A 72,089-nucleotide genomic window follows, 5' to 3' on the forward strand; every position below is an offset into this window, starting at 1 on the left:
TGTTTATCCCTGTAAAGCGCTCTGATACCCTAACGGGTTATGTTCGCGCTATATAAAACCTCAAATAAATAAATAAATAAAAATCACTAATAATCAATAACGACACTGATCCCTTCAGAGATTGTCAACAGATGCTACTGTACAAAACTGCTTCAAGACGTGTTATAAAAGAGAAAAAAAAAGAAAAAGATTAAACATAATACCACCTAAGTAGTGTGCATGTCCTATGTTCAACATAAAGATATGTCCGCGGTGAGTGCCTCTTGTACGGAGTACGTGCAACCAGGATCCTGCGGTGATGGGTATTGCAATGTGAGTAGAATGGGGGAGGAATTCGAAAGTTCAGATGTCGTATTGTATATGAGCGCAATCAGGCCAGGCTGGAAGTGTGAAATAGCTATGGCTGTCTAGTATGGCTCTACTTGTGTGCATGCCTACGTGTGGGTGCTAGGGGTGCCCCAGTTATGACATCCAGTTATGACTACAGTACTGATACCCTGTCCCCCCGTGGTCATTGGATACATGAAGGCTCCCTTCTATAGTAGTTACATAGTGTTGCCAGCCTACAGGTTGCACCAGAGCCGTTGGACGCGGGGGCTGAGATGTCAGTGTCTCGTGTTCGGCCACCAGGACACATCGAAGGACAGTTAGCCAGTGTCTAATGGATGGGCCTGTTGGGGACTTCCTGGCCATGGCCACAGGGCGTTTGGCCAGAACCAGTGCTAGGGCGATAAATTTGTTGATGCTCGTACGACATGCATTCTGTTTTGTAATGCCTAGCAAGTAGTGTGTGCCCTGAGCTGGGATTGTGGCTCCCATTAATTAATTAATTAATTGTGGGTTTCTAAAGCGCTAGAATCGACTCCCGAAGGAGTATCTCTGCGCTGTAGACCGCTGGGGAACCCGTCCTGGCTTTCCCTGTGAGATGGTCCCTACTGGGTATCTCCAAGGTGAAACCAGGCATCCTTGCGTATGTGGGGGGCCGTTGTGGAGATGAGGCAAGCTAATGCCCAGAGTTGCCGAGTGTGATCCCTGGTTAGAGTAGGCACCGAGGCGAGAATTATCAAGTCCGCTGACCCTGATCCTCGACCCTGCCGCATCGGGAATAGAACCCTGGTCCCGAGCCATCCTCTGCTTCCGGGTCTGCCGCCTCTAACTAGTGAGCCACTCCACTCCATTGCCACGGCTAATATATCAGATACTTTCTCCCAGTATGTAATGATGTGAGAACACGTCCAGACCATGTGTATAAAGTAAGCTCCCGGTTCGGGGCACCTGGGGCAAACATCGGTGGAGGTCGGGTACATTCGGGCTAATTTGTGCGGGGTTAAGTATGTGAGGTGCAAATAGTTGAATTGCGTGAATTTCAGTCTGGCATTCAATGAGATGATCTTGGGATTTCCCACGCATTGCTTCCATTGCTTGTCAGTGATTTCAGTAGAGAGTGCCGCTGTCCAATATTCGCTTAATGGGTACAATGAGAGGGCTGTGTCCGCTCTTAGTGAATTGTAAATGGCCGTGATGGTTTTTCTACCTGACCCATGTGTCAGTAGTGTTTACAGGGCTTCGAAAGTTTGTGGTACCACGCTTATGTCCCCCCAGATTTGTGTTGCCTGATGTGAAAGTGCCACGTAGAGATAATCGTCTAACAGAGTGTCAAAGTTGCAGAGGGCGGAGTCAATAAATAAGTCACCCCATGTTGTCAAGCCAGCTGCCTGCCATTCGGACAACTCTGGGCGTTTTAGGCAGGTATAGGACCCCGCTCACGTCTCGATGGGAAGGTCTGGGGCATTCGGTGGGGAGCTATGTTTGGCTATTATGTAATGCGACCAGGCATTGCGGGCTGCCCTTAGTAAAGTGCAGCCCTTAGTCTTCTGAAGCTGAGTTTTGGTGCCTGATAGCCACTCAAGGAGGTCTGGTTGTGATAACGCCATTGCCCAGATGTCCAGTTTGGCTAGGTTCTTCTTTGCAAACCAGCACATGGGCCACTGGAGCTGAGCGGCTGCGTAGTAGAGCTCGTAATCGGGTGCTCCTAGACACCCCTCTGATATTGTATTGCATTGTATTGTAATTGCATTTATATAGTGCTTACTACCCCTGACGAGGCGTCAAAGCGCTTTTTCGGCGAGTAGCATGCTACTCCAGGACCCAAAGAGCATTAGTGTTGAATTTGTATAGTGAAACATGTAAGTAAATTTTAAGTGGTGGATAGGTTAGTCAGTTATTTGGATACGGCAGGATAGCAGAAGGATAGAAGAGGAAAAAAGGTTTGTATTTATATAGCGCTTGTTACTCCTGATCGGGTGTTGAAGCACGCTACTCCAGATACCCATAGAGAATTAGTGCCGAATTAGTATGGTAAAATATGAAAGTAATTTGAGTGGTGGCTATTTGTCAGTTATTTGGAGTGAGAAGGGTAGCGGAGGTATAAAAGGTAAGAAAGGTTTGCATACACGTAGCACCTGTTACCCCTGATGAGTGTTGAAGTACTTTTCTGGCGAGTAGGACTCTACTCAGGAACCCATAAAGGATTAGTGTTGAAAATTAGTATAGTGAAGTATGAAGTTTTTTGAGTGGTGGATATGTTATTCAGTTATTTGGATAGAGAAGGGTAGGATGCAGGATAGAAGAGGGAAAGAGGTTTGTATTTATATAGTGCTTGCTACCCCTTGATGGGGTTTTGAAGCACTTTATTGGCGAGTAGCACGCTACTCTGGAACCCATAAGGATTACTGTTGAATTAGTATGGCGAAACATGAAAGTAATTTGAGTGGTGGATTATCACGTCAGTTATTTTGATTGAGAAGGGTTGGGGAGGGGTAGAAAATGGAAAAGGTTTGCCTTTATATAGTGCTGGTAACCCTGATGGGGCGAGTAGCAAGCTACTCTGGAACCCATAAAGGATTAGTGGTGAATTAGTATAGTGGAATATGGAAATTGAGAAGTGAACATGTTAGTCTGTAATTTTGATTGAAAAGGATAGTGGAGGGACAGAAGAGTGAGGTTTTTATTTAGGACATAGCAGTACGAGGAGGTTTTTGGATGAGTAGAAATTGTTTTTTGAGGGGAAGAGTCATAGAGGAGAGTTTATAAAGGTTTGTTTTGGGGGATCGGTATAGTAAAAAGAGGTGTCAGATGATGCAAGGAGGGGTAGAGTAGGAGAGAGTCTAGAAAGAGTTATTTTGGGGATCATATTAGTGGTATGGGGTCTGGGATAAATGAGAGAGTGGATGTAGAGGATATATTGATAGATGCATAGGGTGAGAGATAGGGTAGTGCATTGGAAAGTGTAGTAGAAAGAAGTCTGAGATGAGTCAGAAAGGTTGGTCCAGAGAATACATTGAGAGAAGTATAGGCGGAGAAACAGGGTAGTGCATTTGAAATGCTAAATTATAAGAAAGTGATAAATATTTAGATCCATAAGTACATTGAAAGAATATAGATGCATAAAGGAGGTAAGTATATATAGATTAAAGATATTGATAGAGGTACAGGATGATAAATAGGGTAGTGCATTGGATATGCTTTTCAGGAGAAAGGTAACAGACACACAGATCCAAGTACATGGAAGGTACATAGATGCACAATGGAAATAAGTACATGTAGACCAAAGATGATTTTTATTTATTTATTTATTTACAACAACATAATTACTCTACATGTTTATACAAAGCAATACACAAAAATAGGTACATATCTATAGTGAAAATAAATGCTTATATACAGAGGAATATGCTGTAAATTTCTGTTTGCGTATGGTGCTTATGTGGGGAAGAGCCAATTCTTGAGTAGTTTTCTGAAGATAAGGTGGTTGTCGTTGGATCTTATGTTGGGGGGTAACGAGTTCATAGTTTGGCTGCTTGAACAGAGAAGGATGTGCCACCCATGTTGGTTTTTTTGCATCTTGGGATTTTGAGGCAAGATGCCCCTTTAGAGCGTAGGTTCCTTTGTTGAATGTGTTTCGTGATTTTATTCCTGATGAAGAACGGTCCCATTCCATGTATTGCTTTGTAGGTGATACAAAGTAGCTTGAACGTGGATCTTCTGGCAACCTGTAACCACTGCAGGGCTTTCAAGGCAGGTGAGATGTGGTCTCGCAGTTTGATATGCAAAAGTAGTCTGGAAGCCAAGTTCTGAATCCGTTGTAGTCTTTCATGGTCGTTAAAGGTGATCCACGGTAGAGGCTATTGGCGTAATCGAGTTTGGACAGAACAAGGGAGATGGTAGCTTGGACCTTGTGTGGAAATCCCAAATGAGGGAAAATGTGTTGCAGCGTTTTTATACTGACAAAGCTTGATCTTGCTAGTTTGTCCACTTGGGCATTCATCGACAGCTGGGAGTCCATGGTCATTCCGAGGTTTATTACTTCGTTCGATACCCTAGGTGGTGATCCCAGTTCGGATCACTGACTAAATATCGAGGGACAAAATATAGACTACCCAAAATATCGATGCCAAAATATCGACAGAGAAAATATCGAATTCTTATCTACAAACAGGTAAGTACCAAAATATCGAATCCAAAATATCGTTTAAAAATATATACTTTGTAAAAATATCAAATTTCTTAAAAATAATGTAAAATTAAAAAAATATAAAAAATAAATAGCTAAAATATAGTTAAAATACTTAAATTACCTTTAAATTATTAAATAATTAATTTAACTTATTAAAAAAAACATACAATCATATATGTTAAAATATATATATATATATATTAACATAATATTAATAAAAAATACACAATATTATTACCGTAGGATAGCGGGAGTGTAAAAACTTACTATTCTCACTCCTGGAAGTGCAACAGTAGGGAAAGTGTTGGATAGCGTAGGGGTAAAAATTACTATTCCCACTCCAAAGAGTGCAACAGTAGGGAAAGCGTTGGATAGCGTAGGGGTAAAAATTACTATTCCCACTCCAGAGAGTGCTAGAGCAGGGAAAGCGTTGGATAGCGTAGGGGTAAAAATTACTATTCCCACTCCAGAGAGTGTAACAGTAGGGAAAGCGTTGGATAGCGTAGGGGTAAAAATTACTATTCCCACTCCAGAGAGTGCAACAGTAGGGAAAGCGTTGGATAGCGTAGTGGTGAAAATGACTATTCCCACTCCATGAGAGTGCAACAGTAGGGAAAGCGTTGGATAGCGTAGGGGTAAAAATTACTATTCCCATTCCAGAGAGTGCAACAGTAGGGAAAGCGTTGGATAGCGTAGGGGTAAAAATTACTATTCCCAGTCCAGTGAGTGCAACAGTAGGGAAATCGTTGGATAGCGTAGGGGTAAAAATTACTATTCCCACTCCAGAGAGTGCAACAGTAGGGAAAGCGTTGGATAGCGTACGGGTAAAAATTACTATTCCCACTCCAGAGTGCAACAGTAGGGAAAACGTTGGATAGCGTAGGGGTAAAAATTACTATTCCCACTTCAGAGAGTGCAACAGTAGGGAAAGTGTTGGATAGCGTAGTAGATTTTGAACCAAAGTTATTGTTTCCAGATTTATACTTGATATTAGTTGTGTTTCTATGTGTTCCAATTTAAGTTTGTTCCACTGCCGATAGGTGGATGGATGTAAGGTAGCTTTAGGTGAGTCAGTTTGTGTTGTTTCATATTGGAAAGCAAGCAAGTGGTGGTTTGACCAAGTTACTGGAGTTATAGTTTGAAAGGTCTCTAGTTCAGTATTAGCAAAAATTACTTCTAGGATATGTCCAGCGATGTGTGTGGGTTTGTGGACAATCTGATGCAGGTACAGTGCCTCTAGGCCAGTGAATATTGTTTTTGGATGGGTCAAATTGGGTTTGTCAAACCAAATGTTGAGGTCACCCAGAATGCATAAGTTGGAGTGTATTCTTATCAGGTTTGAAACTGTGTCTAGAAGTGCGTCTGGGAATGTCGCCTTGCTAGGTGGAGGTCTGTAAAGGAGCCGGAAGTTACAGGATGAAGACGGTGTAGTATTGCATCTTGTTAGAAGAGCCTCACAATTCTTTATGGAGATGTCATCAACTTTAGTGATATGTAGTGTTTGCCTGAACACAACAGCTAGACCACCTCCTTTTTTGCCTATACGATTTTGGGTGATCGTTTGATAGCCTAGAGGAATGGCTTCATGCAGGACTGGAGCCATATCATCCCCCAACCATGATTCAGTTATGAATAGTGTGGCTGGTTTTGCATCTGTGAGAAGGTCGTAGATGTGATGTTTGTTTTTAGAGAGGGATTAAGCATTTATTAGTAGACAGTTTAGAGAATGACCTTTGGTGATAGTGAGACTTTGTTTTGTAGTATAGAGAACAGTATTGTGTCTGTTTGTAGCAGGTGTGTTTTTAGTGCTGCATTAGCCGTATTAGGATAGCATTGTGTAGCTGTTCTGTATCGTGTTCCTCATCCAGCACGCTAAGAATGCATTTTGATGGTTCTGCGTGTGTATGTGGTGGAGATGGTGTTTGAGAGTGAGTTGGTGTGCTTTGTTGTTTTCGTGGTGTAACATTGTTGTGCAGTGTAGGAGAGTGGGGTCTGCAATCCTATGGTCACCCCAGATTTTTGCTTTTTGCTTCACTGGTTTACGACTTTCCCTGGCTGTGGGCCTGCTAATCAGACCCACAGCCTAGCTGTTCTATCTCTAAATTGACAACAATGTACTTTACGTGCATTTACCAATTGGTACTGGGCCACCTTATCAGTCCCTGTACTCAGGGCATAGGTGTACCCAGGGCCTACCAGGGGCTGAAGCATGTATTATGCCACCCCTGGCTGGCCATCTAAATCTGACACAACTGGCTGCATGACAGATGGGGCAAGGTGGTGTAAACACCCTTTGCTGTAGATATAGTATACCTTTATCTAACCCTAAAATGGACACATATATTCCTATCAGTCACTCCTATGGAAGGCCTTATCAATCCTGAAGGCAGAGTGCTTGGAATTATGTGAGATGGTGCTCTGGCATGAGCTGAGCCCGTTTGCAGCTTGCAGAACCAAGTCCTAATAGCTGTTCCATGATAACGCTATACCATATACTCTTAAGTGCATTATCAACCTCGCGGTTAAATGCTAACTCTGGTATAACATTATCAAAACATGTCGAGTAAGGTGTCATACGATTTGGAATACTACCCCCTCGCCGATTCTGGCGACGGGGGTAGCATTCCACCCTTCTAGAGGGACACGACATGTATGTAACTGTGAACCCCGGTTAAAGTTAACTCGAGCCTCAGAATCACAAAATGGATGCTGCCACCACAGACACAAGTCTGGGAGGTCATCCTGCTGCTGGGAGTCCTTCCAGCGAGGATGGCTTGGACAAAGGGTTTCCTGCCTTGGGAGGTGCTAGCACCACCCCAGATAGGATTTTGTGTATTGAGGTAGGGAGGCCTGAAAGGAATGAGACATGCCTGGGGCACACAAGGTGCCCTGTGCATACACCGGTTCAAACCAGTTGCTGGGGAATCCCTGCCCCAGCTCTGGCGGGAAACCGGACAAAGGATAGGGGGTGTAGCCACCCCCCTTCCTGGTCCCACCCAGGGGAGGGACCTAGTCAGTAGTGCAGCCCCCTTTAGGAGAATAAAGGTAGGAGCTGGTCCCATTCCAAATTAGATTATCCTGAACTATTCAACAAGAAGAAACTCTGGCCTTCGACGTTCTGCTCCAGAGAAGACTGAAGAATCTCCCTTGTGGACAAGGAGTGTCCACCCTGCAACTGCAGGCACCATCAAGCGTCCAGCGGCTTCACTTTGTCATCTTCCCTCGAGGATCCAGACTTCAGAGCCCGACGAGACCTGGATTCGCAGACCTCTCCGACCTCAACTCACATCTGCAGCAAAGCTGAGACCCGTGGGTGCGACGAGAGACGTGGGACCGGCCATCTTGAACGAACCTGTACTTCGCTCCCAGCACGACTCCCGAGGTAAACTCGACAAAGTGCTTTGGGGACTGAAAAGCCCCAGCCCCGAGCAGCCCCTGCACCGAAGATCAGCCCTCCAGCATCCACGAGATCTGCGTGTGGCCCTTCTGCTTGTTTGCTGCTCGACGCGTTGTCTGGTCACTTGCCGGCTGGCTAGTGGCCTCCTAGACGACGAACCTTTGATTCTTCACTGCTGGTCTGGTTGCTCCAGATTGGCCCTTGCTCCCTTCCAAAAGAGGGGCACCCCGGACTCTCCTAGTCCGCACCAGACGTCTTTTCCCTTCACCCCGTGGGTTGCCTTTGCCAAGGCCTGTTGACTCCAATCCCGGATCCGACACCGCCGACAGCGAGAGCCTGCATGGGACAGCTCGTGCCTCCATCCTGGTTGTCGAAGACACCTCCTGGTCCACGTGGCTGCAGAGTCAAGCGTCCACTCTTCACCTGATCGCGACGACAGCACCTGGTTCCTTCCTGGTTCCACACCGGTCACTGGCTAGTGACTTTGAACACTGTCCCCTCTGCTTTCAGGTCCTCTTCTTCACCGATCCACCCTTGGATCGCACCGGACATCTTCCTCCTGGTCGCCTGCAGCATCTTTTCTTTCAGGCTCCATTGACTTCAACGCGAGAACCCGACACACTTTGGCACCAATGCACCCGCAGCCCGTGGGTGAGGTAATGAGAGCATTTTGGTGCTCAAGGGTAGTCTAACTGTCCTAGTGTCCAATTCCATAGTCGTTGTTGTCCTACCTAGTCAGGATTGTCCGTACTTACCTTTTACTTGAACTGTACTGTCCATAGACGTTGTTACGCATCTCGCGTGTGAGTTCACACTCTGCACACGCGTTCCGTGGGCCTCCTATTACTTACCTGAAGTTAGTGTAGCGTGGTCCCATTGATCCTACAGCCTCTGGACAGCTCCATTTCTTTTATCGACTCTCACATTCCACTTACTTAGTATATGGTTTGTCGTGCCCCTAGGGCACCATTGTAATTTTGTGCAACTTGTAGTATTTTTCGTAAGAGATTGTCATGTGCTTAGCCCTCTGACCTCATAAAGAGTTCAGAGGTGTTGTTATTAATAAATATACTGTTTATTTTCATAACAACCTGTGTGGTGTCCTTTCATCTGGTATTCAAGGGGTTATATTGTGGTAAAACAGCTGGCTTCACATGCCAAAAGAGTTTATCCTAAGACTGCTTTGTCCATGCTACCATTAGGATAGCTGGTCTATAAGGTTGACTTACAACCAATCACCATAAGGGTTGTTTGGACTGATACAAGGTGATCACTAGAACTAGTGAGCATCATATATCAGGCCAACTTCTCACATTGGTGTGCAGCGGTTGGAATTTGAGCTTGCTGTTGTTTTTACCACATATAATCTTGAAATATCATTTGAAAGATCACATAAGGTACCTAGGTACATATAACAAGCTTAGAAATACTCTGAGTTCTACTGAACCAGCTGTTGTAGTAGAAAGGGCCTTGCACACCCTGACTACAACTCTTAGCAAGGGATCAGTAGGAAAACCCATAGTGTAGGTAAGTGCACCACTTATACCTCACTAGAAAGCATGTCTACCACAGGAGAGACCTCTGTGACTCCCCTTGTGGTTAGTGACCCTCCACAGGTCCTTTCCAGATATGCAGCTCTCAGTTTCCAGGAGACGAGACAATTGTGTACCTCCAGGAAATTGAAACAGGGGTCTAACCCTACCACTCCTTTTCTGTTAGGTCTCTTAGAGACATATGATGCCAGAAGGGCTGCCAACACAGACCCCTCTAATCCAGATAGGAGCATGCCCCCCTTAGAAGGTACTCTTGGAGATCCAGACCTCCCTGAAACAGAGAATATAGAAGAGGAGGAGGAAGAAGAAGAACAGTCTGGGGATGAGGCAGCCAATGGCTCTGTGATAGTCAGCACTCACAAGGGCCAACTTAGACCTACATAGGGAAGGATCTGGGGGACCCCCAGTGCTGACCCTGAGCAGGCCTAACCATGGAGTTAGAAGAGATAGGTCTCATTCTAGGGACTCCATTAGATCTGTGCACTCTCGTGCCTCTCATGCATCTGCTCAGAGGAGGATGACTTCCCCTCAGAGGAGAGAGCATGAGGCCAAGATGAAAGAAGCTAATCTGAGGATCCAGAGGGAAGAACTTGCCCTGGCCAAAGAGAAGCTTGCCTTTGCTAGGGAGCAACAGTTGAGTGGGTTAGTCCCCACTGGTGGCAGCACTATCCCTAGGGATAGAGACAGGAGTTTTGATAATAGACACCTGAGTACAATAGTGCCCTCCTATATGACAGGAGATGATATCCACAAGTGGATAACTGCTTTGGAGAGAGCCTTCAAAGTACAGCAGGTACCCCAGAGTCAGTGGGCAGCTATATTGTGGCTCTCCTTTGAAGGTAAAGGTAGAGACAAGCTCCTCACTGTTAGAGATGAGGATGCTAATGATTACCAAGTCTTGAAAACTGCTCTGATTGATGGGTTTGGCTTAACCACTGAACAGTACAGGTTGATGTTCAGGGATACCCAGAAAACTCAGGCTCAAGATTGGACTGACTTTGTTGATTGTGCCACTAAGGCTCTGGAGGGCTGGTTACTGGGAAGTAAAGTTACTGATTACACAGGATTGTATAATCTAATTATGAGAGAGCAAATCTTAAATAATTGTCAGAACCAGTTGTTGCATCAGCACTTGATTGACTTAGATCTGACCTCTCCCCAAGAATTGGGAAAGAAGGCAGACAGATGGGTCAGGACAAGGGTCAAGCAGCAGAACCAGAACCAGGGTGGTGGCCAGAAGAAAGCAGACCAGAAGGGTAATGAGAATAAGCAAAATGACCAGAAGTCTTCAACAGGGCCCCAACAACCTAAGGAGGGTGGGTCCCAAACTTCCCAAAAGAAGAAGAATGATGGTCCTAAGAAACCATGGTGCCAATACTGTAAAAGTAAGACTCACTGGTTTAGTGAGTGCACCAAGAAAGGCCAAACTCCTACCACTACTGTCCCTAAGACACCTGCACCCCCTAGTACAGTTAGTAGTGGTAGTGTACCTCCCAAGGTTATAGTTGGGTTAACCCTGGGAACTGAGGTGGGTTCTGACTTAGTTAGAATTCCTACTCAGGCAGTTCTTGTTTGTACTTGGGACATGGATATGACCCCTACTGTAAGTCCTAGTACTCTGGGCAAATACAGACAAACGCCTTTAAGTAATGGAAAGATGGCTCAGGCCTACAGGGACACATGTGCCAGTGTCACCATGGTGACACCATTATTTGTGGACCCTGACCAGATCATGCTAGGTTCAGACTACCTAGTGACCAATGCTAGCAATGTCACTACCAATCACAGTATGGCAGTTGTTAATTTCTCCTGGGGAGGGGTAACTGGCCTCAAAAGGGTTGTAGCTAGTTCAGACCTCCCAGTAGATTGTCTTTTGGGCAATGATTTGGAATCCTCACTGTGGTCAGATGTGGAGTACAGGACTCATGTAGAAATGCTAGGTCTCTCCTCACATGTCCTTGCTGTGACTAGGTCACAGGCCAAGAAATGCCCAGCTGAACAAGTGCTGGATCCTGGAAGAATGGACCAGACACTACCCAAGAGAAGGAATGGTAGGGTTAAGGCAGAGCCTTCCCCCCTGCCTCAGGTTGAGGATCAGCCCTCTCAGGAGGCTGACCCAGAGATCCCAGAAAGAACTGTCCTAGAAGAGCTTGAACCTGATCAGGTTGAGTTTCTTGGGACAGGGGGACCTTCCAGGGCAGACTTGAGGCAGGCCCAATTAGATTGTTCCTCTCTTGAACCCCTCAGACAGCAGGCTGCTGCTGAGGCTGCAGGGAATGCTACAGGTGCCCATAAGATATATTGGGAAGATGGACTCCTATACTCTGAGGCAAGAGACCCCAAGCCTGGTGCTACCAGGAGGCTGGTCATCCCCTTGTCTCTTAGAGGTTTCCTTCTCACCTTAGCCCACGAGATTCCCCTTGCAGGTCACTTAGGCCAGAACAAGACTTGGGACAGGCTTGCCCCACACTTTCACTGGCCCCATATGTCTGAAGACTCCAAAGAGTTTTGTCGCTCATGTATCACCTGCCAAGCCAGTGGCAAATCAGGTGGCACAACAAAGGCCCCCCTTATACCACTACCTGTGGTGGGGGTACCCTTTGAAAGAGTGGGGATAGACATTGTGGGACCAATGGACCCCCCAACAGTATCTGGGCACAGATTTATACTGGTGGTAGTGGATCATGCCACCAGGTATCCAGAAGCTATTCCCCTTAGGACCACTACAGCTCCTGTTGTGGCCAGGGCCCTACTTGGAGTTTTCTCCAGAGTGGGGTTTCCTAAGGAGGTTGTCTCTGACAGAGGTGCAAACTTCATGTCAGGATACTTGACTGCTATGTGGAAGGAGTGTGGTGTAAATTATAAATTTACCACACCCTATCACCCACAGTGCAATGGGCTTGTTGAGAGATTCAACAAGAACCTCAAAGGGATGATAAAAGGGTTACCTGAAAAGCTCAGGCGAAGATGGGACATCCTTTAACCCTGCCTCCTGTTTGCTTACAGAGAGGTCCCACAGAAGGGGGTTGGTTACAGCCCTTTTGAGCTTCTGTTTGGGCATCCTGTAAGAGGACCCCTATGTCTGGTGAAGGAAGGATGGGAGTTACCTCTCAAAAAGCCTAAACTTGACATAGTGGACTACGTACTTGGTCTCCGCTCCAGGATGGCAGAGTACATGGAGAAGGCATCTAAAAACCTTGAGGCCAGCCAAGAACTTCAAAAAGCTTGGCATGACCAAAAGGCTGTCCTAACTGTGTATCATGCAGGACAGAAGGTGTGGGTGTTGGAGCCAGTGGCCCCAGCAGCTCTCTAAGACAAATGGTCTGGACCCCATACCATCATTGAGCAAAAGGGAGAAGTCACCTATTTGGTGGACATGGGAACTCCCAGGAGCCCCCACAGGGTGCTTCATGTAAACAGGCTCAAAGCATTTGTCAACAGGGAGGACATGGGCTTGCTCATGGCCACAGATGAGGGGCAGGACCCTCTCCCAGACCTGCTCACTCAGAACCCTGATGATGGGTCAGTAGATGGTGTAGTCTTTTCTGACAGCCTCTCTGAACATCAACAGGAGGATTGTAAACAGGTTCTTCAATCCTTCAGGCAAATGTTTTCACTGACCCCCAGTCAGACAAACTGGTGCACCCATGAGGTGGACACTGGTGATAGTCTGCCTGTCAAGAGTAAAATCTACAGGCAACCTGACCACGTCAGGGACTGCATAAAGAAAGAAGTCCAAAAGATGTTGCAATTGGGAGTCATTGAACCCTCAGAGAGCCCTTGGGCTAGTCCTGTAGTTCTAGTGCCTAAACCTCACACCCAGGATGGTAAGAGAGAGATGAGGTTTTGTGTAGACTACAGGGGTCTCAATGCTGTCACTAAGACAGATGCCCATCCAATACCTAGGGCAGATGAACTGATAGACAAGTTGGCTTCTGCAACTTTCTAAAGTACATTTGACCTAACAGCTGGTTATTGGCATATCAGGTTAGCTGAGGATGCCAAAGCCAAAACAGCATTTTCTACCCCAGGAGGTCATTACCAGTTTGTGGTGATGCCCTTTGGTTTGAAAAATGCACCTGCCACTTTTCAAAGGTTGGTGAACCAAGTTCTCACTGGGTTGGATGACTTCTGTGCAGCATATCTAGATGATATTGCTGTCTTTAGCTCCACCTGGGAGGATCACCTGATCCACCTGAGGAAAGTTTTGGAGGCCCTGCAAAAGGCAGGCCTCACTATCAAGGCCACTAAGTGCCAGATAGGGCAGAGTCAGGTTGTATACCTGGGCCACCTTGTGGGTGGAGGCCAGGTTCAACCATTGGAGAGCAAGATACAGGCCATAAAGGACTGGGCTCCTCCAACCACCCAGACACAGGTCAGAGCTTTCTTGGGCCTGTCTGGTTACTATAGGAAGTTTGTCAAAAACTATGGGTCCATTGTGACACCACTTAATGACTTGACAAGCAAGAAAATGCCAAAGAAAGTTCAGTGGACAGTTAGCTGTCAGAAGGCATTTGATGACCTAAAGCTGGCCATGTGTGCTGCACCTATTCTCAAGAGTCCTGACTACTCCAAAACCTTCATTGTCCAAACAGATGCATCTGAGTTGGGTGTGGGAGCTGTTCTTTCTCAACTGAATATTGATGGTCATGACCAGCCCATTGCTTTTATAAGCAGAAGGCTGACCCCTAGAGAGAAACGTTGGTCAGCTATTGAGAGGGAGACCTTTGCTGTGGTTTGGGCCCTGAAGAACTTGAGGCCATACTTGTTTGGAACTCACTTCAAAATTCAGACCGACCACAAGCCCCTCTTATGGCTAAATCAGATGAAGGGTGAAAACCCCAAACTTCTTAGGTGGTCCATTTCCCTACAGGGGTGGACTTTACAGTGTAGCACAGACCAGGGACTGACCATGGCAATGCAGATGGTCTCTCCAGGTATTTCCACTTGGAACAGGAAGACTCACCTGGTCAAGGTTAATTTAATGTCCCTAAGTTGGGGGGGGGGTTATGTAGGAGAGTGGGGTCTGCAATCCTATGGTCACCCCAGATTTTTGCTTTTTGCTTCACTGGTTTACGACTTTCCCTGGCTGTGGGCCTGCTAATCAGACCCACAGCCTAGCTGTTCTCTCTCTAAATTGACAACAATGTACTTTAGGTGCATTTACCAATTGGTACTGGGCCACCTTATCAGTCCCTGTACTCAGGGCATAGGTGTACCCAGGGCCTACCAGGGGCTGAAGCATGTATTATGCCACCCCTGGCTGGCCATCTAAATCTGACACAACTGGCTGCATGACAGCTGGGGCAAGGTGGTGTAAACACCCTTTGCTGTAGATATAGTATACCTATATCTAACCCTAAAATGGACACATATATTCCTATCAGTCACTCCTATGGAAGGCCTTATCAATCCTGAAGGCAGAGTGCTTGGAATTATGTGAGATGGTGCTCTGGCATGAGCTGAGCCCGTTTGCAGCTTGCAGAACCAAGTCCTAATAGCTGTTCCATGATAACGCTATACCATACACTTTTAAGTGCATTATCAACCTCGCGGTTAAATGCTAACTCTGGTATAACATTATCAAAACATGTCGAGTAAGGTGTCATACGATTTGGAATACTAACCCTCGCCAATTCTGGCGACGGGGGTAGCATTCCACCCTTCTAGAGGGACACGACATGTATGTAACTGTGAACCCCGGTTAAAGTTAACTCGAGCCTCAGCATCACAAAATGGATGCTGCCACCACAGACACAAGTCTGATCTCCTGCTGCTGGGAGTCCTTCCAGCGAGGATGGCTTGGACAAAGGGTTTCCTGCCTTGGGAGGTGCTAGCACCACCCCAGACAGGATTTTGTGTATTGAGGTAGGGAGGCCTGAAAGGAATGAGACATGCCTGGGGCACACAAGGTGCCCTGTGCATACACCGGTTCAAACCAGTTGCTGGGGCATCCCTGCCCCAGCTTTGGCGGGAAACTGGACAAAGGATAGGGGGTGTAGCCACCCCCCTTCCTGGTCCCACCCAGGGGAGGGACCTAGTCAGTAGTGCAGCCCCCTTTAGGAGAATAAAGGTAGGAGCTGGTCCCATTCCAAATTAGATTATCCTGAACTATTCAACAAGAAGAAACTCTGGCCTTCGAAGTTCTGCTCCACAGAAGACTGAAGAATCTCCCTTGTGGACAAGGAGTGTGCACCCTGCAACTGCAGGCACCATCAAGCGTCCAGCGGCTTCACTTTGTCGTCTTCCCTCGAGGATCCAGACTTCAGAGCCCAACAAGACCCGGATTCCCAGACCTCTCCGACCTCAACTCACATCTGCAGCAAAGCTGAGACCCGTGGGTGCGACGAGACACGTGGGACCGGCCATCTTGAACGAACCTGCACTTTGCTTCCAGCATGACTCCCGAGGTAAACTCGACCAAGTGCTTTGGGGACTGAGAAGCCCCAGCCCCGAGCAGCCCCTGCACCAAAGATCAGCCCTCCAGCATACACGAGATCTGTGTGGGGCCCTTCTGCTTGTTTGCTGCTTGACGCGTTGTCTGGTCACTTGTCGGCTGGCTAGTGGCCTCCTAGACGATGAATCTTTGAATCTTCACTGCTGGTCTGGTTGCTCCAGACTGGCCCTTGCTCCCTTCCAAAAGAGGGGCACCCCGGACTCTCCTAGTCCGCACCAGACGTCTTTTCCCTTCACCGAGTGGGTTGCCTTTGCCAAGGTCTGTTGACTCCAATCCTGGATCCGACACCGCCGACAGCGAGAGCCTGCGTGGGACAGCTCATGCCCCCATCCTGGTTGTCAAAGACACCTCCTGGTCTACGTGGCTGCAGAGTCAAGCGTCCCCTCTTCACCTGATCGCGACAACAGCACCTGGTTCCTTCCTGGTTCCACACCGGTCACTGGCTAGTGACTTTGAACACTGTCCCCTCTGCTTTCAGGTCCTCTTCTTCACAGATCCACCCTTGGATCGCACCGGACATCTTCCTCCTGGTCGCCTGCAGCATCTTTTCTTTCAGGCTCCATTGACTTCAACGCGAGAACCCGTCACACTTTGGCACGTATGCACCCGCAGCCCGTGGGTGAGGTAACAAGAGCATTTCGGTGCTCAAGGGTAGTCTAACTGTCCTAGTGTCCAATTCCACAGTCGTTGTTGTCCTACCTAGTCAGGATTGTCCGTACTTACCTTTTACTTGAACTGTACTGTCCATAGACGTTGTTACGCATCTCGCGTGTGAGTTCACACTCTGCACACGCGTTCCGTGGGCCTCCTATTACTTACCTGAAGTAAGTGTAGCGTGATCCCATCGATCCTACAGCCTCTGGACAGCTCCATTTCTTTTATCGACTCTCACATTCCACTTACTTAGTATATGGTTTGTCGTGCCCATAGGGCACCATTGTAATTTTGTGCAACTTGTAGTATTTTTCGTAAGAGATTGTCATGTGCTTAGCCCTCTGACCTCATAAAGAGTTCAGAGGTGTTGTTATTAATAAATATACTGTTTATTTTCATAACAACCTGTGTGGTGTCCTTTCATCTGGTATTCAAGGGGTTATATTGTGGTAAAACAGCTGGCTTCACATGCCAAAAGAGTTTAGCCTAAGACTGCTTTGTCCATGCTACCATTAGGATAGCTGGTCTATAAGGTTGACTTACAACCAATCACCATAAGGGTTGTTTGGACTGATACAAGGTGATCACTAGAACTAGTGAGCATCATATATCAGGCCAACTTCTCACATGCAGTAGACATGGGGAAGCAAAGTTGTGAGGTGTGGTACGTCGCTTATTTTGTTTGCGTGTGTTTATGGCGGAAAGTGTATGAGTCAGGGGTGGTGGTGCTCCATGTGGGTCATGTAGTAAGGTTCTAAATTGTCCAATGGATGAGAGGCGCTTAGAAGAGAGTTGCTGTGTTGCTGTATCTGTGTTAGGTGTGGTGGAAGCGAGCAAGCTTGGCATTGGAGTTTGTTCCTTTTTGTGGTTTGAATGGTGGGTGTATGTTTGTATTCTATGATGGTAAGTATTTGGACGTGTTGCTCTTTGAAGATCTTGTGCTGGCGTGTGTGATATGTTTTGTTTTTGAGGAGTAGTGAAAGGGGGGCTGGTGTATTTGTTTCATGCAATGGATTTGGTTGTATCATATTGTTTGTGAGAGGAGGTTGTAAGGTAGAGGGGGTGGTGATGTGTTTATGAGTAGATGCCGTTTCGAGAGAGCCACCCTTTCCCTGGAGTTACCCCATATCAGAGAAACTATCAATGACCAACCATAGATAGTGAAATAGTTTCTGAGGCGATCTATAGGGAAGGACTGTAAAAAAGTATAGGAGTCTAGGGAGGAGGAGCATCTTGGATATAGCTATCCGACCCATTGGGGACAGCGGGAGGGAGGTCCAGAACGGGAGAGACGCCCTGGCACTGGCGATCGCCTTCCCCAGGTTGCCTAAAAGTTCTTTAAAGTTCTTTAAAGAAGGGACGCCCCTTCGCTGGGGCAGCTGTTGCGCTTTACAAGTAATGTTTACATAACATAACACAACATAAAAATTTCAAATTATACAACTTGCCTACTTAATACATTAATAAATGAATATCAATTTTAATACAAATACATTTTCAAAAAGTACAATGCTTTCTCCAATAAAATCCACAACCCAAAATTAAAAACAAAGTAAAAATTTAAAAGAATAATAAATACTTAAAGCAACTTACATATTAATCAATTTTATCATGCACTGGGTTGTCATCAATGAGGTCATTTCAGATGTTGCAGTCATGTTAAGAATGTTGTCATAGAATATTATCATGAGCAATGTAATATGGGGAGTAATTAGCAGTAAATGGCTATAACTGGTAAATTCCAGTTGGTTCATCAGTTTAAAACGTTATGTTAAAACTGTCATTGTCACCTAACTATAATGTCACTTCAACCTTTGTTTTTTTCAGTGAATTTCTAAGTTTACATTTTTTTCTAAGTAAGATATAATTACAATTCCTCACTATAACATCACTTTAACCTTTATTTTTTCAGTGGATTTCTATAGTTTATTAAACGTGAAGTAAGCTGTTCATCACCATGTGGGGCATGGAGTTGGATGCAGAGTATGGCCAATGCGCAATTTAGGTTTGTGTGCAAGGCCTAGTTGCAGGGCTGGATGCAGGGTCAGGCCCAGCTGCAGCATGGGGTTGGTGCGCAAAGCCCACGGATATATATGGCTGACTGTGTGATGTAACAATACAAAGGGTGTGATTTTAAGTAAGGCAGGCCTATTGTCTTTGTTAAAAGGTTACTGAGCCTATTGGCTTTACCATGGGGTCAGCATATCAACATATGTAAAGCTATAAAGTAAATCTATTATTTTTGTCAAAAAGTCACCAAGAACTATAATCAATTGTATAGTTTATAAATTGACACATTGCAAAGTTTAAAAATGTGATTGTCTTAAATTAATTTTAATAAAACTGTATTAGAAAAAAACATCAATGAGTCTTTGAGTCATTCTCATAACATTTTATAGGCCACAAAATGCAGCCATAGAACCTACCACAAGAAGGTTCTACAATCCACTTGAACAGAATAAACCTCCAGCTAGGAGTGTTCTAAACATTATGGTAAGCTCTCATGGGGTCATGGATTTAATGGCCCAGAAGACTTAATTTGTCTTTTATTAATGTTGCTGGGGTGCTGCTGCACTCCCTGCCTCTGTCCCTTCTAGTGGCACCACCAGCACGAAAATATACAATTTATAAAGGCTCTAGGGTATTATGGGAGTTCGGAGACCCCTAAAGCCTGCGCGGTCTTTGCCGGCCCCACAGCCAGCAACCATCATGAGTGCTGTCAGAAGCTCGTGTTAAAAAAAAAAAACATTTTTTATTAGCGATTTGCATTAATTGGTACAGATTACATAGATTTAAAAGTGTAGGTACGTACATGGTACATTGATTAATCATTTAGTGATTGTTTACATTGTTATGCTTTTCGTCACATTCTCTCCCCATATATATTGCCAACATGACTATATAGAGTAATAAAATCATCACTGTGCCCCGACCAATAACCATTATTCACTGATGTCTGACCCTGACTCAACCAGAGGCGGTTCACAAATGTTACCCCTGAAAGACATTTTCCCAACACCAGTGTCCATTTCTTGGGGCACCCTCTGTGTACATAGACCACTTTCTCTGCTATCATTGCGCCTTCCATATCGCAACACTACTGACGATGGGTGGGAATTATTTTCGCTCCCCATTGCTGAGCAATGTTTCATTTAGCTATCATCATAATGTCACCCAGTCTTTTTTTTTTTTTTCTTTTTTTTTTTAAACCTTTATTGTACAGAAGGCGCTCACAGATACGGGCCTACAACCCACCGGGCCGGCCACCACAATAAAATGTCATACGAGGCAATACAGGAGTGACAACAGGATTTCCAAATAGCTCATATGAAGGCAAAGGTAACAAGTCTTCGAGTCGCCATCACGGACAGGATAAGAGTAGGTTAATTTTATAATAGAAAAAGGGGGTTTCGCAGGATAATGACAATCTGTAGAGTCCAGAGGGCCGCGGTGGGCCGTGAGCAAGCCGAAGTTTCGAATACAGGAAAAGACCAAAAGAACAGTCACATTTTGGCAAAGGCAGAACGTGAGTCCCACATCAATAACAATCACAATCGTTGCTCAACGCCCTCCCACCACTACCATGGCACATAATAGTAAAACAGCGAAAAATACGCTTACGAAACTAAAAGCCCTCCGTTACAGCAACCCTGGAGAAGAAAAGAAAAATAAGGGGGGGGAAAGGGAAAATAAGGGAGGAAAAGGACATCGGAAAAAAGGAGGGGGAAAGTGAGGGCGCAGCGTCAGTGCACGCCCCCCACGGCTAACAAAGCACCCAATACTAATTCGGCACAAGGAACTAATGGCCACAGGAGAAACGAATGCATAGTAAACCGTAACAGCAGACATACCAAAAGGGCCATGCCAGCACAAAGACCCCGGGGGGCGACGTGCCGACACCGCGCCACGAAATTAGGGGATACATAAGAGCCATAGAACCAAAAAAGGAACAAAGGAAGATACAATAAAACAAACCCCCCCACCACCCCGCACAGCCCACCCTGCACCCCTGCAGAAGGCTATGGCCTACCCCCCAGCAGCGTGCCTGTCGCCCTAATTAGAACCCGAAATATAGAAGAAATATAGAAAGAAAGAATCACGTAGATAAAAAAGGGGGGGGGGAGGGAAAACAGGGAAAAACTGCGGGAGAGGAGCCACAGAATCAAAACCCCTTCGGCTCCCGCCCCCCGGCCCGAAAATACTCAGAGCCCACGGGAAGATAATAAATACACGGATAAGCTCCAGGAACGTTAAGAAATATCAAACAGAATCATACAATTATAAACGGATCACCCAACCATACCACAAAATAGCAGTCCACAGAGGCAAGATCAGCTCAACCCTGTCCTCGTTTTTCGCAAACTGTAGTCGGCCAGCAAAGCAGGAACCAGAGCACATGGAAACGGAGGTGAATAACAGGGAGTCGAATCACAAATACACTCAAGTCATAGCGATCGCGACACGGATGATCCAGAAAGCACAGTGACCACCTCAGGCAAAGCAGGCACAGTTCCGAAGAGAACACGGAGAAAGCCGGTCCAGCGGCACAGTCACAGGATCTTCGTTCGGCCATGTGAGGCAAAAGAGGAAAAGGAGACCCAGCAAGGTCGGTCCAGACGGGATCCGGCTGGCGAACCTCCGGAGCAGAAGGAGGCACAGGATGAAGAAGGGCAGCGGACTTCCGTATGTCCACACCAACAGCAGCATCCAGGTCCACGACCCCAAGGAAAGGTCCAGCAGCACACAACAGAGATGAAGCCGCACAAACCGGAGGGGGCCCGGCAGGCTCAGCCAAGGGACCTCTCTCCAGAATAGCGATAGGTGCGGTCATGGGCGCCCCCCAGGAGCGCAGGGCGGCGAGGATGTCGCCAAGTGTAGGCTCACCTTTGCATTATTCAGAAAACGTGCCGTGCGGCGGATCCGCATCGCCGGTCCCAGCAAGGCCGAGAGTCATGGGGCCGGCCGCCATCTTAGAAGCCCGGCGGGGCCGCTGCAACACCAACCCCCGCCCGGGTACCAACGGGGCCAAATAGGATACCGGCAGCCACCGGCGGAGGTGCCACCAGGGCAGGAAGGGGGGCCACCAGAAGAAGGCGATGCGCCGGCACCCCACACGCCGCCGGCACCGTTCTCCGAGCCCGGGCGGAGGAACTCAAAATGGCCGGGTCGGAGAACAAAGGGGAGACTAGCCAGATGTACGGTTAACCCCGTCCATGGAAGGCAGCGCCCCAACACCAGGCCGCAGGATCGCCGGACCAGGCCCGGGGGGCCGCAATCGGTCTATCAGCACATCGGCCTCTCCGACCGACTCCACACCACCACCAAGGGCCGGCCACCTCACCCCGTCCAGCCCGGGCGCCGCCAAGGAGTGCCAGGCCCGGCCGCTCCGGAGGTCCCGAAGCAGACAGGGGCGTAACTCAGGATCCGCGACACCCAGGAACCACCGGAGCAAACGGTAAGCGCCTGTGAGGTATCGCCGTTCCACTGCACATCGTAGAATACTTCCCGGGGCAGGATAAAGTACAGGATAGTTGTTGCAGACAGGAGAGTGAACGGAGCCGAGCTAAAACGCGGCCATCTCGGACGCGAGCCTGGCTCCTCCCCCCATGTCACCCAGTCTTGTGCTGTACGGCTAAGATCCGTAGGTTCCCAGATATTGAGAAGACATCTCTTGGGTTTCGGCATAATGCTAGCTGCACTAACCTGTGAGATTGTACACATGACAGCTTCCCAGTATGGTTTGATCTCTGGGCAGTCCCACAATGTGTGGTAAAAGGTACCTGGTACCCCACATTGCCGCAAACAGAGTGGTGTGTCAGTTCAACCCATTCAGTGCATAGTTATTCTTGTGTAGTAGATTCGGTGGAGGATTTTTAGTTGCACTAATTTTGATTTGGAGGGTATTGCAACTTCTCGCGGGGATGCGAGTGCTTCCTGCCAGTCTGTCTCATCCAGTTCCCCAATTTCGGTCTGCCACCTTTCCCTGAGAATTTTTGTGAGGTCCGGTTGGTTATTTAAAATTTTGTGATAGGTTTGAGAAATGGCTTTTTTAGTCATGTGGTCCGTCAAACCTCTAACGGTGAGTCCTCTGGGAGCTCAGTGCCAGGTGGGATAGTCCCCATGTGTGCATGCCTGATCTGCATGTATCAAAAAGTTTCTGTTGATGCCATCCCATACGTTTCTTGGAGCTGAGAGAATGCAATGACCTTGCCCTTACTCCACAGATCTCCTACCTTTGAGAGACCTATTAGGTCCCATTGCTTAAAGCCTTTGCTATAGCGTAATCTGCCTAATCGTCGGGTTTCCCAGAGTGGTGCAGCTTGTGTTAAAACTACCTCCCAGCTAAGTGCGCGGAGTGCAGTGAACCATGCTCGTACAGTGTTTGCTGTTGGTACCATGAGGGCATTCCCCCGAGATTTATTTTTGAGTGCTCCCATAAAGCCTTTTGCACCAAGGACATACCTATCCATAAGGAGCACCGGTTCCTCTGGTGGGGCGTGGAGCCATTGGTTTATCACGGTGAGCTGTGAAGCCCGATAGTATGCTTTTATATTTGGTAGGGCCATTCCGCCATCATACCAGCCCTTCACCAATTTTTGCATAGCTATGCGGGCGGGTTTTCCATCCCAGAGGAGATTACTAACTTCAGCTTCAATCGCTTTGAAATGGATGTATGACGTTACAACGCATACTTTTACAACACCTACCATTACAACGCAGTTTTTACAACGCAGGATCCATTACAACGAAGTACCATTACAACGCATGTATTTACAACGAAAATACCTTTACAACGCATACCTTTACAACGTAAATATCGGTAATTTTATAATATTTTTTTTAATGTAAATTAATTAAAATTAATATAATTTAATTTAATTTAATTTAATTTAATTAATTTTATTTAATTTAATAAATTTTATTTAATTTAAACAATTTAATTTAATGTAATTTAAATGTAATTGTATTTAATTTTTACCCTGTATATAAATAATATATTATATTTAATAAATAATAATAATAATAATAATAATAATAATAATAAATAAATAATATAATAATTTTAAAAAATACCCCTTTACCCAAAAACCCAAAACTGACCCTGAACCCTAAAAATACCCCTTTACCCAAAAACCCAAAACTGACCCTGAACCCTAAAAATACCCCTTTACCCAAAAACCCCAAACTGACCCTGAACCCTAAAAATACCCCTTTACCCAAAAACCCAAAACTGACCCTGAACCCTAAAAATACCCCTTTACCCAAAAAACGAAAACTCACCCTGAACCCTAAAAATACCCCTTTACCCAAAAACCCAAAACTGACACTGAACCCTAAAAATACCCCTTTACCCAAAAACCCAAAACTGACCCTGAACCCTAAAAATACAATTTACCCAAAAACCCAAAACTGACCCTGAACCCTAAAAATACCCCTTTACCCAAAAACCCAAAAGTGACCCTGAACCCTAAAAATACCCCTTTACCCAAAAACTGAAAACTGACCCTGAACCCTAAAAATACCCCTTTACCCAAAAACTGAAAACTGACCCTGAACCCTAAAAATACCCCTTTACCCAAAAACTGAAAACTGACCCTGAACCCTAAAAATACCCCTTTACCCAAAAACTGAAAACTGACCCTGAACCCTAAAAATACCCCTTAAAAAAACCCAAAACTGACACTGAACCCTAAAAATACCCCTTTACCCAAAAACCCAAAACTGACCCTGAACCCTAAAAATACAATTTACCCAAAAACCCAAAACTGACCCTGAACCCTAAAAATACCCCTTTACCCAAAAACCCAAAAGTGACCCTGAACCCTAAAAATACCCCTTTACCCAAAAACTGAAAACTGACCCTGAACCCTAAAAATACCCCTTTACCCAAAAACTGAAAACTGACCCTGAACCCTAAAAATACCCCTTTACCCAAAAACTGAAAACTGACCCTGAACCCTAAAAATACCCCTTAAAAAAACCCAAACATATAAAATTTAAAATATAATTATATACTTACCAATACTTACGTTGTAATGGTATGCGTTGTAAAGGTACCTGCGTTGTAAAAAAATGCGTTGTAAATACATGCTTTGTAATGGTTTTTGCGTTGTAAAAATTTCGTTGTAATGGTAGTTCGTTGTAAAAGTTGCGTTGTAAAGGTTGTTTCCCCTTTGAAATAGGTGGGGGAACCCGGAATGGGATATTTTGTAGGGCGTACAGGAATCTAGGGAGTGCCATCATTTTGAAAGGTGCAAAAACATCAATTGATGGACAGAATGCAGAACAATGTCATACATTCACCCCAATACAGAGATCTGGGCCAAAATCGAATGTTTTTTTGCTCACCATGCCATTCCAGTTTGGACCCAGCCATATGCAAATCAGTCTTGACCCTGAGCCCAATGGGAACAGTCCAGCCAGAACTGATTTGGATGCTTGTTTCTGGTTCAGGGAGGACCTGGCTTGGCAGTTTGGTCTGGACTGTTCCCATGAGGCACAGGGTCAAGACTGATTTACATATGGCTGGGTCTAAACTGAGGTGGCGTAGTGGGCAAAAGAACAATGTATTTAACCCAGATCTCTTGACTGGGGGAGAATGTTTGCATTGTCAGCATTCCGTCCAATGCGAGATTGTCGGCCAGTGTGGCTGTGGCTGTCGGTATATATATTGTCACGTAATGGAGCGATAATGCGTCAACTATCTGCTGTGGGTCTGTAGTGGTGGCTCCAGTGTCTAAGCTCAATTGTGCCACCCAATGACTAGCATGTTCTCATCTATCCAACCAGGCTAGAAGCTTGCCCGCCTTATCTCCGACTTCATAAATAGTGTGCTGTGTCTTGGTAAGCCTAGTCTTCGCCTCTTCCCATATATAGTCTCTATATTCCTGTTTGGCCAAGTTCACTTATGTGCCGTGATGTCATTGGTATCTAAAGTGTGTTCATCTTTGGCTTGGCCTACCTCCCGCTCCAGAGTCTCCAATTGTTGTAGTTTGTCATGTTTATGGCATGTGATTAATGAAATTGCTTGGCCTCGGAGTACTGTCTTATATGCCTCCCACAGAGTCATCGGGGTTGTTACTGAGTGTTCGTTTTTCGCAAAATACTGTCTTGTGGTTGTAATTAGACCTTTCCATATCTTGGGGGTTTTAAGGAAACCAGGGTAGACGGGAAAGATGCGCCGTCCCCCCAGGACATGAGATGTGTATTTGATTAAAACCGGGGAATGATTGAAAATACACCTGGGCAGGTGTGATATCTCTATTACTCGCTCTAAACCTGTCACCAGCGCGAAAACATAGTCTATTAATGAGAAGCTGTTATGCACTCCCGAGCAGAAGGTGGACTGTCGCTCTTGTTGTAACCACGATCACCAAACATCTATGAGACCAGATGCCTCAAGGAAATCTGCTAAACGGAGGTTTGTGCCGCATTGGTCCCTGTTTTTTTTTCGATCCATGGTAGCATCCACCGTGGTGTTAAAGTCGCCTCCATTATCAATTTGCCTTATGGGAGTGTTAGTAGGAAGTTTTCCAAGGGCCACCTGAGGCAAAGCCGGTGAGATATGTACTGAAACTAGATTATATGGTCGTCCTTCTCATTGGCATGATATAGCTGCAAAACGTCCCTGATCATCTGTCCAGGACCCCATAACAATAAGTGGGAAGCATTTACTAACCAGGACGCCCACCCCCTGCGAACCGGAAGTGAATTCGGAGTGTGCAGCTAGTTTAAAACCCCACCTGTCTAGGGCTTTACAGGTAGAGCCTACTAAATGTGATTCTGCTGGTGCCTTGCTTTTAAGATAAAGTAAGACCAATCCTCTCTTTATTCTATCACCAAGGCCGTTTACATTCCACTATATAAAGAGAGAGGATGGCCCTTTTTAGGTTTCGACTGCAAAAAGCTGCGCAAGCAGCTTTTGCGCAGGAGAAATCTAATGAGAACTGTAGTGTGGGTTTGGGTCGGCCCTCGTCATTCATTGGCTGGCTCCATAAATGGAGCCTAGCCATTGGACGAGGGGCCTGTCCGTCAATGCCGGACCAGATTCGGAGGCGTTCCCGAGATTCTTTGGCTTTTGCCGACGTCACGCGACGTCAGCCGAAAGCCGGGAACGCCCCCGAATCTGGTCCGGCATTGCCGGCACCAGTGACTATCCTGCTCCTGATTGGTGAAGCTGCGTGGACGTCACTGCTGGTCCACGAGGGAGCCCACTCCTCGGGAAACTTCGCCGCCCGCCTGCCTGAGCTAGAGACGGGCCGCCGCGCTGCCCGCGGCGACCCGGAAGTGACCGGCCGGCCGGCCGGCCAATCCTAGCGCGGCCGGCCGGAAGTGCCCGCCCCCCGCAACCCGGGGGAAGAAGGAAGACGGCCAGAAGTATGGCGGCGCCCGCGGGGCTCCCATGGCCTGGAGGGAGCCCCGGGAGATGCGGAGGACGTTGCCGGTCTCCCATGCCAAAGAGGGAGACCGGAGAAGTGCCAGCGAGATTGCCGCCGTCGATGTTACCGGTCTCCCATGCCGAAAAGGGAGACCGGAGAAGTGCCGCCGTCGCAAGGTGCAGGTAAGTCGATCTGCTTGCACAGGAGGAGCCCCGGGGATAGAGAACGTCCCTCCGCGGCCCCTGTGCCATAGGCAGGGCGGTGAATGAAACTCAAGGTTTTGGAAAGTACCCAAGTCCCGGGCGGACATCCAAAAAATGCCTGAACACTAACCCGCTCGTGGGGCACTGCCTGGTTGCTTTATAAGGGCAGTCCGCCCAGCCCTGGTCAGTGTCGGGAGAGCCTTTAAGATTAAAGGCGGGGGCAGGATCACATTTTCGAGCAACCAGGAAAAGGTGGGATGCTGCTTTTTTAATTGCCTTCAGGAAAATAAACTTTATTTTGGGAGGGTGTGTGTGTGTGTGTGTCGGGGGAGAGGGGGGTGATGGAGGCGTTCCCATTGTTGAGTCTGGATCCACGTGGATGGCAAGTGCAAAATAACACCATATCTAGACTTAGGTTGCTTCATAGGGTGTCTGACATTTAATACCTCCTGGTATCCCACTGGACTTCTTTTCTGGCGAGCACTGTGATTTGTCCCTTGATCTGTACAGGGCGGTTTGGAGTCTTCTCGCCTTTTAGGTGAGCATGAGGGAGGACTGGGAGGTTATGGTGACTGTTATAATGTTGTTAGTTTGAAAGATCAGATCAACCTGATCAGTACTTTAGAAGAAAATTGAATTTACGATTGTTCTTTTGGGCTTCCACTCTGGACACTGAGGTGCATTCAGGTTGCCAGGGAGTAGGAAGGTGGCATGCATGTGTCTGGCCGGATATCTTGAAGGATCCGTGTGAATGGCTAGATGAAGGGTGGGCTACTGGCATCCATTATAGCTGCTTCTGAACTGGAGGAAAGAGATTTGATGTAGTGCTATGCTCACTCTGTATTCTTAATGAATTGTATGCATGAAAGGACCTGGCACATAAAGAATGGTATTATATGTCATGGTGGCACACTTTCTCAAGGATGGCCATGTGGAAGAAAAGCAGCGGAATTTGAAGATGGTTTGGGTGAAGCAAAGGTAATCTGAAAGAAGTAAGAGAGAGGGCGAAAACATCAGCCCGGTGAAGGAGTCAGGAAGAAGTCCTATGGAAAGAGTGTCATCATTTGTGTGAAAAAGGAGCAGAGAATCTGCTAGGTAAACCGCAGACCTCTATTCAAAAATGTAAAGGAGCACTTTCTGGTTACATCAGTCTGAAGTAACTGCACAAGAGCTGGACTCTGAGATGGGGAATATGTTAAGAAGACCAGATCAGAGCAGCGGTGAGCCGACCAGGAATGTGGCCCAGTGGGCAAAGGAGGCGTTCAGGTGATCGGAGAACAACTCGCCTCATTGTTGTGGAGCAGTTATGTCAAGATTAAGAATTGCCTAGAACCTTGTAAAGAGTGGCTTCTAGGTTTGCATCATGCCAGGTGCTTCTACTGAAGTCCTTTGTCTTTGGGATCGGTGAAGTCTTCGTAGTGCAGTGGATGTGCAAAGTCTGAAGGCCTGCCTAACACCAGACTTGGATGAACAGTCATCTAAAGAAGGGGTCCTTAATTAAAAACTGGGCTTGAGACTGCTAGAGTGATATGTTGGTGATTGCTCAGAGGAACAGTCGGTTTGACGATACAAAGAGATCCAATGATGAATTCTTCTACCAGTTCAAAACTGTTTAAGTGTTGTTGCAGAAGATCTGGTATGTTTGTGGATCAGGCAAGTTTCTTGTAGAAGATTTATACCTGAGACGGTGTAAAGGAAGGCACACCACAGGGTTAATCCATCCAAGCCTTGCACCTGCGACCCACAAATGCAGGCGAGGTACAGCTTCGGAGAGAGTGCTTGGAAGACCTACAGTGTAAGGTGGCACTAGGGGGTATGCATTTTAATAGATGTACAGCAGATAAGGAGCGTGAAAGAACTACAAGAACAACATGAGTACGTGGACACACCCTATTGTACTTATTTTATTCCCACTCGAGGTCCTCACAGTAAGGCTGTTCAATAGAGTGTATGTAGTGTAAGTCAAGTCAAGTCAAAATTAACTTTATTTGGTTTGTCACAACCATAAAGTGTACATATACAAATTACAATTAGTAACATAAAATTCATTTTATTAAAATATTTTTTTTGGTTCTAAAAAAGTAAGACATTATTTTCCAGTCCCCAGTCTTAAGATAATTCGGCCTTTGAAAGCAAGGTCTCTACTTTCTTGTATGTAGTGTGAGGAGATGGATCTTACATCGACCTCCCATCACTTCAGGTGAGCACTCATTGGAAGAGCAGCCTCATTTTACAGGTGGTTGGCGCCTTACTTTGTTTACGTGTCATATTTTATGTGTTCTCTTTTTTGCATGTCTTGTTGTTTTTGTTGAAATTATTTTGCCTTTTATTCTATCTTATTTTATATGCAGTTGGCGTGTACTCTTTATATTGCCTTTTTCGTGTCTGTTGTTTGTCTTGTTTCCAGCGTGTTTTTAATATTACTGCTTTTACAGTTGTTTGATTTGCTTTACATGTTGGTGTTTCTTGTACTGGTTGTTGCTGTGTCTTGACGTTCTCTTTGTAGTGTGTGTTTTGGCTTTGCACCCTCCCCAATGGTGCTGTTTTCTTTGCTTTCTGTTTAGGGTTTATCTGTATTACAGAGCTGGCAAGTTGTTTCCTTCCTGCAGACACACTTCACCTGCTAATAATGGGTCAGGACTAAAAGTGAAATGATAGGTCTGCAGTTTTGTGCCACATTTCCTGCCATTCCGTTTCCCACCCATGTTTTAAAGAGTTTTATTGCTGTGCCTATGAGTTGTGCCTCTCTGCTATTTCTAGGATTCTGTTTGTTGGAGCCTAGTCACTTGTAGGGCGTGGGAATTCTATGGCTTCATTCACAAACCATATCTCACACCGAAGTTTAACATTTGTGGGCTCAAACACTATTTGTGTGGGTACATTCTGAGTGCTGACTCATAGGAACAGTATTTGCTGAATTTAGCTCCAGAAAGTGCATTTGTGAATAAAGAGGTAAACACTGATTATCTCACACATTTGTGGATATTGTCTGAGGGGTGGGTGCTTTTAAAAGGGCCTACTCCACACGTCTTCCCAAACCCCACAGCGTTTGAGACACACCCACCATGTCAGTTAGGCTAGTGCAGGTTCCTGGGTACTAATGCTCATAGAAGGTATTCTGGGAGTTGTTTTCGTTTGAGTGGCAGGCCGTATACCAATGGTTTGTTCAGAATAGCCAAGCACTGGAAACATGGCTGTGCTTGCTTCCCTGCCCCCTGGCTGTGCTAGCTTCCCTTCCCCCTGGCTGTGCTAGCTTCCCTTCCCCCTGGCTGTGCTCGCTTCCCTGCCCCCTGGCTGTGCTCGCTTCCCTGCCCCCTGGCTGTGCTCGCTTCCCTGCCCCCTGGCTGTGCTTGCTTCCCTGCCCCCTGGCTGTGCTTGCTTCCCTGCCTCTTGGCTGTGCTTGCTTCCCTGCCCATGCTTGCTTCCCTGCCCGTGCTTGCTTCCCTGCCCCCTGGCTGTTCTTGCTCCCCCGCCCCCTGGTTTCCCTTCCCCTGGCTGTGCTTGCTCCCCTTCCCCTGGCTGTGCATGCTTCCCTGCCCCCTCGCTGTGCTTGCTTCCCTGCCCCCTCGCTGTGCTTGCTTCCCTGCCCCCTCGCTGTGCTTGCTTCCCTGCCCCCTCGCTGTGCTTGCTTCCCTGCCCCCTCGCTGTGCTTGCTTCCCTGCCCCCTCGCTGTGCTTGCTTCCCTGCCCCCTCGCTGTGCTTGCTTCCCTGCCCACTCGCTGTGCTTGCTCTCCTGAGTGTGTGTGTGTGTGGCTCTGGGTGGGTGTGTGTGGCTCTGGGTGGGTGTGTGTGGCTCTGGGTGGGTGTGTGTGGCTCTGGGTGGGTGTGTGTGGCTCTGGGTGGGTGTGTGTGGCTCTGGGTGGGTGGGTGTGTGTGGCTCTGGGTGTGTGTGTGGCTCTGTGTGTGGCTCTCTCTGTGTGTGGGTCTGTGTGTGTGTGTGTGTGTGGGTCTGTGTGTTTTTGTGTGGCATTTGCCAGAAATTAAACTATTGGCATTGTAAATGACAATGCCATTTATTTATCTGTTTTCAAAACCAAAACATAAAATACAAATTTTGTCATTTACAATGCCAATAGCTCAAACTTTTCAAAAGGCGAAACCATTGCATTGTAAATGCTTGTTACTAGAAGTCACAGACTGTGAGGCCAAAAAATCAGTCAGGGTATCCGCTTGTGGCATGTAGTACATCCTCAGTGGGAGAGCGCAAAGAACATTGTGGCATGAACACTACGTAAACACTTTGTATATACCTTGTAATCTTGTGGTGTACCTGGGCCAATAGAAAAAACATAACATTAAACTGGTCCCCATCCACCAGTACTCGCTGTTGTCCACGACGTGCGATCGTCTCACTTTCTCCCGTTGGATCCAGGCCACAAAACTTTCAGATTGCTCTCCCACCAGTTTACGCGATACCCCGGCTTTGGCGTATGTCGCAGGCCGCGTCTCTTCATCATGATGTAGGTTTTTCGTTGTTTAAGGCCCGGGGCTTATTACAAGTTCAATCGGTGCCCCGGTGTTTCCGACGCCTTATCCGCTGCTTTAAATTGTTGTTTTGCGTCGGCAAGACTCCGGATTAATGGGGATGTTGCTTCGATCGCGGAGCCTCTCTAGGCAGCGGCCATTTCCTTTGGCTGCTAGCCATGCTACCCAAGCTCATGTTTGTTAGTTAAACTGGTGCTTATCTGGGGCACTCACAACTCCAGTTTTGTCAGGGGCCTCTGGGGGAGCCCCAAGGTCCCAGCTGGCTCTCCTAGCAGGAGCCGACCATTTCCATTTTTGATGGATGCCTTTATTTCCTGCCATGGCACCAGTGTTAGAAGTGGGCGGGGACGGAAGGGCACGGCGTGCCCCTACTTCTAAAAATGATGCTAGTCCGTTCCCCTACTTCTTGGTTTTGAAAGAGCACCGGGACTGTAGGAATAGGCATACTTTAAAATGACACCTTTTTTTTCCACTCAACGTGATTATTAACGAAGGCCTCTGCAGGGCGCCGGACCTCCTCCCCTTCCCCTCGGTATCTAAGGGGCCTGAAAAGTGAGACTGAAAGGGCCATCCGTGTAGCATAGCGCGAAAGCGGCTACCTCTGATGGCCCTGCGGCTGCCCCCGTGATTCACACCTCATTTATGAGGACACTGCCTGCCTGCCCCCACTGCAACCTGTGACAATGGTCACATCAGGATTCTTTGGTGTCAAGCAGACTGACGGACGCCACCTGGGGGTGACTTGCTATGAATCTGCTCTCCAGCCAGCCACTGAAAAGCTGACCCAGCCCCACCAGCCTCTCCTGGAAATTACTCTCCGTGCCTGCCCAGAGGTCCCCGACCCCTCCTTTACAGCTCTGCCCTTTCTCTGAACCGGGGCCTGCATGGGGAGCCTGGACTACCTCTGAAGCCGAACTCCACAAACATCAAGTAAGTAGGGGGAATAAAATACCTGGTGCATTTTGTTTAATAAACAGAAAATGTCAATTTTCTTATCTGCTGTTTTTTTATGTTATTTTTTTCACTGTGTAGTGCCCTGCTCAGAAGCCAGTGCAGTTGGCGGCACCACCCATGCCAGGCTCACTGCGAGCATCTAAAATTCATACATGTCAATAGGCCCGATTTAGGCGGGAGACGCCCAACTTTTAAAGCCAAAACCAGCTTTATTTCTGCAGCCTGCGTCCTCTGCTTTTGCAGAAGTCAATGGGGAAAATTCATTCTTCTGTTTATTTTAAACAAATCTCCCTCTTTACTCTTCTAAAATGTTGGCATTTTGCTCCACCGAAGGGCATCTATCCCGATCTGCCACTGCTCTCTGTGCTGCTGGTAGGGGCCCGACACTGCTGTCCCTGCCTATCTCAATCCAGACGTGCAGCTTAACCTGCAATTACAGTACCGAGGCTCTGCTGATGCCCTTCAAGTCTTTTTTATGCCCTCGCCCTATGTGCCCCCTGGGCAGTTTGCAGTCTATGGATGAAATGCCAGGAAGTGAGGGTGGTGAGGGAGGGCTGGATCTGGGTGTACTAGAAGCAGGGTAATGAGAAATACCAGGAAGTGAGGGGGAGCTAGGGAAGGGCAGGATATGGGTATGGTAGAAGAAGGGTAATGAGTGATGCCAGGATGTGAGGGGGTGTGAGGGGAGGCCAGGATGTGGGTATGCTAGAAGCAGGGTAATGAGTGATGCCAGGAAGTGAGGGGGAGCGAGGGCAGGCCAGGATGTGGGTATGCTAGAAACAGGGTAATGAGCGTTGCCAGGAAATGAGGGTGGCGAGGGAGGGCTGGGCCAGAGTATACTAGAAGCAGGGTAATGATATGCCAGGAAGTGAGGGGGAGCGAGGGGAGTGCTGGATGTAGGTATGCTAGAAGCAGGATAATTCCAGAGAGCATGGGTGGTGAGGGAGGGTTCCATGTGGGTACGCTAGAAGCAGGGTAATAAGCGATGCGAGGAAGTAAGGGTGAACAAGTGGGTTTGCTAGAAGCAAGGTATTGGGTGATACCAGGAAGTTTGGGTGGCGAGAGAGGGCTGGATCCAGGTATACTAGAAGTAGGGTAGTGAGTGATGCCAGGAAGTGAGGGGGAGCGAGAGAAGGCCGGGATGTGAATATGTTAGAACAAGTTTAATGAGTGTTGCCAGGATGTGAGGGGGAGCGAGGGGAGGCCAGGATGTGGGTATTCGAGAAACAGGGTAATGAGCGTTGCCAGGAAGTGAGGGTTTCGAGGGAGGTCTGGGTATGCTAGAAGCAGGGTAATGATATGCTAGGAAGTGAGGGGTAGCGAGGGGAGTGCTGGGTGTAGGTATGCTAGAAGCAGGGTAATTCCAGAGAGCATGGGTGGTGAGAAACCGTTCGATGTGGGGACGCTAGAAGCAAGGTAATGAGCGATGCGAGGAAGTAAGGGTGAACAAGTGGGTATGTGTAGTATGTATGCATGTTATTATATACTGTTACTTTAAAGAATCTTTCAAGAGTGTTCTTATGAGTGTCATAGATGTTCTTAGAATGTAATGTTTTCAATGTCACAGTTATTATGATCCAGTTCTTCTTCATTGCTGGTCGTGGGTTACTTACTCTGGAAATAAAGCCTGCATTCTGAATCACCTTTATTGGGATTACTTCTTCATTTCTTATATACAAGCTATACTACATTTATTGGCGACGTTTTTGAAAACTTGTCTTCAAACCCACCGACGTGAGCAAATCGAAAATTAAAATTCAAAACGCGGATACGGAGCTGAATTGAAAACGGCGATTTTACAGACTTCCAAGGATCATTATACCGAGATAGACATTCCGCTACGAAAAAACTGTGAGTAAAACTCATTTCACAATACCTTCTTGTGGGATACAACCGTCGCGTTGTTCAAACGCACACCAGATTCAGTGCTCGCGACCCGACCCGAGCCAACTGCTCTCGCGCTCTCATCGCTGCAGCCTGAACTCGCGCAGTACGTCTTTGCAGCCTATGCGCACCATGACAACGCACATTGTTTATTGAATGACGCATCCAACGTTAAGCGGCATCGCGCAGGCGGCCATTTTAAGTCAATTTTGTCGGATAAACGCGGCTGGTAGCATTTACTCACGATTATTCTCATGAGAAGAAAAGTGAATTAAAGAAAACACAGAAGTCACTTATTTAGAACTTACCAGACTAACAAGTAAGAATTTATTTGAATAATTTTCTTCTAAATGGCAACATCAAGCAATAATAACAGTGGGATTGTAGCACCTCCTTCATTTTTAATTGCTCCTGGCAAGCCTCCAACACCATGGCACAAATGGTTACGAGTATTCACCAATTATTTGGAAGCAATAGATGCTTTGGAGTATTCTGCCTCAAGAAAAAGAGCTATTCTGTTTAATCACTTAGGAGACGCAGGACAACAATTATTTGATAATTTGGCTGTGGTACAAGCTCCACCTGATGATGACACTTGGAATGTTTATACTGAGGCTTTAACGCGCCTTGGCAAACAGTTTAAAGATGATCCATCAGTCATGGTTGAGAGACATGTTTTCTTCAAAAGGAAACAATTACAAGAAGAGTCCATAGAAGACTATTTAGCAACTTTACGAGTACTTGCATCAAAATGCGAGTTTGGTACTTATTTAGAAACTGCTCTACGTGATCAGTTAGTCTTTAATTGTTTCAACAAAAAGATCCAGGAGCGGATCTTGACATGTAAAAATCCAACATTGGATGAAGTTATTGTAATTGCAAAAAGCATCGAGTGTTCTGTAGTTTCCTCAAAGATTTTAGCTGAACATGCCTCCTCTACAAATGTTTGTAATGTCTTACAGGCGTCTAGTGATGATTGTATTGTTAATGTTGTTTCTAACCGCAATACTGGCAAAAAAGTTTATGAACAAAAATCTAATGTATTTTGTTACAGGTGTGGTTCAAAATTTCATGTGGGAAACAACCCTAAATGTCCAGCACAAGGTAAAAGGTGTTCGAATTGTAAGCGTATAGGTCATTTTGCTGCGTCATGTCGTTTATCTAGAGATAAGACTAAAGTTAATATGGTGTATTCTGAAGAAGAAATTTGTGATGCATTAAATGTTTCTTCTATATCCTTTGTTCAAATTAATGCTCTATGTGACTGCAGTATCAAGGGTCCTATTTGTAAAATATCTATTGGTATACAATCTTTACAAGTTATGGCAGATTCTGGGTCTCCCATTACCATTTTGGATGAAAGTACTTTTCAGTGTTCTTGGAATGACAAAAAATTACTTACTACAGATATTAATCCCAAAGCCTTTGGGGGTTTTGATATAACCATGCGTGGTTTTTTCCCTGATAACATAGATTTTAAAGGGCGAGTAATATATACAAAAATTTATGTGGCACTGAATGGCAGAGATATTATGGGTTGGCAAGATCAGGCCAAGCTAGGTATTATTTTAAAGCCTGGTCATCCCGAACCCGTTACCTTGGGAGATTTACCTATTCTATCCGTTTTTGATTATTGTAATGATCCTATTCTCTGCAATGTTTTAGAAAAATACAAAGTAGTATTTGAGGACAGAATTGGTATGGTAAAAAATTTCGAGCATAATATTAAATTAAAAGACAAGGCTTGTCCTGTTGTCCAGAAGGTACGTCCAGTGCCTCTATCTGTTAGACAAGATTTAAGGAAGCACATTGAATCTCTTGTTACTCAGGACATTATATGTCCGGTTGAATCTTCAGAATGGGTTTCTGCTGCCGTCGTAGCACGAAAAACTTCTGGGGAAATTCGTTTATGTGCAGACCTTCGGGTACTTAATCGTAACATTGTTATTGATGTGCATCCTTTGCCAAAAATCCATGATATGCTGGCCAACATTGGTAGTAGCAAATATTTTTCTACTATTGATTTGCGCTCAGCGTATCATCAAATTCCGTTATCTAAAGAATCTCAGCCTCTTACGACATTTGTAACACCTTTTGGAGTGTATATGTATAAAAGATTACCTTTCGGGCTGGCTTCAGCAGCCATTATATTTCAAAGGTTAATGGATTCCATTTTTAATAATTGTCCGGGAATTCAAGCATTCCAGGATGATATTTTAGTACATTCTGAATCTTTAGATCAACATTATATATTGATGGAATATGTTTTAAAATCATTGCAAAGTCATGGTCTTACTATCAACAAGAAGAAATGCAAATTTTTAACAAATGAGGTTGATTATTTAGGCCACAATCTATCAAAGGAAGGGATTAAACCTAAAGCTTCTTTGTTAGAGGCTATTAAAAATGCTCCATGTCCTTTAGACAAAGACTCCTTAAGAGCGTTCTTAGGTTTGAGTGAATATTACGCTCGTTTTGTCAAGGGCTATGCGCTAATTGTCCAACCACTCAGAGATCTTTTGAAAAAACATGCCAAGTATGTTTGGTCCACTGAGTCACAAGTTGCTTTTGATTCCATAAAAAATATGATTCTGTCTGCTCCCGCTATCAAACCTTTTTCCCATGGTGTTCAGAGCATCATCACAGTGGATGCTAGTTCTCGGGGACTGGGTGCTGTACTGAGTCAAATGATTAAGGGTGAAGAATGCACCATTGCATTCGCTTCACGATCTTTGACTTCGGCTGAACTCAATTATAGTACTATCGAACGGGAAGCTTTGGCTTGCTCGTGGTCTGTGGAAAAATTTAGAATGTACATATGGGGAACTAGATTTCTTTTATACACAGATCACAAACCTTTAATTTATATGCTTGGGGAGAGCTCCTCTAATAGAGCCTCTTCTAGGTTAGTTAGATTGTTAGCACGTCTCCAAGAATTCAATTTTGAAATTAAATACGTGCCAGGTGGTAAAAACATCCGGGCGGATTGTTTATCACGTTTACCGTTACCCACACAAGAGTTAGTAAATTCTGATCTGGAGTGTGTTTTTGCAATTGAGGATGCTCTTCAAGGAAATAAGATAACTAAACAAGATTGGTTACATAGTATGGAAAATGATTCTTGCCTACTAAATGTGAAAAGGTTTTTGATTAAAGGTTGGCCTATGGATAGAAGCATGTCTATGGAAGAGAGACATTTCGCACAAGTTGCATCAGAATTGTCTGTTTCAGGTGACATTTTATTCAGACAAGACAAGTTTATCCCGCCTGCTGGTATTAGGCAATCTATTATTTCGGTGGCACATGAGAGTCATCCAGGTGTTACTGGCACTACCAATAAAATTAAGACCACTTACTGGTGGCCTGGAATAGACAATCAAGTAAAGTTGTTCATTAACCAGTGTCCCCAATGTTTATGCTCAGATAAACACTGGAAGTTGTCCAATTCACCACTTGTACCAGTAGAATGGCCTGAAGCCCCTTGCAGAAAATTGCCTTGGATTTTTCGGGTCCATTTTCTGTTTTTAATTCTGAATATAAATTTTTAATAGTGGCTATTGATTACTTTTCTAAATGGATTTATTTTTCTTTTGTTAAGAGTCCGAATTCTGATTCTGTTGTATCATTTTTAAAGCGTTTATTTGTCATTGAGGGTACGCCTCATGAATTAGTTTCCGACAACGGTTCACATTTTGTTTCACAGGAAGTAAATGTATTTTTAAACAAATTGGATGTTAAGCATACGTTTGTTCCTCTTTACAGTCCTTCATCAAATGGTCTGGTGGAGAGAGCAAACCGTTTGTTGAAAGAGGCAGTTCAAACTGCTTGCGCTAACAAACTTGATATTACAGAATTTCTTTGTGAGAAAATCTGGAACTATAATTGTACTCCACACAGTACCACAGGAGTTTCTCCTTTTGTTTTACTTCGAGGTAGAATTCCAACTTCTAAGTTAAATCCATCTTGGTTAATGAAAAGTTCTTTGGTCAAGGTTGATTTAGCTAAAATTCGTGAACGTGTAAAAATGAAACAAGAGTGTTACAAAAATCATTACGACAATCGTATGCATGTTGCAGAAAAGCCACTAGTTGTAGGTGATTGGGTCATCATAAAAAAACCTGTAAAAATCACTAAGGGTCAATCTAAATTTTCTGCTCCTGTGAAAGTCGTAAAAGTTTCTCGAACTGCAGCTCTCTTGTTTGAAAGGGGTTGGTGGAATAAGAATGTCTTCATTAAAATCACTGACCAGCAAGCAAGGATTATTTCCTCTAACAAGCAGAATACAGATTTAGGGCCCGATGTAGGTAAAACGCATTTACCGATTTTAAAATACCGATCCGTACCGAATCGGTATTTCAAAATCGGAAAATGATATGTAGGAAATAATCATCGGAAAAATACCGAATCGGTAGCATTCGGTATCGAGAGTCGATACGTACCGAATCGCCAACTACCGATTCAGTATAGGCCGGGTCGGACAAGTCCGAATCGGAAAAAAAAAAATGCGGAACCAACCGAATCGGTAAACGCCGAATCGGAATAATAAATACGCCCCATGGGCCGAAAGGCCAATAGGAAGACATTATACATTCCGAATCGGTATTTACCGAACACATTCGGAAAATACCGAATCGGAAAATACCGATTCGGAGAATGCCGTTTTGCCGAGCAGGTTGAGTGACACTGAAGACATCAGCCAATGAGCTGTAAGCACCCTCCCCCACAGGGTGTGGCAACCCAGGCAGGTGCAACTCATCAGAACTTTCTGGAAAGCTGCCTGAGCTGAGCAAACACAGAGAGAGCAGCATTGTGAGCAGGATCCCTGAGAGACATGGACACCAGCACAGAGAGCCAGAAGGCAGGGCGTAAGCGCAATCCTAAATTCAGCACCATGGAGCTACAAACTTTGGTGGAGGAGGTGGTGAGGGTGCACACCCAGCTATATGGCAGGCAGTCCCTGACTGTCCCGGAGAGCACCAAGAGGAGGCTGTGGATCGACATCGGGGAGAAAGTGAATGCAGTTGGTGTCACCCACAGGAGCCTAGACGACCTCAAGAAGAGGTTTTATGACATCCGTGGCGTGACCAAGCGCAAACTGGCCGACCTGCACAAGCAGGCTGGACTCACTGGAGGAGGAACAAACCATGCGCCACCCCTCACTCAGCTGGAGGAACTAGTGGCGACCACCATCGAGAGGGCCAGTGTCGTGGGAATTGGGGACCTGGATAGCTCATCCCGAGCTACAGCTACAGGTAAGAAGCATGCGCAACTTGACACACCATACCAGACACCTCCCCTACAGACCCAATGCACAACCAAACCCCAGGCCAGTACTGCTAGCAACAGACATGAGCAATGCATCTAGCTAAATGTACTCAGCAAAAGTTACCAAAAATGCCACAGCAGAAGCATGAGATAAATAACTGTAATACAGCATCAACGTGTTTGTAATGAGACGTGCAATGCTTTAATAGTTGTGACTGGAACACATTAGCACCCACTTGACAAATGCTTCTTTGTACCTAGGGGCACCATCAGGCGGGGGAGCAGCATCAGCTCCAGCACCAGCTCCAGCACCAACAGCCAGTGCGGCGGTGGCAAGCACCAGTGCAGCAGCACAGGAGGAGGAGGACAACAGCTGTGCCCTGGCAAATGAGGAGGACACAGGACATTCCCTCACAACTCCACACTCCCCCCGACTGTCTCAGTCTCAGTCGCCCTCATTGGTATTCTCCCCGGACAACACACCACCACAGAGCCACCCTGCACCTGCCACTTCCCCGGCCCGGAGGAGAATAGTGGCTCCATTAGTCATCATGGAGGGGGCAGTGGGTCAGGCTCCTGCACAAGACCCCGTGACACCAGCGACACCAGAGCACACACAGCAGGGCAGCAGAATTCCACGTAGGCCACGTGCTACCAGCAGCCCAATACCAGCACCGGGAGGCAGCGTCTTCGCAGGGCTGGAGACCAGCATGGTCACAATACAGAGGATGCAGGCGAAATCCATCCTGGCCTGCCATCGCCAGTTGCGCCTGCACAACCTGCAGATGGGTGAGATGACACAGGGCTTCAAGACCTTCGTTGACAGCAACAAGGAAATAGCAACATCAATTGGCCGAATGACCACTGCCATCACCCAGCTCTGCACCAGGTTGGATGACCATGAGCTGAGTCGTCGCAGGGATGCAAGAGTCACGAACAGGTCACTCAACCGCCTTGCGGCTGCGACTGCCCAGCTATGCCAACGTGGGGCAAACATGGAGGCCAGCCTCACACAGAACATGTCCGAGGTCACTAGGGGCATGGGCCGTATAACAACAGCCATGGAGACACTACTCATCTCCAACACCGTAGTGAATCCCGTCCTGGGCGAGGCTGGGGACAGCAGCAGCCGCAGCAGCCCGGCCAGCGCTGCGTCAGAGCCGCGCCGGAGCAGCAGGCGCTCAGCTGAGGCTGCAGGGCATTCTGAAGGGGGTGAGGTTCATCCCAGTGGGCCTGCTAAGCGCAGCAAAAAATAGGACTGCCACTGCAGGTGAGGCAACCCGGACATTGGACATTCCTACTCCTTGTTGTTTAACTTTTCTTTTGTTGCACATCAGTGCAGTAACATTGATGCAACATTATTAAATTTAATTTCTGAACACATACATTGACCTGTTTGTGCATCAGAAATAGTTGTCTGTGATCTCCTGACGCCTGTATCTGCCGTCAGATGGTGCAGAGACTCCAGCAGGTAGTGGTAGTGGGAAAGCATTGTCATCGTCAGGGTCCTCGTAGTCGGATAACTCTACCTCAGTGCCTTTCCTGACTGCAAGGTTGTGCAACATTGCACAGACAGCAATAATCTTGCAGCAGGTGATGGGGGTATATTGCCTTGCACCTCCGCTCTTGTGCAGACATCTGAACCTGCTCTTCCAGATGCCAAAGGTCCTTTCCACTACGTTCCTCGTGCTTTTGTGGGCACGGTTGTACCTCCTTTGGCTGGGTGTTGAGGGGTTGAGGTAAGGTGTGAGAATGAACGAGCGTAGGGCATATGCACTGTCGCCTAGAAGGAGAAGGGGTAACATTACTCACATGCATACATGTATTTCACACTGCTTTTTTGGTAATGGGGGTCTGACACTGTGTCTTACCTAGGAGGTATCCTTCGCCAAATTCCCCTGCCATCAGCCGTGCATAAATTCCGCTACTCTGGAAGATATAGGAGTCATGGGTACTCCCCGGAAACTTTGCAACCAGGTCAGTGATCACACACTTGGCATTGCATATCACTTGCACATTTATGGTGTGCCGTGACTTCCGATTGCGGTATACGTATTCGGTGTCAGCAGGGGGGCAAATCGGTATGTGTGTGCCATCTATGCAGCCAATGATGTGGGGGAATCTTGCCATCTGATAGAATTCAGCTTTTGTCTGTGCCAGTTCTGCATGGGTGGAAGGGAAGGAAATGTAGTGGGCCATCCTCTGGATCATGGCATCAAGGAACTTGTGGAAGAACCTTGACAGGCTGCTCTGGGTCACCCCTCCTGCCACAGCAACTACACTTTGATAGCTGCCAGACGCCAGCAGGTGTAGGCAGCATAGCACCTGCACCTGCACAGGGATTGCATGTGCCCTTGGGGTGGGGTGCTGCAACAGGGGTTGGAGGTCCCTGATGAGGTCTCCGATGGTGTCTGCCTCCAGCCTGTACCTCTGTAGGATCTCTGGATCTGTCAGCATGCACAGGGTCACCCTCTGCCTGTAGACCTGCTCCTGTCTCAGCCATTCCCTCTCTCCTTCCTGCTGTAGCCGTAGCCGTCTAGCTATGACATAGAAAGCTGCCATGTTGCAAGTAGAACTGCATTTTGGGTCCTTTTTTATAGGTTGCACCTGGTTACCACCTGATTCCAATCCATGGTAATTTCCGACTCAGAAATACCGAATTTTGAGCAAAATCGGTATTTCTGTGCTTACCTACATCTCAATCTTAGGGTTTTCGCATGGAATCGGATTTTCACCGAATCGGAATATATATCAATTCGGCGATTTTACCGAATCGGAAAGTCACCGAGTCGGTCGGATTCCGATTCGGAAAAATGTAGGAATCGGAAAAATCTCCGAATAGGTAATCTACCGATTCGGAGATTTTTTCCGATTACTACTTTTTTCCGAATCGGAATCCGACCGACTCGGTGACTTTCCGATTCGGTAAAATCGCCGATTTCGCTGGATTTCGGCCTCCTACATCCCGTTGTCTGTATTCCGATCGGTAACGGCCGAAAATACCGATTTTCGGCCGTTACCGACCGACCTACATCGGGCCCTATGTTGATAATTCAGGTTCTGATTGGTTTGGGGTTGGTGAATCTTCAAGGATGCCATCTGTTCCAGTTGATTCTACTACAGATGTCAATTCTGGTTCTTCATTATTGGCTCAGGGAGATTCCAAGAGTGTTTCTGATCTTCCTACTTTACAACCTGTTTCAAATACCATTGGTGAGGGGGATGATATGGGAGTTGGTCGTAGAATCAGATCAGTTCCTTTGAGACTGCACGATTATGTTTTGAATTAATTTATTTTATTGGATGAGTTTCTTTTCACACTTATTATTGCATTGTTTGTTTTAATGTATTGCTTTCTTTTCATATACCTGAATGTATTTATCTTTAGTTTAAGTTTATTTATTAGGGGAAGGATGTGTAGTATGTATGCATGTTATTATATACTGTTACTTTAAAGAATCTTTCAAGAGTGTTCTTATGAGTGTCATAGATGTTCTTAGAATGTAATGTTTTCAATGTCACAGTTATTATGATCCAGTTCTTCTTCATTGCTGGTCGTGGGTTACTTACTCTGGAAATAAAGCCTGCATTCTGAATCACCTTTATTGGGATTACTTCTTCATTTCTTATATACAAGCTATACTACAGTATGTCAGAAGCAAGGTAATGGGTGATACCAGGAAGTTTGGGTGGCGAGGGAGGGCTGGATCCAGGTATACTAGAAGTAGGGTAGTGAGTGATGCCAGGAAGAGAGGGGGAGCGAGGGAAGGCCGGGATGTGAATATGTTAGAACAAGTTTAATGAGTGTTGCCAGGAAGTGAGGGGGAGCGAGGGGAGGCCAGGATGTCGGTATGCTAGAAACAGGGTATGAGCGTTGCCAGGAAGTGAGGGTGGCGAGGGAGGGCTGGGTCTGGGTATGCTAGAAGCAGGGTAATGATATGCTAGGAAGTGAGGGGTAGCGAGGGGAGTGCTGGGTGTAGGTATGCTAGAAGCAGGGTAATTCCAGAGAGCATGGGTGGTGAGGAACGGTTCAATGTTGGGACGCAAGAAGCAGGGTAATGAACGATGTGAGGGTGAACAATTGGGTATGCTAGAAGCAAGGTAATGGGTAATACCAGGAGGTTTGGGTGGGGAGGCTGGGCTGGAGTTGGGTACTCTAAATATAGGGTAATGAGCGATGCCGGGAGGTAAGGTTGAGGAGTATTGAAGGATCTGGGTATGCTAGAAGTTGGGTAATGAGGGATGCCAGGATACAGAGGGGTGAAGAAAGGGCTGAATCTGGGTATGAAGAAGCATGGAAATGAGTGGTGCTAGGAAGTAAGGGTGGAAAGAGGGGAAATTAACCATGTAAGCTAGAAGCTGGGGGAATAAATGATTCTGGGAAGTCGGGGTTCCGAAGGGAGGGCGAGATCCAACTATGGCTAGACCTAGGGTAATGAACGATTCCGGGCAGTAAGGGTGGCAAGACGAGGGTGGGACCTGGGTGTTCTAGAGTAGGGCAATAATAAGCGGTGCAAGGAGGTAGAGGACGAGGGAAGGGCTGAACCTGTCTATGCTAGAAGCAGGGTAATGATGTCTAAAAAGTAAGGGTAGTGAGGGGATGGTTGGGTCTGGCTATGCTAGAAGTAAGGTAATTTGGGATACCTTGAAGTAAGGTTAGCAAATAAGGTTTAACTCTAGTAATGCTATAAGCAAGGTAACTAGCAATGCCAGGAAGTAGCGATGGCACAGGAAGGGCTGAACCACTCCTAGAACTAAGGTAAAGAGCAATGCCAGGAAGTAAGGGTGGTCAGAGGAAGGCTGTACCTGGGTATCCTCCAAGTTTTGTAGTGAGTGATTTTAGAAACTAAGCAGGACGAGATGAAGGCTAGATCTAAGTTTGGTAGAAGCATGGCAATAAACTATAACATGAAGTAAAGGTGGTAAGGGAAGAGCTGAAGCTGGGTATGCTAGAAGCAAGGTAATGAGTACCAGGAAGTAAGGGTGGTGATGGGAGGGCTGTATTTGGGTATGCTAGATGCATGGTAATGAGCAGTGCTAGAAAGTGAGGATGGTGAGGGGAGAGCTGGCTCCTGACATCCTAAAGGTAAAGTAATTAGTGTTGCCTTAAATAGGGGTGGCAACAGAATGGTTTGATCCTGGGGTGCTAGAAGTAGGGTAAAGGACAATGCCAGGAAGTAAGGTGACAGGAAGGATATACCCTGTATGCAAGGAGTTGGGTAGTTAGCGAAGCCAGAACCTAAGGGTGACGAGATGAGGGTTGGATCTAAGTATGGTAGAAGCATACTAACGACTATGCCAGAGGCTAAGGGTGCAAGGGTAGGGCTGAACCTGGCTATGCCAGAAGCAGGATTTTGTTTAATGCCAGGAAGTGAGAGTGGGCGAAAGCAAAGCTGGATCTGGGTATGTTAGAAGCAGAGTAATGTGCAATGGCAGGAATTGAGAGTGGAGAAGGCCAGATCTGGGTTTGCTGGAATCAGGGTTAAGAGTGAGGCCAAGATGTAGGTTGGTAAGAGGAGGGCTCAACCCTGCTATGCCAGAAGTATGGTAATGAGCGATGCCAGGAAGTAATGGTGGCAAAGAGAGGACAGAACATGGGTATGTATAAAGCAGGGCATTGATCGATGCCAGAATGACGGTGGGAAGGGGAGGCTCGATCTGGGGATGATACACAGAACCCTTGAGGCCAGTCCACCTCACCCATTGGTGCCTCCATTTTGCATTGCAAACTCACCAGGGATTTGCAATGCAGGAAGTGCCAATGAAAGAAACTGCATGGCTCGGAAACAAATGGCTTATGATTCCACTTATAAGCGTATTTGGAATATTGTGTGATTGGAAACATGTCCCACATTGTAAATGAATTAAATATAAACAACTTGTATATTAAACCTCAAATGAACATGTTTATTGATTGTTTGAATTAAATAACGTTATAAGCTGTAACTGATCAGTGAAATGCCAAATGCACTAAAAATTGGTATGTTTTGCTATTTTTAGCCACACCTCTGACTCCGCCCACTAATCTAATCCTCTGCTTATTCCCGCCCCCTGAGTCTCCGCCCACAGTTCCCCTACTTTTCTGTCCCCACTTCGACCACTGCATGGCACCTACAACACCCCATTATTGGGGATCGTGGGGGGAGCCCCTGTGGCTTCTGTGGCCCTGTCCGGCTCACCAGGCAGAAGCAGGCTGGGTGCTGGTGGGAGCTGGCTCCATTCCTTTGCTCCTACATAAGCAGAAGCAACATTTATCACTGCTCCTGCCCAGATGAGAGCAAAGTTGTGTTTCGTGCCTGTGAGAGGGTGGGGTCCCCTAGAAACTGCGATCCAGCTTCAAAAATGGGGTCCGTGGAGCCGATCATGGAGGTAGGCCGATGCATGTCCCCTCCCCAAAAAAGTACACTTGCCCTAGGGGATTGGGCCACCCATCAAACCCCCTGTGGTGGCAAATCCCACTGCTCATAGGTGATGAGGTTAGAACACAGGGCCTGGTCATCACAATGTAAGGGGTGTCATTTTTAATAAGGCAGACCTATTGGCTATGTCAAAGGTTCAAAAATCAATATATAAAATGCAGATCTGTCAACTTTGTCAGGGGGTCAGTTTAAAAAGGGGAGACATCCTGGCTTTGTCAAAGATTCAAACCATCAAGATGCAAGGCAGGCCTATTGGCTTTGTCAGGGTTTCAGGAAATCAAAATAAATTTAGCAGACCTACTGGTTTTGTCAGAGGCTGACTATGTCATTTAATTAGTCACATATAATAATTTATAATTAAAACCATTTGAATCAAAAACTATAATACAATATATTCATAATTAAAATGCACATAGCATTGCGCATTGACAGTAATTGTCACTAAATATTACTAAAAATGTACAAAATGGGTATTGGTGTATTTAAAAACCTGTATTCTAAAATATGCATTTTCCTGTGGTACTTTAACTCTATAGAGCAGGCTTAAGAATACATTTATAATGAGAACAAATATAGTGTAACTTGGAACAGTGCAACGTTTTGTTGAGAGGGTTCTGTGTTTACAATGTTTATTTTTACACTTGGGGCAGGATTACTTGGTAAGTGCTTGCATCAAGGTTGAGCTTGTCAGGTGTGCTGATTAATGTTTTAAAAGCAGCACCATCATTGTTAAAGCATGTCTTTCAGTGTAGGTAAAAAGAGAAAAATGTTGTGTTTAGCTTATTTGTTTAGAGAAGCTAATTATCCCACCAGTAACGTCAGCACTGTGTGAATTACAGAAAACAAATCACACACAATATAAAATGTGAGCTTTGAAACCACTGCAGAACAGTCCATAAGAAGGCATATATATAGATTTAAATACAAAACCACTGACATCCACGAGTTATAGGTATCTCAAGTAACTGTAACTATAACTCGTCCAATAAAGTACTTATACATCGTGCCCCCACAGTGTTGACATGAATGATATAATTGCAAATGTTGCAGTGATGTTATCAATTATGTCAATGAATGTGTCATGAGTGCTGTACTTTGTTAGGTAATTAGCAGTGCATGGTGAGGATGTGAGGTATAGTTACTTTACGGCACACATTATAGTTACTTAAGGTAACGATAACTGGTGAAGTTCAGTGTTTTTTTTAACTGACATTTTCACCTAATTAGAACACCCCTTTAACCTTTGTTTTTTTCAGTGTATTTTTAAGTTTTTTTAAAATTGCAAAGTAGATATTATTACAATTCCTAGCTATAACAGAACTTTCAGGGGGCATAGCTTGGTCAGTAATATTGGTGGGGGGGAGAGTGAGCTTCAGATTTCCAACAAACAGGCTGGCATTTATACCGTTCAAATACAGTATATGACAAATGGGGTGCATGAGAGGGGATAAGGGGCAGTGGAAAGGGAGAGGAATGTGGATCGGCAGGAGTATTAAGAGAGAGAACACAATATTTTGGAAAATAACCAACATTTTTTAGGTCTTTCACAACAGAGAGGGAGAGAGTGTGTGTGTGTTTATTTCTGTGTGTATGTAAAGGTTCCTGTTGAAATTCAACAGACATCTCACCATACCTCATTAAAGGCTACTGTATTAAACAATTTACCAGAAAATAGATTTATTTGGGGAGTGTAACACTCCAAACATCCCGCTGAAGCTGCACGCCTGGTCACTTTAACCTTTGTTTTTTTCAGTGAATTTCAATTTTTTTTAACATAAAGTGAGATTATCATTGCTGTGCGTGGCGTGGCGTGGAGTTGGGTGCTCAAACCCCTGTCATGCACAGCATTCAGCCATGCTTGGTGTACTTGATGTGGGGCCACCACTGGCGCCCAAGCACATGCCACAGGTGATCTTTGTGTTCAAAGAAACAAGCCTGACCCTACTCATGTGGGACCAGGGTAAATATTCTATTAAAGAACAAAGGGGCATATTACCAAGGGCCTCATTGCCGCTTTAGCGGGAATTTTCCCCGCTAAAGTGGCGATAATTTAATCGCCCTATTGCCTAGCTGTCGCTAACACCAGTTAGCGACAGCTAGTAGGAGATAGCGAGCTTCTGGGGGCCCACTTTGCATGTCAGCGATATATATCGCTAATGACATGGAAAGTGGGCGTGCCAAGATGTTAGCGACTGGAAACAGTCGCTAACATCGCTAACTCCTATTACCAACTTTTGGTAATAATCGCGCTAAGCGCTATTATCTCCAAAAGCTAACGCCTGCCCAGAGCAGTTCTTAGCCATGTTACCCAATGGTAGGTGGATAATTGGCTAAGAGCATTAGCTCGGTAATGCATGAATATCGCGGACTTTTCAGCGATATTCATGCATTTCGGGCGATTTTTATCGCTTAGGAGATAAACCTTGATAATATCAAGGCTCCCAAGCGATAAAAATAGGCGAAGCACGGCGATATAAATATAGCCGCTAACCAAGCTTAGCGATATTTTTCGCTAATGCTTGGTAATATGCCCCAAAGTTCCCAGTGGGAAAGATAGTTAGGTAATAATAATGGTATTATTGATAAAGAATGGATATTATGCTCAATGGCAGTATTTATGAGAGGAGATGTACACACACAACAGAAAGAATCAAATACAGCATAATGAGTTGAAAGACATTGTTGTTTATATTAACAAATTCAAATATACATTTCTAGAAAAGAAGTGTAGAGTGTCCCAATTGAAAATTGAACCTATACATATAAGTGACAAATTGTGATATACGTTAAGGTTCAGAAGAGAACAAAAACAACCTTTTGATTAATATAAATTAATTATTCAGAGCCTTCAGTGACAATTGTGAAGGCTAAGTACAGTTACTTGTTAGTATAAACAACAATGTATTTCAACTCATTAAGCTGTGTTTGATTATTTCAGTGGTGTGTGTATATCTCCTCACATAAATAGCTGCTTCTTGGCCCTGTCTCCTTCTCTGTTGATGCTGGAAGAATTGCAGAAGTAGGGTCATTGCAATTGCATGAGCACACTGGGTAAACATATCCAAACACAACACATTACACAATTGCACAGATCACAAAATGTACATTGATTACTAGATTGGCTCTAACATTGCCTTGAGCATATGCATGAATGCTACATGAACTGTGCACAGTCACACATAATAATTCCATAACCACAGTCGGCTCCAATTGCATGTGTGACCTTGTTCATAATCCACCCTCACATGTGTAGCAGGAGAAATCATCACCCTGTCAACTTGGTTCCTTGTAGCATACCTGATGTCATGAAATGTGATGTCACATGGAATGCATTATTACTTTTCCAAAAAAGGCTCTGCAATCAGCAAATGGTCAGGTGTCCCTAACCCACAACAAGTAGAACTGCTGGGCACCTGCTACAGCTAGGTCGCACCAATATGTTACTATCAAGAAGAAGGTGACATGGAAGTGCCCATTCCACACTGTAGCCACTTCCCAAGTGACACTTTGACATCTGGCCACTGCCAGAGGATGCAGTTGAAAGCTCCACATGTGGGGTTTAGCTAGGTGTCACATGTACCACAGAAGAATAGAATGGAGACAATGTGGCTCCAACTGGTATGGGATTTCAGCACAAATAACCATTGGACATGAGTCTGCCTAGGAACATCCTCAGTCAAGATTGGTTCATGTGAGCCCACATACATTGCAAATCTCAATGCCAATAGAACACTGAAAGAAAGCACATGAAGCTTAGAATATATCTAGTCCATAACGAGGTCTTAATCGTGTCCACAAGGGAAATGAATTCACTGTACCATCCATGTTTCTAAAAGACAAATACCAATGTACTACTGAGTGCTGACACACATATGAGCCCAACATGTCAGCATATCACCAGCCACAGAATGAACCTCCACAAATGCACATGTGCATCCCACCTGACTGAATACACCCTTCTCAATAGCATGCAAAGTCACATTGCCTGAAAGTACTGGAAGTTGATGATACTCCATTGGACGTGTTCTTGTTCCCTGTCATGTGATGGTCCTTTAGCAATACGTGTGCCAATATGTTCTCCAACATAATGTTGTTGAGCCAAAGCATGCTAGTCTCTCTTCATATTGTCTAAGCCCTCAATGTGTATGAACTGAATGTAGCTGTTGATGTGTGTCATCATTGTATGCAACAGAGGTTGTGGCACACCGATGACAAAAGTGTGTGACTTTCCCCCAGATGCAGCAACACTGGATTGGAATGGACCTATGCTCAGAAACGTTTGTACTGCAATGTTCTGGTTCCTTGTTTTCAATGAAGTAGGATTCCTTTTGTGAGGTTGTCGATATGGCTCCAGCTGATACCATGAACCAATTGTCAGATGCCTACTCTATTTGGCATTGTCAAATGTATCCCCTCAGACCATGATGTTGAGGTCTCCACATGCCATTTATGGTCACTGACACAGATCATTTCTGTGATGGATTATGTAACAGTTTTTTTTTACATTATGCCAGCCTAAGGATGGGAATATGGAATAAAGTTGTCATGAGACTGTACACATCTATGTCTATGTTGGGGTGACATGGTTGTGATACTCTGTTGCACTTTGTTGACACTCCACATGTCCATGCATGCACAAGTAGCTTCTACTTACATTTGGTAAAACACAAGGGGATGACTTCCTCATTTCTTAGATGTGAATGATACTACAGGAGCTAATGATTTTGTGACAACTGAAATTATTGCAGTGCACAAAGTGAACATATAAAACTAAATATGCAGGGAAATAGTGACAACACAGGAGTATAGTTGTCAGTGTTGGTGGATGAAACCATTGTTGTAGGAGCCACATTGTCTGAAGTCGAAAGTCCAACATACTCCTCCCATCAGAAGTAGAAGCGTGTACAGGAAACGTCAATAGAGTGAACGTCTTGCACACATAGGAGAACATAATTTGCGACATCTCTTCCTGGCAGTGCTGGGTGCTTGCCAGCCGAATCTCCTATATTTTTCTTGGATGTCCAAGCCCACAAGGGAGTTTGGGGGATCTGCTACTGCAGGCTCAGAGGTGTCTGAGGAGTCTTGTGCTGACAGGGTCTCCCTTCCTGTGGCTGCCGCAGATGTAGAAAAGCCAAATGTAGATGGACTACAGGAAGGGAAAGGTGGCAGGGGGAAATGCCCAGCAGAGTGTTCTGTTAATGTCCCTCAGCACCGCTATCAGCTCGTCCAAGTTGTTGTGGGTGTCCAGCCTCTGTCAATAGACCTCTGCAGCTGCACCATCTCGAGGAGTTCCTCCAGTACCTGGGCCATTTCTCCTTGGGAGTCCTCATAGGCACACATGAGTCGGGCGATGTTGGCATGGGTGTCAGTGGCACCAGTGGCCTCACTTAGCGGCGCACAGTTACCCTCCCACCACACCTGCCCCCACGGGCATGTGACCTTGGACCAGCCTGCACCCTTCCACTGGCCCCTCCATCCTCAGTGAATGTGTTGACAATCCTCACCTCCGGCAGTGGGACAGGGGTGCAGGCTGCCAATGCTAGGTCCACGAGTTGTTGGGGCAGAGGTGACCAGAGTTGTTGAAGCTGGGGTGGGAGGTGAGGTCGTGGGCACAGTGAGACTCACTGTTTCTGTCTGCCCAAGCTGACCAGATGGGCCAGGTAGGTCATCCACGTCTATAGATCCAGGAGATTCTGCATCACTGAAGGCTTTATACAGGGGGAGGTGGAGTCTGGGCAGTGTCCTGAGTGTGGCCAGATATAGTGGCAGATCGGCCTGTTCAGATAAGTGTAGAATGTTATAGTTGTAAGTGTGGTATGTACATCCACATATTTTGGAACACTGTGAGTTCAGGCTTGTGAAAGACAAAAAGGTCTGGATATTAATATATTGAACTATCCCCGTTGTGTTTGACTCATTTGACATCTATTATATGAAGTGTTATTGGCCTGATCATTTGAAGTACTGATATGCTTTATATTGACATAAGGGATGGACACGACATCTCCCAATAACTTGAATCCAACACAGTGTCGAAGTTACATGTGTATTAGTAAATTCCAAGTCCTAAGTGTGTACAACTCAGGCATACACACTACTTGGTTTTAGATTTAGCACTAGTAATCGTGTGCTGTGCAGTGTCAGTGGGTCCACAGCCATTTCATATCAGCTGGGTTACCTTCACACGCTATTGATATTTCAGTCACACACTTAATATGGTGTCACTTGTTTCCTCTTTCTTTTCTTTTATGGAGACCAGGGTGAGTTCAGGCTGAGTAGGCAGACATGTGCCTAAGCAGAGCATTGTGTGTAAGGTGCTCCTTCCATTTCACCTGGGGATTAGTGGTGACACGGCTGATAAGTGAGTAAGGGCAAACAACACTGGGGCCTCCTGTTCAGAGGTAAAGGGCTTGGTGGTAGTTGTAGTCATTTCAATCACTCCTACCCCACACTTGACCAATGGTGAACTGCCTGTGAGGTAAACCTCAGTAGTGAAATGACCGACAAGTGAGTAAGGACAAGCAGCACTGGAGCCTCCTATGAAGTGTTCAAGCAACAGGGCCTCACGGTAGTTGTGGTTGTTTTAATTTTGACTTGCCAATAAAAGCAAAACTGGTTTGTGTTACATAGCTGTTTGTAAAATGCAGTTGTACCGGGCCGTACTGGTAGACATTTGCACATAAAATGGGTCCGGGGATTATGATTTGATGGTAATAAACCTACAGACAGCATTCCTATATGTGGGATGTAATGGAGGTTGATACATGTGAACTTATGTGCAGGGATACTGATTGTAACTGCCAATGACACATCTCTGATACTTTGGCTACTGGACACAGGGAAAGTAGATGAGGAACATGATAGCAAGAGCTGAGATGTGTGCAAACAAAACATTGATATGTTGTGACAGTTGGTGTGCCGTTACTTACCAGTCCCCACTTCTCCAGGTATTCCTGTCAAGCGCTCAGAATGCAGGATGCCATGCACCTTCTCCTCCCAGGGTGTGAATTTTATTGGTGGGCCAGGAGGACCACCGCCAGTCTTCTAGGCTGCAAGGTGGAGCCTGGTGGCCAGGGTCTTCACCCTCCCCCTCAGGTTGTGCCACCTCTTCCTTATGTTCTCCTTTGTGCGCAGGGTGGTTCCTACAGCCTTCACTTTATGGACTCTGCCTCATTCCATTCTTTCTAGCGAGAGAAGTTTGTTGGACATGGGCTTTAAAAATGTGTGGCTATACTCTAATGATTTCATCCACCTTTGCTGACAAGTAGGTGTGACAAAAATGTGGATTTTGTGTAGAAAAAAATAAAAACAAGTGTGGAGTGTGTGTGATGTGATTGTGTGAAAAGGGATAACTTATGTGACCACTGATGCTGTTCTGAGTTGCTGTGCTGCTGTACAGAGGCAAAGGGCGAGGGTCTGGGCTGGGGTGTGTTTTATAGTGTGATTTGTAGGTGTGTCCACTTTGGTAATGGTCAACAGCTGTGTTATTTTTTTTAAGCATCCAATGTGCACTGTTGTGGTGGTTTGCGGTAGCAGTAGCGTGTCGGTCTAGCGCTGTTGTGAAACCACCGACAAGGGACCACCAGTACAGTGGTTCCATTGTAATCTGCTTGGTGGTGGTAGCATAGCCCGGACATCGTCTGAGTCCCTATCAGCAACAATTCTGACCGCCGCCGCTCATGTGAACGCTAATCAGTCCACCACGGCCCATAAGGAGAACACTCCGCCCACAGTGGTCGGAGGTTCGGCTTGCATGCAGGGGTAACTTTGCAGCCTCGGCGGTCGGAATTGGACCACAGCGATGAACTACAAAATTGGTATTTCTGTTATATTATAGCCTTGAGGAAGTTGTAAGGGAAAATTCCCACTGCGATGAAACGAGTTGGCAGATGGCTAAAAAGAAATAAAAGAACATACAGATGAACAAGAATACCAGCTTTACCTTGTGTCTAAAATATTATTACAAATTTCTGTTTTGATTGTATTGGCGTGTATAGCAATTTTGACCCCTACACTATCCAACACTTACCCTACTGTTGCAATAAAAGTATTATGTGTTGTAATGGTATGCATTGTAATGGTATGCATTGTGGTGGAATGCGTTGTAAATTTAGTTTCTAAAAATGCGTTGTGATGCGTTGTAAAATCATGCCCTGTAATGGATGTTGTGAAGTAAAAAAACGCGTTGTAAATGTTTGCGTTGTAACATGTCCTATTCACTTATAAATGCAATTCCCAAAGGTATGGCAGTATGGGAGTAGATGCTGGTCATGTCCTATTTCATATGTACGGAGATCTTCACTGAGAATGGGCAGAACTACAACATGTAGTTATTCTTTTCAGTTGTAAATGTAGGATGGGCAAGGGGGAGTGGTTGGAAAAGGGATATTATCAGACAGATACTGGATTACAGTTGCAACAAGGGGATGAAGGTGTGGGGTGAGAAGGTTTTGGACTTCCCTACTTTGTGGATGAAATTCCCACAACAAGATTCTTTGAAAATTCATGAGTATTGCTAAGTATGACATTTGTGTAAGCGAAGTTCCACGACCCTGGGCATACTACTAATACAGATACGGGTTGTGGAATAATAAGTATGGATGTAGGAACAGTGAGATATTGGGACTAGGAGAGTCACTGGTATATGACCTCTCCCCGCGAAAGACCTGGTTGCATTCCCTCCATTACAATGTTTTGCAATGTCCTTGCGAGTTTATCAACCTTTATTTTGCTTGTATTTCATGGGTGTTTGGAACTTCAAACAACCTTTTAAACTTTTAAAATAGTTGATAAAATAGTGATGTTAACCCCAAACAATAGCAATCTCAAATGCTCACAACTATATAAAGATTTTGACCATATACACACTCATATATAAAATATCAGAACAATAAGCTTTTGCAACGTTAACTTGTCATAACTTTCTTAATTTTTCTTAAAATTTTACTTCCCTAAATTTTTACATAACACTTTGCACACAGTTTCTCAACAAAGAAAGTAAGTTATATGTCTTCCAGATTTATTCTCCTTACACATTTGGTTCATTACTATAGTAGCAGTTTTATAAAACACTTGCCTTAGGCATATGTTGAATTATGTCCCATACCTAATTGTAGAGATCTCAACACTCTCTAGAAGTTACATTTTATCAGGACAAAGTACTGTTAAAAAATAGGTAAATGTGAAAACCTGTATCAACCAACCAGGCTCCATCACCTGACCATTGATTAACTTTCCTACTTGAAGAATTCTTAACACTACAAACACCCAACCATAAGTCGCTAGAGATAATTGCATGGCAATGTGCCTCTTGCAGGTTTACTATCTATCATCCAACTGTGAAGGTGCATGGTGCAGGTGATGAAGACTGCTTAAACCCACTACCGTGTTCCACTACGACATTATTGTTGCAGTCACCATAGGAATCAGGCTGATAGCACTACTGTCAGTGAAAGTTTAGCGAGGCAAGAAAACTGACAGCCTGCATTTTACTTGTAATCCAAATGTACACAGACCCAGTTTTTATCTTCCTATCTGCGCTACATGGGTTCAGGCCAACTCTAAATTTTAATATTGTATTTCTAAGCTTCGGGTTAGACATGGCCTCGATAAATGATGATTAGTCCATCCATTTACCAAAAACTGGGTGGGCGATTAGCTCCCCAAGTGACATAAATTTTCTTCTTGGCCCTTGGTGTTTATAATAGCTTGTAGCGCATGCTTGGGGATCTGCTGCCCTGATTTCCATGGATCTGGTTGTAAAGAAAGTTTAGCACATAACTTATGACACCTAGTTCAGTTCACTTCCCTCTATTTCTCTTTTACAAGGGTTTGATATTTTGGGGGAACCTTCTCGTTTCAGCCTCTGCCAGAAGTTCAATGTTGCTTGCATTCCCTGAAAGTTCCAGGCTGTAAGTTGACATTCTTCTCTCACTACCTGTATCTTAGTTGATGGAGGGAGAGCAAGGAGCTGTTTCACGCATTTACCCTCCTCTAAATTCCAATCCAATTTGCTGCCTGAGAATAAAACTAAGCATGGGCGGAAAATCCGTTACGCTCGCGGATTTTTCGGATTTTCGGTAAATCCGCAATCCGCGAACTCTCGCGGATGTGGCGAAAATACGCAAATCCGCGCGAAGCGGATTTTTTGCTTGTGTTCGCACTGCTCGCGGTCCGCGGCACGGGCAGCAACAATCTCGCACTCGCGAAAGTACAAAAATTACAATTGGGGAGGGGTGAAGGAAGTGGCCCAGTCTCCAACTTCCTGTTCCTGTCCAGCAAGCTCCTCCCATAGGGGTGGGGTGAAGGAAGTGACCCAGTCTCCAATTTCCTGTTCCTGTCCAGCAAGCTCCTCCCATTGCTTACTCCATTTCCTGGCCACTTTGAATTCGATCTTGACTGGGAAGGATTACTTTTTGTGGATGCTGCTGGAGATTTGGCTTTGAGGCCTTTTGGATTACTTTTTGATTCGACATTTCATTTCACAAGTAAGTTGATAAGTTGATGTTGTTTGTTTGTGGTGATTTTTGTGTGTGTTTTATGTTTTTCGACTTTTTGGGGTGGGTTTGGGGGCTGGCTATGTTGGTGGGAGGCCATTTTGAGGCATGGTCCTGCAGGTCCTGGCCATGTGGATGGGGTCAATCGGGCCACCCAGTCTGCTCTGATTGCTTTCATATGCCCAGGGGGCCTAGAACTCCCGCGGATTACCCGAAAATCGGATTTTAAAAAAAAATGTTTTGCCTGTGTTCGCACTGCTCGCGTGTCGCGTCCCGCGCAGCAACAATCTCGCACTCGCGAAATAGTAAAAATTACAATTCTGCACATGAATTGAAAACTACCAGGCTTAGTTATGGGTGCATGCATGATACAACTGTTTTCTTTAATTTTAACATTATTCTGGCCAGGGCATGGATGGCATTGGATTGTGGTGATTTTTGTGTGTTTTACGACTTTTTGGGGTGGTGTTGGGGGCTTGTTATGTGGGTGGGGGCCATTTTATTGCCTGGTCCCGTGTGGGTGGGGGTCTATGGGCCATTTTTAAGCCAGTTTGTGTGCTTTGTGCCATAGGCCTGCACCCAGTGTGCTCTGATTTCTTCCATTATGGCCAGGGGGCCCAGAATCGGTCTGTTCGCGGATTTTGCTGGTTTTTCGGCACGTTCGCGCCGTGAAGCAACAATCTCGCACTCGCGAAATTGTAAAAATTGCAATTTTGCACCAGAAAACCACCAGCAGGCAGCATAAGCCTTCTGAAACTTGATGGATGGCATTGGATTGTGGTGATTTGATTTGTGTTGTGTTTTTTGACTTTTTGGAGTAGGGGTTGGGGGCTGGCTATGTTGGTGGTGGCCATTTTGAAGCATGGTCCTGGCCATGTGGATGGGGGTCAAGCGGCCATTTGGAAGGCAGGCAGTGAGCTTTGAGACATAGGCCTGCACCCTTTTTGCCTTGCTTTCACCCATTGTGCCCAGGCGGAGTCAGGGGTACATGAAAGTACAACCCTCTCTGTGTGTGCTCTCTTGGATCAATGTTAAATTCTTGTTTCCCAAAAATTTAGCAAATCCTAATTTTGAAATTTCCATATTGTGTGGTGTGCACGTGTGTATTCATAAATGCCTACTTGCAAACTATTTATTGAAGCGCTACATATGCAACATATATTTACTAATGATCCTCTGTCTTCGTTTGCTTTTAAGTGCACAAAGTCAATAACTCCGCATCATCGTTGAGCATCAGTGCCAGGAAGAAGTCCTGCTGCGGCCTGTTGTTCCGACATCTGAAGAAGATGGCTCCAAAAAGAGGTGCCCGTAGGTCCTCTTGCAAGAAAGATGTCTCTACTAAGGAGAAGAAGAAGCAAGTGGCACCACTTACCAAGGAGACTGGTTGCTCCACCACTAAATTTTTGTGGAAAAAAGAAAGGCCCACCATGAGTGCTGCACAGGTAGCCTGTTTAGTGGTTCAATCACCAACGACCAGTGATGTTGCCTCATCGCAAGAAAGTAGCAGCACACCATCAACACAGGTTGTAACTCATCTCACAAGTACTATTCAACAACCAAAGCAGCAACAACAACTGCATGGGCTACTAGTACAAGCACAAGTACATGCGCAAGGAGCTGGCCGAGAAGGAGCTGGCCGAGAAGGAGAAGGCCGAGAAGGAGAAGACCGAGAAGGAGAAGGCCGAGAAGGAGAGGTCCATGGAGAGTTGCAAGTAGAGGTCAGTGAAGAGGCCCATGTAGCGGCGCATGGAGCGGTGCAAGTGCCCACAATGGTTGTTCTTCCAGAAGTAGGGGCACAGGAGGAAATTGACTTTGGAGCCGGGGTATCATGTCAGGAAGACGAAGGCACTCCTCCTGATGAATCATTTTCTCCCAGCTCCCCAGCAAGGAAAAGATCAAGGAGTGTTTGTAGAAGTTCCTCTTCAAGCCCCGCTCCATCAGATGATGATCTGGATCTAGATTGGCAACCATCTCCGACGTCTGAGAGGGAGGCACACCATGAGCTGCGAAAGGTATCAAATGTTAAAACGAAGGGCCCCGGAAAGCTCATACTTATGGATCCGAACGTCGGACTTGATGAAGTGGTGCATTGTGATGTTGTTGAACAGGATGACAGCAATGACCTAGTCATCACACACGTCAGTCCAGCCACACCGGCCATGCAGCAGACAGACATTTATACCCTATCCCGACGTCAGGCTGAGCGTGACCCTGGCGACGTGCCACTGGTAGCACCACCAATGCAGTCAAGTAGTACAACAAGTTCAACAAAACCTACAGCTCCCATATTTTCTCCCCAGAGGGGGACTCCATCCAGCTCGACTCCCTCAAGTAGGGTTGCTGAAATAATTGCACAACCCAGTAGATGTCTGCAAGGCTCATCCACCACTGCTTCATCTGGCATTGGCAGTATCATCTCGTGCGCCAAAACCAGAGGTTTCAAGTCCCCAGTTTGGAACTTTTTTAGTGTCCATGCAAAGTATGACAACATAGCCGTTTGTTGCATTTGTAAGACTAGCGTTAGCCGTGGTAAGACTGGTACCAACTATGGAACCGGAGGCCAGATAGGTCATCTTGAAAGAAGGCACGCTGTCGAATGGTTTGCGCACCTAGCAAACATCAAGGGAAAGCAATCCCAAAGGGCAAGTGGCCAAAATATACCCATACTAGGTGTTTCATCTGAAGATGACGGGGAGGTAGAAGAAGCGTCAGACATGTGTCCGGTTGCACCCAGTACCCCTGGCAGCACCACACCCTCCGGAACACATAGGAGGCACACTGAGAGTCTGGGAGACACACCAATGCGGAAAATGTCAACACTGATCAGAAGTGGGTCGAAGAAGGCATCAGCATCATCCCGTAAATTTGTCCAGCACACCATTTCAGCCATGTTCTCCTCAGATGTGCAATTTCAACGCAACCACCCAATTGTATGCCTGTATAACACTAAGCTGGCTAAAATGCTAGCGGTGGACCTTCTCCCTTTTTCGTTTGTCGAAGGTGTGGGTTTCCTTGAACTCATGGCAACACTGGCCCCTAAATGGAAGGTTCCTAGCCGGTTCTATTTTGCCAGGGTTGCTGTTCCAGCACTATATAAAGAGGTGCTTGAGTTGGTTGGGGCTGCTTTGCAGAAGAGTGCTGTTCACACTATACATCTGACAACAGACATGTGGACCAGTTGCCAAGCCCTTGATTACATGTGCATCACTGCACACTGGGTCTCTTTTTCAGGGGTTACAAAACAGATAAATGCAGGTGGTGACTTGGTCGAGATTTTTAAGGGTGCTCGTAAACATGCAACATTAGCCATGTTTGGCATGGAGAAAAGTCATACTGCAGCCAACATTTTGGATGACTTTAACAAAAAGGTCTCGCAATGGCTGCCCCCAAGAAAATGCAAGGTTGGTTATGTTTCTACTGATAATGGCAGCAATGTAGTTAGGGCCATGGAGGACGGTTTCTATTTCAGAGTGCCGTGTTTGGCGCACTGTTTGAACCTTGTCGTGCAAAAGTTCTTGAAAAAAGAACTTGCAGTCGACAAAATACTGACCATCTGCAGAAGAATATGCACACATTTTAACCATTCGTTTAAGGCCCGGAAGGAGCTGAGGCGCAAGCAAAATGAACGTAGAATGCCAGTGAAAGCACTTATCCAGGAGGTGGCAACACGTTGGAACTCAACCTTCTACATGCTTGAGCGTCTGCATGAGCTGTTTCCAGTAGTCAATGAGTATTTCTACAACCTGGGTGGTGATACGACAGAAATGATGCTAGCGGTGGAGCAATGGCAGCTAGTTAAAAGCCTGACAGACATGCTTCGTCCTTTTGAGGTCTTCACGCGTGACGTCAGCAGGGAGGACTGTTCTTTGAGCAAAGCTATCCCATTGTTGCTGAAGCTCGAGCACCAAGTCAAGGTGGTGTCTTCACAATTAAAAGATGCTGGAAAGAATGAAGCATATGAGTTGGCGCAGAGATTATTACAACGCCTAGTTAGCAATAAACGGCTTGTAAATATTAAGAAACAACAGCACTACATTTGTGCTACTATTCTGGATCCACGTTACAAAAAGCCATTGTTTGGCAAAGTAATAATTCCTTTTGAAACATCAGATGTTACAGAGTACAAAGGTTGGCTAGCTAAGTCAGCCATTCGTTTTGAAAGAGAGCGGAAGGAAACTGTAGGAGAAGACAGTACTACTAGTGAATCAGCAGGCCATCAGGCGTCCCAAAAAAGCACTTCTGCATCTGTGCCTCTGGCAGAAGTGAGTGACTTTTCCTCTGAGCCGTCAACCACACCAGCAACCGTATCATCTGCACCAGGCCCAGGCGATATGTCTGAAGCGGATTGGCTAAGTGAGCTAGGGTTTCCTTGTCCCAGAAAGGACACAGAAGTGCAAAGTACAGGAATGCGGGAGGACATTCTTTCAATGGTGCAGGCCTATCTGGATGACTCAACAGCGGTCAATATTACTGAGGACCCATTGGCGTATTGGCATGGGAAAAGAAAAATATGGCGAGAGCTCACCAACCTGGCTATCAATTACTTGTCTTGCCCACTCGCAAGCGTGTCTTCAGAACGTGTTTTTAGTTCTGCTGGTGGCATTGTGACTTGCAAAAGGTCCCGCCTCTTGCCCGCAAATGTGTAAATGTAAATGTAAATGTATAGGCATTTATATAGCGCACTACTTACCCATAGGGTCCCAAGGCGCTTCGACCGCTGCGAAACCCTTCCTGGCTTCCCTGAGAGATGGTCCCTTAATGGGTATCTCCAGGGTGAGACCAGGCATCCCCGGCGGTCTGGTGGGGCCGTTAGTGAAGATGAGGCAAGCTAATGCCCAGAGTTACCGAGTGTGATCGCTGATCAGAGTGGGCACCGAGGCGAGAGAATTATCGAGTCCACTGACCCTGGTCCAGAAACCTGCCGCGCCGGGAATCGAACCCTGGTCCCCGGCCGTCCTCTGCTCTCGGGTCTGCTGCCTCTAACCAGTGAGCCACACTACTTGTGGAGCGGCTCACCGTGATAAAGATGAACCAGCACTTCATACCACCAGATTACAAAGTACGAGAATGCACGCAGGAAGAAGAGGACACCGACCTACCTTAGGAAAGTTCTCCTCAGTTACCAGAAGTACTACCGACTGATGAATTAGCAGAGTATGAGGACGAGTTCTGCTTCCCTGACAGCGAGTTCTGAAAATGAGTCAATGATTCATTAACTGTAAATGTAGTCCTCCTTATTCACTTTTATTCCTGTGTGTCTGTCTTTCTTTGTTTAGCAAGTGCTTCATCACATTCACAACAAAACTGTAATCACCCCATCACAACAACAAGCCCATCAGCAGAACTGTCTTGATTTTGATGCCGCAGCATTCCTCATGTTCACAACAGTTAGTTGACAAGAACTCAGTCCTGGTCGTCTATCCTCCTCCTCCACTCATACTATCCATTTCCCGTAATGCTGATGCCTGGATTCTGCACAATGAAGAAACTTACATTGAGTCCCCTAAAGAGGGACTGGAAGTAGTGAGTCCTCATTTAAATACATTTTGCTAAGTGTGACTTTTTTTCCCCGATTTGCATTTTTGGCTGTTTGGGGGTGTCAAACTTGTTTGCGCTTGGGTTTACGGGTCTTGGCTGGGCCATTGCTGGCAAGGTCTATTAAGGGATGAAATTGGTTAGGCATTTACTTTGGAAAACATTTGGCCTATTACACGTGAACGTTTAGGCGTTATTATTGCTCGCTTGCCTGTCTTAGGGGTGCTGTCTGTGGGGCTTCTAGGTTTTTGTGGTGTGTGAGCACCGCTGCCACATTTCTAATGTTGATTGCTTTTGTTTTGCAGAAAATCCACGCCGGGAAACTCCAGTTGGGGCCCTGCTGCAGAACGCCTTAGGACACTGTGAATTCCAGGTGGAGCCAGCCCTCAAACACAAATTACAGGTAAGATAAGCGTTTGGATGGGAGGTAGTATAATGGAGTGTTCGGAGAGGCGAGACAGTGACAGTGGTACTAGTAGTAAAGTCATAGGGCTCTTGAATTAACAAACTCTGTGACAGGCATTTACTTTGGAAAACATTTGGCCTATTGCACGTGAACCAACACGATGACAGTGTTCAGTTAAATGAACTTACTGCAAAACCACCACCCACCAAGCTCAAAAGTAGTAAAAAAACAGGTATGCTCAGATAAAGTTTGAAAAAGTATATTTATATCCCTAACAAAATAATCTCCCGCAAGACCCTCCCTAACCCCAACAAATAAATAGTCCTTCAAAAGTCCCCAAAAAACCCAACTCCCAATTCCCACCCCCCAAAAGTCTCTAAAAAAGGGGCAAGGGACACTCTAGGGATGCAAGGTGTTGAGTTTGGCCTCCAGGGCATCATGCCTTAGGGCCAGGGCATCGTACTTCTCCTGGAGGGTGGCGTGATCTAAGCGGAGGCCCTCCACCACATTCTGATACTCGTTCCATTTCTGGACCTCCGCCTCTAGGTCGGACACTCTGCGGAGTGCACGGCGCAAGCGAGCCTTAACAGTACTGTGAGGTGCAGCCTTTGCTGCTCGGCGGTGGCGTCTTCCAGCACGGCTCCGGTTCGCTGGAGCACTGCGCTTACCGGCAGAACGTGGGGTCACGGAGGAGGATGCAGATGTTACATTTGATGCTCTGGAGTGCGTGTCGTCCCCCTCCAGTTCCACCAGCCGCCGATATTGGGCAACAGTGGCATCCAGCCTCCGTTGCCGGGCCAGTACAGCCTTCATACTCCTGCTCGGTGTTGAGGTTTTAGTATGACCAACTATATGAAGAAAGAAAGACATAATCTGTAACCAATGTTCTTTAAGTATATGATTAACACAAAAAGATTCAGCAGGAAGTTGTGTCACAGTACAACTAGCAACTAGCCAGCGCAGTACAAAACTATTCAGGCCAGTATCATGGGCGTCCGCAGGGAGGGGCAAGGGGGGGCGCTTGAATCACCATTTCCCTTCCCACAACTCACTTGTATCCTTGGTTTGGTGCTCTTTCATATGAAAGAGATCTGGCAGAAGTGAGTGACTTTTCCTCTGAACCGTTAACCACACCAGCAACCGTATCATCTGCACCAGGCCCAGGCGATATGTCTGTTTCCCTCTCTCTCTCTCTTTCTGTCTCCCTCCCTCACCCTCCCTCTGGCTCCCTCCCTCTCTCTCTCTCACCTTCTGTCTTCCTCTCTCTCTGTCTCTGCCTCTATCTGTCTGTCGTTCCCAGCCTGCTGTAATTACCATATTGTAATTTGTCACTGGGCCACCACTGGATACACATCATATCCTATCTAAGAGTCAGATAGTACCATGATCCAGCTTACCTGTACTCGCCACCGCCACTGTCTCCTTCCTCACAGTCTGTACTTCTTGGTCCGACTCCTCTTGCGCCGCATTCTCCCCATAGCTGTCCTCGGACTCAGAGTCAATGATCACCACCACATCCGAGCTGGCCCCGCCGCCAGATGTTCCACCTACAAAGTAGATTTAAGAATGTTAGATTACACCACTCACTAGTATTTGGTCTAGGAATGAAGAAATGTGAAAACAACAGAAAAATTAATTGACTGTCTACTCTAGTCTAAAGTAAAAATGTCCATCCTTCCAGGGAAGGTTGTTGTCTTGCTGCATTTTTTTGTCATAATTGATGAATGCTTGATTAATTTTAACACACATCATTTTTCTCTGAACAGACAGAAACTGGACTTCTAAGGACAAGAGCAACATCAACTTCAAACCAGGTGAAAGCTCGGCTCGACCACAAGAAATGTGTTCCATTACTCATCAACTCAGCACCAAGCACTTTTCCATTTCCAACTAACTTTATTTTAATATATGTGTTTACTTAAACTTTTAATAAAGCTTTTAAACTTGAATAGACTCTGTGGTTTTTGGTCCTCCAGACTAGAGTGACTGAGCGAAAGGTTTTGCAATTTTTGCAAGGAGGATTCCGTGCCGCTGACACTACCAGGTTTATACAGTGTGCCAAACACGCCACTCTGAAATATTATTACTCTGGTCTTTGGTGTCCATAGTTCGGTTTGTGGAGAATTGTCCCTGCAACAGTAGTATTATTGATTTTGCTCCTATCTAAACACTATTTCGAAAAAATTAAATTAGGAACGCTTGGACAACAATAGGTCCTCTATATTTAAATGAAAACTTACTGGGGCCAGCAAAGGAGCGCTCGCCGCCCTGGCCTGCATCCTCCTCCTTTGGAGCCACTGCATCCGCTTTTTCTGTCCGCTTGCCCCTGGGCGGACCTGACGTACAACATGAAAGAAAGAACAGAAAACATCGATGTCCTTGTCAACCAAATCAAACATTTAGAAAGAACAAGAACCAACTATTTCATCCAAAATGAGGGCTACAAAGGAAGGACTGCACCTGAGCCTCTACTCTAGGGGCAGATTTACAAGCCCCTTGCAGCTCTTTTGCTCCGTTCTTGCGTCACTTTTGTGACGCAACGCCACAACAAGAGAGGCGCCATGGTGTGGCGTATATTAACAACGTGACGCATATGGGAGATGCATCCCATTCTAAAGCCCTGCGCCATTAGGGAGCGTTCCAGCGCAAGGGAGGGCGTTCCTGCGCAGGAACGCATGCTAAAAGTGGCTATGGGGAATATATAAAATTTCAATCAGTCATTTAGGACAATGATGCATCACTGAAACCCTGCGCCTGCATGAAGCAGACTTACGGCTTGACGCAGCATTGCTGGAGCTGCGCCATCGTTGCAACGCAACTCCATCTATGAGCCGCCTTTACGGCACCGATGCGTAACGCTTCGGTGACGTTTTGGGACCATGGTGTGCCGCATTGGAAATACGGCGCACCATGGGTGGTGCTGGCGTGCCGCACACTTTGCAGGGATGCGCAGGTAATTGCTAATCTGACACTTAGGGGCATACTTACGAGTTCTGAGCTGGACACCTCCAGATGTGCACCAGAACAAATGCGTAACGCAAAACTAACCTTGCGTCACGGCAGATGCGCCGCAATTACAATGCGGCAAACCCTGGCGCAAGGGTAGGCAGATGCGTGACGCATCTCGTGACGAAAGAGAGGCGCATCTCTAGAGTCGCGTCGCAGGCGCGATGAAACTATAGCAATGCTCAGGGCTGCCCAATACTCAACATACCGCATCAGTCCTTACGCCTGCTTCAAGCAAGCAGGCATAAAGAATTGACGTAGCAGCGTCGCGGAAGTGCCTGCGTTAAATCTTGTAGATTTCACGCAGGCACTTTTGCGAGGCGCACAGCTGCCTGACCGCCACCCCCCACACCCCCCCCTGCGTGGGAACGCACCCATTGTGACGCAGGCCCAGGCCTTAACGTGGCGCATCTCCCTAGATGCATCACATTGTACATGACTCGCAGGGATGCGCCACGTTTACGTCGCTGTGCGTCAGGTAAGGCAGCGTAAACGTGGCACAAGGGGCTTGTAAATCTGCCCCTTTGTGTCTAGCATTACGCAGTTCTGTAAAATACACTCATACATTACTCAGCCCAATTAAATGAACACAAAATAGAAAACAAATAAGCAGTGGCACCGCCACAGAGAAGGAGAACAGTGCACCTGAAATGCACAGAAGATTTTGAAATATTAATTTACCTCTGTTATCAATGTAATCAGCAGCATTATTGCTCTTTGTAAAAAGGTTAAAGCAAACATTTGCAATATAACACAGTCACACAGAGCAGGAGAAAAAACAGAGTAGTGAGTGATGAAAAAATTGCTACTACTACTCACCAAGCCCGGGGACCTCCACTCCCAGCACGTCTAGCAGGTCGCGCTCTCGGTCCAGGATATCGGTCCAGCGGTGGGTCACTTGATTGTAGGTGCGCTGGACCCCCGTGATGTTAAAAAGGGCCCAGCACACCTGCCCCCACCGCTTCCGTCGCTCCTGGCTGTTGGTATAACCAGCAGCGATCCTGCCGCCTGCCGCGATGGTCCTGGGGAGACGGCGCTGCACATAAAAAACGAGTGAGCCCACCTCCTCAGGGCTGAAGATCTCCCGGGGCACCACCATTTCCGCCCTCAAGCGGCCACACGGGAGCCGGGCACGGGCTGCGGTGCCCGTCTTGGGCAGCTTGACAGCTGTCTTCACCATGTTCTGGGCAGGTGTTAGCAGTAAGAAGACAAAATAAAAAAGAATAAGAGTAGGGAAGAAGGAAATAAAAGTTTAAAAAAGTAGTTGAAAAGTAAACAAAAGTAGCCTAAAACACAAAAATATAGACCTAGAAAAATAGAGGGATAGAAAAAAAGTTAAATAGATCAAAAAAATATCAAAACAAGCAAAGGATGGCAGAGATATACAGAGGATAGAAACACCATACCCAGACACATAGGAATGAATGAAAAATAAGATGGCCGCCCGAACACGTGCGTGTAAGTAAGTTTGCACGCGATTTCTCTCGCGAACTCGTGCGAACTTGCATTCGCAAGGCGCTCATTGCGCGAGATTACACATAGCGGGCGGAAACGGAAATACGTCACGCAAACAAAATGGCGGCGACCATACTCAACCTTGGGGTAACTCGCACGAGTTCGCGGCTTCCACGGTCGATTTTGCACGACGCCGCGCCTCGCGAATATGGCAAAATTACCGAAAAACGAGTTTTGCAAAAGCAAAACCAACGAGCAGGTGCAAAAGTTCGAGCTCATCATTTGTAACCATTTACCTGTAGTGCTTCCTGAAGGGGCCCTCCAGAATCCGGTTGCCTACTTGCAACTATTGTGTGACCCTGCTCTGACAGTCACAGAATAGTTACAAGTATGCCATTGCATCCTGTTATTGCAACAAAAAGGAAAGGGAGCAGACAAGCAGGTGCCAGCCTTCATTAATGTCAGTTGGGGCAGGGCAGGTGTTGTTGTTTGCAAAACTTAAAGCACTTAGCAGGTGTGCTTGGCTTTGCCACAATAATGTACACTCACTGGTCAATCAGAGGGTGCTGTGATGACACCGAGGGTGGCATGGGTGTGCCAGCCAGAGGGTGGCATGGGTGAACCAGAGTGCCAGTGTTGACAGAGGATGGCAGTGCTTTGCTTTGCCCCAATAATGTACACTGGTGAACCAGAGGGTGCTGTGATGACACAGATGGTGACATGGGTGAGCCAGAGGATGGCATGGGTGACCAAAGAGAGTGCCAGTGGTGACAGAGGGTGGCAGTGATGAAGAAAGCCTTGCAAACAGGCTGGGCACGTAGAAACAACAAGTTCGCAAAACTGGCGACCCGATAAGTAATTCGCAATTTGCGAAATTGTACAAACCCTCGCGAACTAGCAGAAACCCGTGCGAACACACACCCCCCAAAAAAATACGCAAATCCGCTAGAATTCGCGGAATTTGCGGATTTTCGCAATCCGCAAATACGCAAATTCGCGGATTGCGAATCCGCAAAATCCGCCCATGCTTAAATAAAACCTCTGCAAGATATTGGAATTGTGGGCAGACCATTGCATTAAAAGCTGATAGAATTGGCCACAGGGAGGGGCCTCCACTCTTCTGCTAAAATTGTTTAGGACCCCATACTGAGGAGATAGCCTATGATTTTAATGACGATATGTGATCCCTCCAATTTAACTTGCTGTCGAACTACATACCCAAGTATTTATATTTGTCCACTCTTTCGACTCTGACCTCTCCCAGTTGCCAGTAAAAATAACTCTTTCTTTTCCCCAACACCATTATTTTAGTTTTTTCTAAATTTACCGTGAGGCGTTTCTTTAAACAATAATCGTAGAAAGTGTCCAGTTTGTTTTTATAAAGCAAGCTTTGTCATGTCTGTTATCATTAGATTGTCAGCGTATAGCAGAAATTATATATGGGTCCCCCCCATCTTAAGGCTTAACCCTCCAGCCTTACTCAATATATTTGGCAAGTCGGAAAGGAACAAAGAGAATAACAATGGGGCCAAGTCACAACCCTGACGCAATCCATTCTTTATCTTAATTTTCTTGGATAAAGTTCCAAGGGTATCCAAAATTACCCTGGCCCAATTCAGTGAATGCATTTCCTGAATTAGTGAAAGTACTGTCTCGTTGATTCCGAGCTTTGCCAGCATATTCAACAGAAGACTATGATCCACTGAATTGAAGGCAGCTCGGAAATCAACAAAACAGCAGAACAGATTACCTTGCACTTCCATTGCCTTTTTTGCCATTGCCCATAAACTAAGGCAATGGTCTATAGTAGAATGACTCTCTTTGAACCCTCCTTGCTCTATCAGCATCAAACTGTAATGTTCTACCAAGGACTTCAATACGCCTAACAATATCTTACAGAATACTTTCTGCACCACATCCAGCAGACTTATAAGGCGATATTTCTGGACCAGTGTGGCGTCCTCCTTTTTAGTGGGACTGGCCTGTTGGTTGTCCCTAAAGTTAAGAGGGCCAGGATGGGTGGCATATCTTTTCGGCTCTTAGCGGCCAGGAGCTGGAACAAACTCCCTCTTGAGCTTTGGTTGGAATCGAGACCAGGTTTAGAAGAGAGCTTCAAACATACTTGTTCCTTCATTGATAGGCCTGGGCGTCTCTAGTCTGGGCATGGGGTTTTATGATCTCTCACTTACTAGAGCGCGGGGACACGCCGGTGGGCGTAACCAGGCGCTTCATAAGCTCCCTTATTATTATTATTATTATTATTATTATTATTATATTGGCCTTACAATGGCTCCCTTCCAACTTTCTGGCAAAATCCCAGAAGTTAAAATATTTTGGAAGGTCACAGTTAGAATGCTTGCCCATTAGTCAGTATTATTTTTTAATATCATTTCTGGTAGGTTATCTGGCCCTGCGGCTTTAGTTAGTTTTAAAGATTGGATGGTTTATCCATACCATTTAAATGAAGAGTTGAAAAAACATGGATTGGACATCCAAAGTGTGCGGTAAAGTGTAGTTAATTTATCACATTTTTGCTTCAATGTTTAGTTCTCTTTTGCTGTGATTTTTAAAAATGATTGTTCATCTTAATCTATGAAGTTGTATTTATTCTCTGCATATAAAATATATATACATATTACTTACTGGTGATCAATAGTATGCAGTTCCAGTTAGGACCGAGGGGCATATCTTTAGTGGTAGAGAGCGGCATTAGCCTTCTTGGCCTACTGCCACGCTTTGCCACTTCTGAAAAGCAGGGCTGCACCGTATTTACAAGAATACGGTGCAGACTTGCGTTTCCCCCTGCACTGGCGCTGATTTAGCTGCCTAGCGCCCATGCAGGCAAGCACCATAGTACAATGGTGCCTGCATTGAGGGGAATTATTGTTATTGTGCAGGAAGGTGTCTCTTCCTGCACATAAACAATCTGAAATGGCGGTTTGAAGCTTCTATGTGTGCTGCTTAATACAGCACACATAGTAGTTGCAAAACGTAATTTTTGTTTAATGATTATTTATGTGCAGCACCGGACATCTTCCCGTACATATCCAATCAATGGCGGTTTGCTGTTCCCATGTGTGCTGCACAGCGCAGCACACATAGAAACAGCAAAAACGAGGAGAAATTAAACATTTCTCCTCGTTGCACCAGGTTAAGACCAGGTTTTCCCTGGTCTTAATTTTGGCGCTACCCCATATCTACACCACCATTGTAAATATGGGGCAGTGTCAAAATCAATACGTTTTGCGGCGGAACACCCACCACAACATCCATTGCCCGCCCCTTTCACGGTAAGTGTAGCGTGAACGGGTGCTTTATTTACAAGGCACCATTAAGCTGAAGCCCCTACCACCAACATAACATTAAGAAAAGTAACATTGTGGTGGCGATAGGGCCTTTTAAATATGCACCCTAGTTTCTATAGCCAAAGTGTTTTTTGTTTTGCAAATAACTTTGGGGCGGTTTGACGAATCTTCAAGAAATTTTCAAATTGAATTTGCCACTCACTTCAGCTGATGTCTTGAAAGTTTTGGGGTGATCCATCAAGCGGGGGTTGAGAAAAAAAAGCAGGGGTTCCAAATCGGGTGTTCCCCATAGGGTTATTTTGAACATGACTACAGCACAAACCCATGGGCAGAATTACACCAAATGTGGCAGAAAGCTAGCTCTTGGTCCAGAGAGAGACCTTTCTATAATCTGGTGCTAATCTGTGCAGTAGTTTTAAAGTTAATAATGAAAAAATATTTATAGATTTCTAGGTTCGTAGATTGCCTGCAGATCTGACAGATCTCATGGTGAGATCTGATTGGCTGCCAACACTTTAACAAGAAAGTGTTGGCAGTCATCTTGGGACTTGGAACTCGGAACTTGGACTTGCCCTAGGAAAATACACAAAAACATAAAAGCGGGCAGGTTATGAATACCCTAACCACCTAGGCCTGGTGGTGGGGTTCCACAGGGATCCTGCTGGGGACCAAAAATGTTTTTTTTGTATTTTTCCCGCAGATATGGAGAGGCTCTGCGAATTCGAGTAAAAATGAATAAATAAACAAGCGTGGTCTCTTATGCTTGTTTTTTAATTGTCCCCCCCAGGTGGGCCAGGTCCTGGGGGGATTTTTTAAGTACATTTGGGAGGAGGAGGGTGCCCTGTGAACCACCACCCCCCGGGGTACGGCTGATATTTTGAAGGGGAGAGGTCACGTGGCCCCCCTCCTGGGGCAAGCTCGGCCTCCGGACCTCGTCCCTTGGGCCCAGCCAAGACAATGAGGGTGGGCACGTGTACTCCCTCCGGGGGCAATTTTCGGCCCTGGGGCCTGCCACCTCCGAGGACCAAACCAAGACAATGACAATGACCACCTCCTCCTCCAGGGACTGGCCATCCCCAAAAAAATATGGTCTTGGGAAACCCATCCCTCAAGGACGGCTCAAGCTATGTCCGAGGATGCCTATCCCTCGGACATAGCGGTTTCCCTGTCTGCACTGGTGTGGGCAGGTAACCTGTGTTTGCTCTCGCTTGGTGGGTGCAATTTCAAAGCTCTTGCCAAGTGACAGCAAACACTAAGTCCGCTCTCAGTGGGCAGAGAAGGAAAAATTATTCCCTCCCGAAAAGAGATGACTTTTCATCTGTTTCCCTACCCGCTGTTAAACCGGCAGGGAAACATATGAAAAAACTGCTCCAGCATGTTTTGCTGTTCACTGCGGGTGGCAGCAATGCTGGCTTCAGCTGGAGGTGGGGAACTGGCTGGGCTGGTGGGGTCATTGGGGCATCCTGTGGTTTCCAACAAAATAGAAGTGGGTGCTCTCGGTAGGCTTCAGGGCACCCACACCTCACTGGCCAGGCCCCAGATGATGGGATCCCCAGGGTTCCCTATTGATAATGTGTCCGGGCCCTAGGTGATGTGTTCCCCGTGGTCAAAATCAGCCCAGGGAAGTGATCTATGTGGCCCCACTCCCCAAATATTAATTACATGAGCCCCTGGGGATTGGTTCCCTGGGGCCACTGTTGGCTCAGGGAGGGGGATGCAT

This window comes from Lissotriton helveticus, chromosome 11 (assembly GCF_964261635.1).
Source record: "Lissotriton helveticus chromosome 11, aLisHel1.1, whole genome shotgun sequence".
Classification (NCBI taxonomy): domain Eukaryota; kingdom Metazoa; phylum Chordata; class Amphibia; order Caudata; family Salamandridae; genus Lissotriton; species Lissotriton helveticus.